At 38.5% G+C, this 72,089-nt stretch overlaps 3 protein-coding genes across 4 annotated transcripts in view; 2 read left to right on the top strand and 1 right to left on the bottom strand.

Moving 5' to 3' along the window:
• Positions 1-11,744, top strand: part of shd.L (Src homology 2 domain containing transforming protein D L homeolog) — a 14,804-nt gene extending 3,060 nt beyond the window's left edge. The window contains exons 3-7 of the mRNA XM_018254095.2: positions 979-1,093; positions 4,021-4,203; positions 10,145-10,361; positions 10,670-10,783; positions 10,897-11,744. Coding sequence (XP_018109584.1) covers positions 979-1,093; positions 4,021-4,203; positions 10,145-10,361; positions 10,670-10,783; positions 10,897-11,080 — 813 coding nt within the window. The 3' untranslated portion in view covers positions 11,081-11,744. The remainder of the gene's footprint in view (positions 1-978; positions 1,094-4,020; positions 4,204-10,144; positions 10,362-10,669; positions 10,784-10,896) is intronic.
• A 3,343-nt stretch (positions 11,745-15,087) lies between these two features.
• Positions 15,088-32,645, top strand: fsd1.L (fibronectin type III and SPRY domain containing 1 L homeolog). 2 transcript variants are annotated; one of them, XM_018254064.2, is made up of 13 exons: positions 15,088-15,245; positions 18,018-18,113; positions 18,190-18,321; positions 19,207-19,308; positions 21,961-22,055; positions 22,789-22,910; positions 23,534-23,746; positions 24,220-24,318; positions 24,644-24,803; positions 31,439-31,518; positions 31,620-31,871; positions 32,006-32,094; positions 32,302-32,645. In XM_018254064.2, exons 1-13 carry the CDS (start codon positions 15,231-15,233, stop codon positions 32,410-32,412), a joined length of 1,566 nt encoding a protein of 521 aa, XP_018109553.1. In that variant the 5' UTR covers positions 15,088-15,230; the 3' UTR covers positions 32,413-32,645. The 2 variants fall into 2 exon arrangements, with proteins under 2 accessions (XP_018109553.1, XP_018109557.1); XM_018254068.2 differs by lacking the exon at positions 21,961-22,055 and adding an exon at positions 22,150-22,172 and having other exon boundaries at positions 15,089-15,245.
• On the bottom strand, positions 32,120-44,301 carry LOC108712211 (signal-transducing adaptor protein 2). Its single transcript, XM_018254089.2, has 12 exons — positions 44,159-44,301; positions 42,316-42,387; positions 41,305-41,418; positions 38,817-38,873; positions 38,432-38,550; positions 37,708-37,839; positions 35,984-36,053; positions 35,343-35,445; positions 34,721-34,783; positions 34,489-34,608; positions 33,869-33,910; positions 32,120-33,597 (listed from the first exon to the last, which is right to left on the bottom strand). The coding sequence occupies exons 1-12, from the start codon at positions 44,231-44,233 to the stop codon at positions 33,542-33,544; spliced, it is 1,023 nt and encodes a 340-aa protein (XP_018109578.1). The 5' UTR covers positions 44,234-44,301; the 3' UTR covers positions 32,120-33,541.
• Between the last annotated feature and the right edge of the window lie 27,788 nt (positions 44,302-72,089).

The raw sequence follows: 72,089 nt of genomic DNA, 5'->3' as shown, positions 1-72,089 counted from the left end.
TTTAAGAAAAAATGTGAATGTCTACAACTCGAATGAATATTACAGACTCGAAAACTCAAATTGAATTAGATTCTCTGCAAAAAACTTGAATGTCAGGAAGGCTGTTAACATCTTCAAATGGGTCACTGGTCCTCTCCCGTTGACTTATACATGAACTCTACAGGTTTTAGGTGGCAAATAGTTGAATTCGAATTATTCCCAGGGTAAAGGTTTGATAAATCTCGAATTATCCCCAATTCGATTTTGTGAGTTTTGACCAAAATAATTATTTTAAAATTTGAATTTACTATTTGACCCTTGATAAATCTGCCCCTTAATGTTCAAGGGAGCATGTATCTGTCAGTGTTTGAAGCTTTCTATCCTGAGAAAATTCACATGTAAAAGCTAATATACTGATGCTGTGCTAAGCTCACAATTCTAAAGCACATCACAGTTTTCTTACACACAGTGCATTTTTTTTTTAATAGAATTTCAATTTAATTGTGGGTGCACCCCTATCGACACAAATTAGTATCTATTTTTTCTAAATGCAGTTGGGGAACAGGTTTTTTTCTCTCCCAGCACCTGTATTGGAATTATGTGACTTCAATGATGGTACTGCTCTTCCGGTCCTGTTCTGCCTGCACCCGAAAGCATTGTTTCTACTAAGGTGCAGGCAGACGCAGTGGATTTCAAAACCGAAACGAGTCATTTTGTATTTTGCACTACAATCCGCCCAAAGTTCAAAAGGCAAGGGGAGCAGCAGGGCAGCTGATTCTCAGCCTGTGGGGAATCCGCATTAGTATACATTGTCTGGCCCTAACATTAGGGCAGGCAGTAAGTACTGGGCTCTACAGATGCTTCCTAACTTGTTCATCTAAATAATAGCAGAGCATAAATAAAAGTGAGATAGATATGAATACATACAAATCACTGGATTGCATGCTCCATGTTATTTAATGTTTATCTCATATTTTACTGTGCCCACTCCTCCCATAGGTCAACCCTAGCAATACACGTTTGCCCACCACAGAGGGAAAAAATGATGAATTGGTTGGAGGTGATGAACCAGAAGATATAAGGTACATGGACCCATATGAGTCCCAAAGTACAGGTTAGTGAAAATAGTATATTGTGTGCATTTTTAGGTTATTGTTTCAATTCAAGATTTAATATGTACTTGGTCAATTACACTTAAAAATGCAAGTCTTAACCTATGATCTAATGAATAATGAATAGTAAATTTTCTGTGGAAAATAGGAGGATAATGTTTAGTGCATTTGTTTAATTCATTAATGTTCTGCTACTACACTATATTACCAAAAGTACCAAGACCCTTCCAACTGACGCTCTTTACAGAGACAAACTGGAGCAGTGGCGTAATTGTAGAGGGAGCAGATGCCACAGTCACTGGGGGGCCCGGACTGAGGGGTCAGCTTTCAGGGTTAAAATACCCCTCCCCGCCACTCTTCTTTACATTTTTAAACTTGCGTGGCGAGGTTGGGTAGTTGCAAGTATTAGCAGCCATGCCTTCTGAAGATTTTTTTGGTGGGGGGGGCTGGTGCCCTCTGGTTATGCTACTGAACTGGAGCTCCACTCTGGAGCTCAGAAGTGAGTGTCTATAAAGGTATTCCTTTATCCAAGTCATGATATACAATATCTAGTAGTGATAAATCGTAAAGTAAACCTAAAGAAACAGTTCAGTGTAAAAATACCATCAGAAATCACAGGGCCCCATATAGCAAAATTTCTTGGGCCCCCTGGGCTGCGCCCACACCACCACAAGCCCCAACGACAGGTCCGCCCTCCCACCCCACAGTAGAAAAAAACCACAATGGTGGCTAGGTTCTTTACATGTTAATAAAAAAATAATTTTTGGTCATGGGCCCCCCACGTTAATAAAAAAAACTTTGGTGGTAAGGGTCCCCATAAAAGTAATATTGGTGGTTAGGGCCCCCCATAAAAAAATTGGTGGCCAGGGCCTTCCCACAATATGAAAACATTGGTGGCCAGCCCCTCCATACAATTAGAGGGACCACAAAGAGTTACCTTTAGGGGGCCCTACCATGTTGCACTTAGTTGATGAGCAGAGCCCACCTGCTGTCAGTGAGCTGGCAACTTCAGGAGGAGGGGAGCACAGGTAGCTGCATCTTATTCCAGTTACAGCATTTTCTTCCCTTGTTGGTCACAGAATTTTAAGTCCCGGTAAAGCTGGTGATTGGATGAACTGGAGGGGAAGTTCAAACCTCATTTATCCAATCCCTGAGCAGCTCAACTCTGTGATCAATAAGGGAAAGGAATGGACAGAAGATACCTCCCCCTGTGCTGTCTCCCTCCCTTCCAAATTCGGCAGCTCTCAGAAAGCAGGGGGCCAGGCCTATCAAGTAAGTTCAGCGCAGCCAGGCCCCCCTTACCCTCCGGGCCCGGTAAAACACTCCCCCCCGATGGCGGCCCTGGGCAATTGATCCTTAGCATGCAAGTCAGATTCAGAAGCAAACAGTTATGACCCATGTGCCCCCCCCCCTCAAGTCACACATCTGGTCACTTCAGCATTTATACATTTTTGACTAACTATGTATGTATGTATATTTTTATTTGTATAACGCTCCTTGAGGGCACTGTACAGCAAAACAATAAATTAGTAGTGACAAACAAGAGGTCATTGAAGTAAAAAGGAAAAAGCAATAGGTGCATTTTTAGAAATACAATTCACATACATATAAAATATAATTACAATACAGATTAAGTGCTCAGTGTCAAGGAAACAATAGGCTAGAGGACCCTACCCTGTAGGGCTTACAGTCTAAATGGGAGGGTAATTTACAGACACAATTCAGGGGGTATTAAGGTGCTGTAGGTTACAGTTTGTTACACTGTAATATAAGTGCCAGTTACCATTTCAGGTGTAATCCAGGTGCTCCCAGAGGTAATCTTTGAGTTTTGTTTTAAAAACACTGAAGGAGGGTTCTCTCTGCAGAGATTCTAAATTGAAATTTTTTTTATTTTGTACAGTCATTTCTATTTACCCAGATTTTATTTTTACTCTGAACAATTCCTTCAAAAACAATTCACCACTCTTTGGAGTGGCTTCTTTAGTTCAACTATGTGGTGAGGAATTCTCCCAAAGGTGTGGTTCAAGTCGTGCCAGCGCAGTATATGTAAAGGGTCTCTACTTTAGTATGTTATAGTACCATAACATTCTATTTCAAGCAATTATGCAACTGGTCATTATATTTTAGTGTGTAAGTATTTGCCTTCCTATTTTGCCTCTTTCAAACTTTCAAATGGGGGTCATTGACCCCAGCAGCCAAAACAGTATTGCCCTGCGAGACTATAATTTTATTGTTTTTATTTTTTTTTACTTAACTTCCTATTCAGTTCTTACCCTATTCAAATTTATTCCAGTCTCCCATGCTAACCACTGTCTAGTTGCTATGGCAAATAAGAACCTAGCAACCAGATAGCTTCTGAAATACCAAACTGGAGAGCTGCTGAACAAAAAGCTAAACACGAGAAAAAAAAAAAAAATCAAGACCAATTTTATATGGTCTTAGAGTATCAATGTCTACATCATACATAAAGTTAATTTAAAGATAAACTAGGAAACATATATGATACACATACATTATGCATGCAAGGAAATAGTTAAGCTCCTGTCATAAACATGCACTGTGTGTTTTGGAAGGTACTGTAGAATACATAGTAAATTGACAACTTGTTAATTTGTCCAAGAACAAGGCCCTTTCCAGACATTAATAGTCATATAGGAAATGAAATTCCCTGAATGTTAATTTTTTAACATTCACACACTCTTTGGTATTTATACAATTTTGTGTAAACCCCATATACTAATGAGGGGCCGTTACTAAATCTAGTTTGCAAAACCATCTACTTAAAAGACAACAAGTTTTATTTTGTGTTGATTACTTCACATAAATTAAGTATTGGATTTAATTATTATTTATAGTTATCTGTTTAATGTACATGAATAGCCAGTACTGTTTATTCCTTGGATTTAAGACTAGTTTTGTTTTCCTGCAGATCTGCACTGTATAGGTGAAAGGGCAGCTGGTACAGAACTAAAACTATACGACTTCCCATATCAGGAGCAGTGTCACAAAACTTTCCAAGACAGCCACCAGCATCTTGAGGATGAAAGACCAGCAGATGAGTATGATCAGCCCTGGGAGTGGAAGAAAGATGACATAAACCGAGCATTTGCAGGTATAGTACATTTGGTTTATTTAGTGACTAAATTTGTAGCCTCACTGAGCTTACAAGAAGGGGTCAGTGACCTCCCATTTAAAAGCTAGAAAGAGTCAAGAAGAAGAAGAAGACAAATAATTCAATACCTATAAAAATTAAAAAAAATGTAGTCCAATTGAAATTTGTTTATAAATAGTTGCAAAAGGAAATTCAAAAAAGACTAGAACATGTTATGATAAACAAAGGTCCGTGACCTGATTGTATGCATCCCTGGGTACTAAATAAGCATAGCTCTGGGATTGGCGAACCTCTTTAAGGTCTGGCATGGTGCCCAGATACAGGCGAATTGCTAATGTGGTGCCGCTATTCAAAAAGGTGTCCCATTTTCAGTTTCAAAACTAAAGGCTGGTGACATCAGTGGTAGGAAAGCTTTTGAAAGGGGTAATAAGGCATAAGATCCTTGATTTCATTGCAAATAATAATACTATGAGTTTGTGCCAGCATGGTTTTATAAGTAACAGATCTTACCAGACTAATTTAATTGCCTTTAATGAGAAGACGAGCAGGAGCCTTGACTCTGGGATGACAGTAGGTTTGATCTACTTAGACTTTGCTGAAGCTTTTGATACAGTACAATACAGAAGGTTACTGGTTAAATTGAGGAATATTGGCCTGAAACATTGTATTTGTATCTGGATAGAGAATTGGCTAAACTATAGATTACAGAGAGTGGTGGTAAATGGAACATTTTCTAATTGGACCAGTGTTGTTAGTGGAGTACTACAGGGTTCTGCCCTTGGTCCTTTGCTTTTTAACTTGTTTATTAATGACCTGGATATGGGTATTGAAAGTACTGTTTCTATTTTTGCCAATGGTACCAAATTGTGGAGAACTATAAGTTCCATGGAGGATGCTGGCACCTGCCAGTGACTACAATGGAAAACTGGGCAGCAAACTGGAAAATTAGGTACAATATTAGTAAATGCAAGTTATACTCTAAATGGCAGTGTGTTAGGGGTTTCCTTAACTGAGAAGGATCTGGGGATTTTTGTAGAATACAAGTTGTCTTATTCTGGGCAGTGTCATTCTGTGGCTACTAAAGCAAATAAAGCTCTGTCTTGCATAAAAAGGGCATTAACTCAAGGGATGAAAACATAATTTTGCCTCTTTATATGTCCCTGGTAAGGCCTCATCTGGAGTATGCAGTGTCGTTGTGGGCTCCATTCCTTAAAGGAGAACTAAACCCTAAAAATAAATATAGCCAAAAATGCCATATTTTATATACTGCACTTATTGCACCAGCCTAAAGTGCTCAATAGCAGCATTGATCCAGGACTTCAAACTTGTCACTGGGGGGTCACCATCTTAGAAAATGTCTGCGACACTCAGGGGCAGATTCACTAAGGGTCGAATTTCGAAGTTAAAAATACTTCGAAATTCGACCCTCGAATTGAAATCCTTCGACTTCGAATATCGAAGTCGAAGGATTTAGCGCTAAACGTTCGATCGATCGATCGAAGGATTTTTCGTTCGATCGACCGATTAAATCCTTCGAATCGAACGATTCGAAGGATTTTAATCCAACGATCGAAGGAAAATCCTTCGATCAAAAAAAGGTTAGCAAACCTATGGGGACCTTCCCCATAGGCTAACATTGACTTCGGTAGGTTTTACCTGCCGAAGTAGGGGGTCGAAGTTTTTTTTAAAGGGAAAGTACTTCGACTATCAAATGGTCGAATAGTCGAACGATTTTTCGTTCGATTCGTTCGATTTCGTTCGTATTCGAACGAATTTAACCAATTCGATGGTCGAAGTACCAAAAAAATACTTCGAAATTCGAATTTTTTTCATTCGAATCCTTCACTCGAGTTTAGTGAATCGGCCCCTCAGTGTTCTTTGAGCAGCTGTTGAGAAACTAAGGTAAGGGGTTGTCGCAAATTATCAAGCAGAAAATTAGGTTGGATGTAATATAAGCTGATGCTACAAGGCTGATTATTAAATTCTCATGCTAGTTGCACTGGATTCTGTGCTGCCACTTAGTAATTATCTGTATGAATTACAGATATATTTTGTGACATTTATATTCTATAAGTACTATATATTTTGTGTGGGTCCCTAAGCTCAGTAACTGACAGCAGCATAGAGCATGTGCAGTGAATCAGCAGAAAAGAATATGGGGAGCTACTGGGGCAAATGCAGAGACACAGATCTTCCTTGCTAAAAGGCTGTGGTTGCCTTGGGCTGCTACAGAATCCCAAAACATAATATACAACATTTCTAGCCTACTTCGTTAGTTAAGGTGTGCGTTCCGTTATATATAAATATACAGTATGTGAGATGTGCAACTAAACCTGGGGACCTTTTTTCCATAAAGAGGATCATCGCACCAGAGGCTAGAAGAACAGAAGTTTTATTTGAACCAATGTAGGTGGTTTGTCACACTGAGGAGAGTGAGGTTGTGGAATGCACTGCTTGATGAGGTTGTGATGGCTGATTCTGGTAATGCTTTTAAGAGGGACTTGGATGCTTTTTGGACAAGCATAACATTATATACTATTGTGATACTAAAATCTACCATTAGTATAGATATTGGGGTATATATACATATATATATATATATATACATATATATATGGTTTATTTGAGTGTATGGAGGGGTCAGTGTGAGTGTGTGTATGCGTAGATGCTGGGTTTCATTTGGAGTGGTTGAACTTGATGGACTTTGGTCTTTTTTCAACCCAACTATGAAAATATAACATACTAAAAGTTAACTTAAAGGAGGATTCAACCCTATAGAAAAAAAACCCATACCCCCACCCCAATCCTCCCCCCAGCCTAACTGCCCCAGGGGAAATGCCCCATACTTTATACTTACCCCTTGTTGCAGATTCTGGCATCGGACTTCATGGCATCCATCTTCCGGGTCTTCGTGTATTCTTCTGGCGCCTCTGAAATTTCCATCCAATTCGGCATCCAACTGCATGTGCCAACATACCGATCTACCAGTCAGCTTACCGAGGACCCGGAAGATGGATGCCATGAAGTCCGATGCCAGAATCTGCGACAAGGGGTTTGTATAAAGTATGGGGCATTTCCCCGGAGGAGGGAGGGGGGTCTACATGGGGTGGGGGTTATGGGTTTTTTTTCTACAGGGTTGAATTCTCCTTTATGGGTGAACCACCCCTTTAAGAGATTGGTTGATGCTCAGATAACTATCCCCACACAAAGCATACTACTACTAATGTACTACCCACAGTAATTTAAATGCATTCCATGCTATGAGCCAGACCTTAAATTAGTAAAGTTGGTATACTAGTAATATTTCCATATTGAAAAATGCTTTTTGCGAGGGTATGTTAATCAAGTCAAATCATTGATCGATGGTACAATTATTAGCACTGTTACCTTGCAACACTGGGAACAATCTGCAGAGGGTTTGTATGATCTTCCTTTGCCTTTGTGGGTTTCCTCTAGGTAGTCCAGTTTCCTACCCCACTCCAAAACATACAGGCAGGTTATTTTGCTGGTGATAAAATTGACTTTAAAGTGCATACCTGTGATAGGGACCTTGGATTGTAAGATCATCTTGGGCAAGGATAACTGAAGTAGTTAAACTATTGTGCCAAACCAAATAGGGGTCAGCAAAAAAACTGCTTTTCTTTACCAGCTATATTATTTGCCTTATAGACCTTCCTACAGCCAGAGTGAATTTAAATTCAGTACAAAGTACATTACTAGTAATATCTGTAGCAATGTTGCCACAATCATCTTTAAGGACAGCAAAATTTCAAGATTTTTAAAATGGCAATGATAAAAAATAAAACCCAAAAACAATCTGTCAAGATTTTTGATCATGGTTTTTTGCCATTTTTTTCAGTCATGTTTCTTCAATACAATGAAACTCAATTGCATTTAATACAGTCAAGGATTTCCTAAATATGAAAATTGAGACAAAACTTGATTGCAGAAATTGCAAGAATGCCCAATTTTTTTAAACACTAATTTGAATTTAACTGCCTTCTAATATTCTATACCACTTCTCTTTCAGTATTCTGGAGGTCTGCAGTACTTTCAGTGTTATAGGAAAATGGCCTTAGTTATCAATTGATTTGCTGGTCACAGGCTTGGCTGACATATTTATACTAATCAATTTTGACAAATCAGGAAGCAATGCACTTGTACTGAAAACATCAGGGTGCCTCAAACTGCAGATCACATTTGTTTCTGCATTAGACGTTAAAAGCGTGCACAGACAAGTCCCTTGCTACTAACAGTAAAAGAAATTGATTGCAACATACTTCCACCCTTGTAATACAGTTAACTACTATAAATCAAGTCCAGATTTTAGCTAGGATACATATGTTTCCATCTAAGATGTTTGCAATAATATTACATTATTACATAAAGCAACTTAATTCTCTAATACATCATACATCAGATGTAAGTGATACACCAGAGATGCTCTGTTTTTGCATTTTTATTTCCCCTCCTGTATTTATTTTATTTTGCTTTTTTAAGGCTGGAACCAGCTTGAATATGTTTTAATTATTTAGCAGTTGCTTTACCACAACTCATTTCATATTTATGTTTGAATAATGTGGTCTTCAGACTTATTAGGCTCAAGAAACCCTTTGGTCCCTCCTAAGCCCAAGTTAAAAAAAAATATAAAAACATTCCTGTTACAGAAATTCAGTAAGGACATCAAATGTTCACCCATGTCTCTAAGTGGCTTTGAGGGTTCTCTCCGGCCCTAAACTTTGGGACACAGTACACAGTAAATACAGACATTGAATAAAAAAACATATCCAAAAGTGGGGACTGTAAGACAGAACTTGCAGGCAGGGCTGGGCCAGGCCGGCCGGGTGCCCTAGGCAACCCGGCCGGCAAGCCCTGCCCCCTGGCATGCATGTGTGCGAGCAACGGAGAGTGAAGGGACTGAGGGATGAGAGATGGACGGGTGAGTGACGGAGGAAGAGAGGGGACAGCAACGGAGGGGAGGGAGAGCAACAAGAGAGGGGAGGGTGTCAAGAGGGAAAACTGAGAGGTGCAGACTCGGGGTAGGCAGAAGTAGCTGCCCCGTGCCCCCTTATTATTGCGCCCTAGGCAGCTTCCTTTTCTGCCTACCCATAGTTCCGGCCCTGCTTACAGGTGAATGCCATGAAACAAGAATTTACTGTCTTGATTACAAACCCCGCTAGTTTCTTTCACAGCAAAGTACCACTAGTATGCATAAAGTCACAGAATACATCTAAACACCTTTACCAATATATAGGAATTGTGTTGAAAATGTATTCTGCCTACTCTTTTAATTTAAAAAAAATCTATATTTTCCTAACTGGAATGTGTGTTTTTTCACTAAACCTGCTCCCCCACTCCACTCAGAGTAATTTGTTCAGAGCTCCTTACCAAAAACAAACAAATCCCTCCCACCCTTAGGCTTCTGACACATGGACAGATTCGGGGAGATTTAATCGCCTCATGAGGCAACTTCAGAAAACGAAGCGCCGCGTGTGCTTTAGTGCAAGCTACTTTTCATTATAGTGGATGGGAAAACCAGGGGTGCTTCGCCAATGAGGCAAGTTGAGGCTGTCGCCTCAGGCGGTAGTGCCCCACTAGGTACCAGGGGCAGCAAAAATGCTGCTTCTGGTAGTTTAAGAGCGAATTTCCGGGGGAGGGGGGGCAGCAGCAACTGCTGCTGCCTCAGGCGGTGGAGGGGCCAGGATCGCCCCTGGGGAAAACACGCAAAGGCAGTTTGTGGAGATTGTCGCCTTGAAGAAGAGGCGATTATTCATCAGGCGACTAAATCTCCCCTTAGGCTAATGGCACCCACCTTTAAATATGTGCTACTGCCTAAGACACATCTCCCCAAAATACGTTCCCACTGGGAACAGAAATTGCTCTTTAATTGCCAACAAATCTCACTGTACAGTTTTGTATGACACCTGTCTTTTATTTGTAGTTCAGTTTGAGGGCTCCGACTGGCAGCAAAGTTCTCTCAACAGGAGAGAGAGGCTTTTACAACCGAGTGCAAAGAGTTTTAGACGACTTCAGAAAAACAGTCCATCCACTAGTCCTGAGATTTCAGCTTCCCCAAAACAGTGTGGTGTTTTAACAGAGGAATGTATGGCCTACTCTGCAAGAAATGTAACCCTAAATCCTCCACTGCAAACACAGGTGTAAGTATCAGTGTGGTGGGCAATGGAAAGGTATTTACTTTTTACCAAATGCAATTTACAATCAGATAAAGAGAATAACAGTTATAGTATGAGCATTTTTCAGATCAGATAGATTAACAAAACAACAATGTGAGCACAGTATGCAGAGTTATAGTGCGTCTGTGCACCTTATTTTTTGTGATGAAAGTGTACTGTTAATCTACTTATCTAAATAAATCTGCTCAGCCTATTATTATTGTTCTAAATACTATGGAAACCAGCTTTACTTGAATACATTTTAAAATGATGTACATCTTCCATCATTCTAGATGGTACCATGGGACACTGAACAGACTAGAGGCCGAGAAATATCTACAGAACTGTAGGCCTGGCAGTTTTGTAATTCGAACAGAGCACGATATTGAGTATTTTATGTCAATCCGGTAAGTGCACAAAATGTACGTTATACAATAAAGCTAAGCATTGAATAGTATTTGTCTTACTATAAATAATTATACAATTAGTTTCATGATACAAATTGATATTTCTTTGCCAGTGGGAGTGACAGCACACTACACCTTAAAGTGATATGCACAGAAAATGGGCGCTTCATGCTTGGCGAGAGTGGTCCATCATTTACATGCATCCTTGAGCTTGTTGAGCATTATATGAAGCACCCATTGCTTCTCCAGAATGAGGAACAGCTGTTTCTGCAATGTCAGGTGTTCACAGTAAAATGATGAACAAATATAAAGGACAAAATATATATAGAAGACGATGGAAGACCCAGAAGACAAGCAGACCACATAAGAAGATGCAACTCTATTGACACTGCCTTTGACAATTGACTCAGTCCTAATGATGCTATTTATATATTGCATATATACATAAAGGCATTAAATATACAGTAACTACATCAGCATTACACAAATGTATGCTTCCCAACATTGTGAAACTTAAAATAAGAGGAGAGACAAAATAATAAACTCTGGGCCACAGCCACTAATGCATATATACTCTGCCCAAAACACTGGTCTCTATATGGTAAGTTCAGTCTCCTATAGATTATTCTATTTTGGACCGTCCTGCTTACATAGGTAGAAAGGGAGGTATGCATTTTTGCCAGAATACTGAGGGACAGAAGAATGTAAGAGATAAGTATCCCTTCTGTTCTTTCTGTTTGTGCCTTTCTGCTTTATTTTATAAAAGTTAGCTTAATCCACATATTGTAAGTAAAGAATTGCTTCAATTTGAACTGGTTGCTGTTTGAAAAAACAGCAGTAGGATATGTTGGCACAAAACCTGTACTCAGGAAAGTAGATTCTGCACAGATGCATGCAGAGGTATACACCACTGTTTTTAAAATTACTGTTCTAATATGCAATAAAGTCTTTATTTAATAAACTAGTAATCACTTTGATTTTGCAAATCAGTCTCTGTGTCCATTATACTTCATTTGTTATCATGCAAAAAAACTCCACAGAGAATACATTTAAAACATTTAACCAATAACATCTTCAAGCCCTTTGAGATTTTTCTCACTATTGTTTATTTCATGAGCTAGCACATGGACAGCTACAATACTCCAGCTAGTGTGATCTGCTATTCCCGGGAATTCTATATGTTTAAAATATATATGCAGTCAATGATTACTGATTCACACACTGAGCAGCAAAGAAGAGAAAAAAGTGAGAAGAAAAGAAAGTTTATGCAAATTACTACACTAGCACAGAATATACAAGGAGAGAACATGGAATGAATAATTATAATATGTGGAATGATTTAAGGAGCAATAAGTATTTCAGAAGCAATCTCAGCACTGTGTGGCACATGAGAAAATCAGTCTCACCTCCAAATGTTTGTGAAGATTCTCATTCATCCAGGTCATGGTATATCTATAGAAATAAGTCAAATCTACTGGACTTGCTGTGCTTTTTTCCTTGATTTGACTTATTTCTATAGATATCACCTCCAAATGCTTTCCCATAAAGTGAATCGCCAGTGGTAAAACGTATGTGTTGCTTCATTTTTCCAAAGTCGCTGCATATGTTTTACCACCAGCGATTCACTATCGAGGAGATTATTCGCCCACAGAAAAGGTTTGCCAAGCATTAATTGATGTTGTGTGCTGGGCCCCATTCTTATGTAAATCTTCAGTCCAGGACATATGTGCAACCAGTGTGGCTTAACAGATGCAAATCCCCCCATACAAATCCTGTTTTTTCCTCAAACAATAAATTATTTACCTAGGCCATAGCATCTAAAGGTCAGCACCCCACCAATACCTTCACTCTCCACATCACCCCTGATGTATCAGTTGAGCTGCATATTCCTAGGAGGGAGGCTGTGAGAGAGATACTAGTATAAAGGAGAGTGGAATATCACAGTCCTTCTGGTGGTGTAGTTTAACATAAAGTAATTACAATTCTGTGCCCAGAAGGCCAAAATTAAATAATTTTTTAGCACTCATTTACTAACTCTGTCTTGACCCCTCTCCCCCTTTCCTAGCCATTGATGGGCATCCCCTTACCACCACCCCCTTCCCCTTGCACAGTGGCCCTCTGATGACTGGCTGTCCCTGTTCTGGTTGGACTTTACTGTAGACCTGTCATCAGTAATCACAGGGCCCCATATTATTTAGAAGGGCCCTTTATTAGTCCTTTGGTCACCTGGATCCCCTGGGTGCTGGGCGCTGTCAACAAGTAAAATGGGGCCCCAATGTATAAAACAACTCTAAATCCTCCTCTTGACATCTGCACCAATTCACATTTACAAAAAATAATTATATGTAGTCACTTGTGGACAGTTGTTATTCCTTAATCCATATATTTCCCCTCAAACCCAAGAACAAGAATATGTGCAGATTGCGACCCACAAACGACTGCTTTCTAAACTAAGGTCTGTTGGATTTAATGAAGTCGTTTGCACATGGATAGGAAACTGGCTACATGATCAGGTACAGAGGGTGGTTGTTAATGGTACATTCTCTACTTGGAGTCCGGTTCTTAGTGGGGTCCCCCCCAGATGACACAAAACTCTCCAGCCCAATTAATTCCATCCAGGATGTGGCATCCTTGCAACAGGATCTTGACAAGCTGGCAATCTGGCCAGCTAAGTGGCAAATGAGATTCAATGTTGATAAATGTAAAGTCGTGCACCTGGAATGTAAAAATATCCAAGCCACTTATACCCTTTATGGGACTGCACTATTTCCATTATGGAAAAGGACCTTGGAGTCCTTGTAGATGATAAACTTGGCTGTAGCAAGCAATGCCAGTCAGCAGCATCAAGGGCAAATAATGTCTTGAGCTGTATTAAAAGGGGAATTGACTCACGGGAGGAGGGGGTTAATCTTCCACTGTATAGAGCACTGGTAGGGCTCCATCTAGAATATGCTGTACAGTTTTGGTCACCAGCGCTCAAACAGGACATCGAATTAGAGAGGGTACAGAGAAGGGCAACTAAGTTGGTAAAAGGTATGGAAAATCTTGCCTATGAGGAAAGACTGGCCAAATTGGGGTTGTTCACGATGGAGAAGAGGCGCTTAAGGGGTGATTTGACAACTATGTTTAAATATATAAGGGTATCATATAGTAATCTCTCTAATGCTTTATTTACCAGTAGGTCTTTCCGGCTGACACAAGGTCACCAATTCCGATTAGAAGAAAGGAGGTTCCATCTAAATATTCGGAGGGGTTTTTTTTACAGTGAGAGCTGTGAAGATTTGGTTGGCATTCTCTCCCTGAATCAGTCGTACAGGCTGATACATTAGATAGCTTTAAGAAGGGGTTGGATGGATTTTAGCAAAGGAGTGAATACAGGGTTATGGAAGAAAGCTCATAGTACAAGTTGATCCAGGGACTAGTCCGATTGTCATTTTGGAGTCAGGAAGGAATTTTTTCCCCCTCTGAGGCAAATTGGAGTGGCTTCAGATGGGTTTTTTTTTTAACTTTATCAGGATCAACTAGCAGTTAGGCAGGTTAAAAGGTTGAACTTGATGGACGTGTGTCTTTTTTCACCCTAACTTACTATGTTACTATGTAAGGGGGCCTGGCCACCAGTGAATTTTTTTTACTTTTAATTAACAATGGGTTTTTACCACACTTGTTTGTGTGGCTTTATGGTGTGGATTCTCTAAGATAGTATCTAGGGGGCCCAAAAAATGTTGTTGTATGAGGCCCCTTATTTTTTATGGCAGCCCTGTGTGTGACTTCACTTCCGCTTAAGTCACTGGTGAGCAATATTTCAAAGTTGACAGCTCTGGAATGAGCTTCTGTCCTGATCTCAGCAAGGCCTCAGATTCTAAAGCTGCTTTCACTTATCTACACTGGGCAAATCTGCACTTGAGCAGTTATTTATGCAAACCAATCATATTTGCTTTCACTGTTTTGCATGTGGAGATATAAAATACAAACATAAAGCTCGCCGTGACATTCTGCAGAAAATACATGTATACACTTTTCTTGGCTCAGTGTCCCCCAAACTCCAATGAACGTGGATACTCATTCTTAATGTTCCCTTTTATATTTTAACTAATAGAAACGTATAGTCAATAAAACTGGTTAATATATATGTGTGGGGGTAGCAAACCCTTATCTTCTCATGCTGGAATTCAACATCCCTTTATCCCTTTAGTTATAATATGCGCATGACCATTAATGCCGTCTGCCATCGTAGTGTTCCTTTTTCCGCTTCCGGCACAGAGCGCCACAGACACAGATTCTCAGAACTACACATCCCGTCATGCTCCGTCCTGCGCATGCGCCGATAACGCACTGCACCCACATCACTGATTGAATGTGTCGCTTTGTAATAGTCAGCTGTGCGGTAAATTGGCATTTTGGTACCTTCGACATCTAAGCTAAAATATAAAAAAAAAAAAGAAGCGAAATGGGGGAACATAAGGTAAAGTGTCCATGTATTTACAGTAAATGTGGTTCTTTTGGAAAGCGTGCATTTTTACTTTTATAATTGTAAATTTTACATTCGTAGATTATGTATTTCTCTCTATGTATGTACTTATCCATTTCCATCCTCTTATGCATCTATCTAGCTAGCTATGCATGTATCTATTATCATCTGTCTGTCTGTCATCCATCTATTGCTATGAGCAGTCACAGTTGTCGACATGAGAGGGAATGTGTTCTATGGTTGCTCGTTTGTGCTTATTGGGGTCATGGAAATATGAGCAAATGCAGTATCATGCAAAAGTATTCAGAGCCTCCTCAACCCACTCTGATATTTCACTGAATAACAGTCCTACCCCCTATATTTTTATGTCAAAGCACTGAAACTGAAAATTAGATTTTGTTTTGTAAAAATAAATTTAAAAAAATATTATGAGTATTCAAGCCACACATATTTTATTGAGCTTCAACTTTTTTGCAGCAGTACAAAATTGTATTATTTAGGGGTAATTCTGAATCATTTTAGCAAATAGTCTGTGGGTACATCTATTTCAGTGACACTTGTTCACCTCCGTTCTCAAATACTGTAACAGGTTACTTTCAGACCAGTGTTATGCACAGCTTTATGTGTATGGTTGACCTGTACCTGTGTTCTGTATGCTGATTGTGGTATGTATCAGGCAGTGGGGCTGCTTTTCACCAGGAATTGGTGGACATATGATTAAAGGGCACCTATCACAGCCAAAATCAAACACATGTTAGCAATCTGACCGGTACAACCTAAACACATTTAATCAAACTACATATAGTTTTTTGAAAAAAACAGCAGTTTTTAAAAAATCCCTTACTTTGTCAAATGGGTTCTTTCACTGAGGGAGTCCATACTGTGACTATACAATGTAAATGAGTTCAAGAGCATGCTCAGATTGTAGCACTGCCCTGAGTATTCTACCCAGAAAACCTAGCTTTAGTAAACTCCTCCACTAGAAGGTGATGTCATTATGTAAATAAAGGGCACACACTAATGTCCAGACAGGTGAACAGCAGCTACCACAGAGGTTTGGCTGATTTGAAAATAGCCTAGAAGGGTTGCTAGGCAACCAAGGAATTTCAACTGAGCATGTACGAGATTTCAGAGCTGCAGTTGGCTAAGATATAGGTAGGAAGAGGCAATGCAATCCAAGATGTCTGTCTCAACTAGAACTGCAGTGCAGATAAGGGAGATTTTGCAGAAGGTATAGTGAGCTGATGATTTACATTATATAAAAATTCTAATTGTTTTAAAAATCAGATTTCTTGAACTTTAACATAGTGTCTTTATTTAGTAAATTATTGGTGCCCTTTAAAGAGCAACATATATCCTCATCATGTTGGCAAGGATAACATGGTGCCTATTTTAAATTTGAGCTAAAAAGGATTGTTATGTTTAAAAATTATACCTTTATTGAACCTCCATATAGATCATTTTTGTTTGTCCATATAGATCCTTTCTGTTAAAAATGAGCAATAGAAGTTTCATAGAGGTCCTTCCTCATAGCACAGTAGCATTGGTGATGATACCCATAGCAACCAATCAGATCTTTGCTTTTGTTTTCTAATTTGTAGTTGACTGTTGAAATCTAAGTGCTGATTGGTAGCTATGGGCAACATCACTGGTGATGGTTTTCTCCAATGTTTTACACAGCATGATAAATTGGCCCCAAAGGAATAAGGAAAGACATCAGACGTTGGTGAAGTATCCCCTAGGGCTATTATCACTAACTTCCTATCACAGACCATCGCTCTTCTTTTTTAAAGGAATCTATAGAGGCTGAAGTGACTGGGATGTATAACATAATAGCCAGAACACTACTTCCTGCTTTGCAGCTCTCATCGTTTCCACTGAATCAGTGACTTGAGGGGTGGGGGGCACATCTGTCATAACTATTTGCTTCTGAATCTGACCTGCATGCTAAGGATCAAAAGCAAACTCACTGAAGAGTTATGTCCCATGTACCCCCTTAAAATTCACTGACTGAAAACAGTTTTGTTTTCAGAGATTTTTCACCCACCTTTAAATATCTGCTACCGCCGAAGACACATCTCCCCAAAATACGTTCCCACTGGGAACAGAAATCGCTCTTAATTGCTCTTAATTGTTCTCTTTTGGAATGGATTTCAGTGCAGAATTCTGCTGGATCAGCACTATTAACTGATTCATTTTGAAAAAATGTTTTTTTCCCATGACAGTATCCCTTTAAAGTAAATTTTCTTCAAGTACAGAAAGGATATAAGCACAGGAGTCCGTTTTACTTTGAGATACAATATTAACTGTGTTAATAACAAAGGTTAAACATTGCAGTGTTAATGTTACACTATGGGGGGGGGGGCATGTGCAAGGCCTCTGTCAGTCACATAACCTAAAGCAATAAGTGATTGGTGCAGGACTGTATAAGGGGCAGACTAATTGGAATTGACCATTTACAGACAGAACCATGGCAAAATATACATCTGGTTAGTATTTTAAACCTCCTTATTTCACAAATAATAACATTCATAGAGGAAAAAAAGCAGTATTAGGGTACATCGGGGCAAAATTTTTATGTAAAATCTGGGAAAACTTTACTTAAAATCCTGGAAATGCACCCATTGAATTGCATCCATTGAAATGCATTATAAATTGGTGGGACCACAAATAAAAAATGTAAAATGCCGGAAAACTTAAAATCAGGGGACTTAAAATCGAGGTTTCGCTTTAAATACACGGTATTTCTCTTTTTTTCTATGTAAGGATGACCTTCGGAAAATTATTACTACTCTAGCACTGAAGAATGAGGAGATTCAGAACTTTATTTACAGTCTTAAACAGATGATAGAGAATGTGGAGGTATGTGGTTCCATTTTTCTTAGTATGCCTTTTTAATTTTGGCTGATCCCTGACTCTTTCCTGTTGATTTGTCCAGGAGAACTCTACCCGTGTTCATGGAGAACTTGAAGGAGAGTTTCAGTCTCTGTACAGTCTGCTGGATGAGCTGAAGGAGGGTATGTTAATGAAGATCAAACAAGACCGTGCTAGTCGGATATACGAACTACAGGTAATACAGTTTTATATAGCCCTTTTTCAAGTAGCTTTAGTGACTACAGTAACATTTGACCACCCAATGTGGCTTGATACAAACCTTGATACAAAACATCCCGTGCTTTTGAAATATAACTTTAATATTTATAGATGTTTAAAAACAGAGCATTATTCCATACAGAATTTATAGGAGCACTATATCCCATTTTCATGAATACAATGACTTGTACTGAACATACTTTTTACATATTTGATTTAATTACAACATTTGTATTGTAAATGTTGCCAATTACCTAATAAAATATTAAACTTAATATTTATTAAAAGAGAACAAAACCATCCTTCCCACCCTAGGCTATCACAAACTGCCTCTTTCCATTCCCATACCACAAGTTAGTCTCAAAGTGTTTCTCTATGTGTACAGTACCTCCTGCACGGTTGCCCTGCACCACCTCACGCTTCTTTAGGAGAAAGCCCAGTTAAAGCCGATCTGTACCTGACTTCAACTGCACATTCTCTGTAACAAACAGAAGAGGTCCCTGTGATTAAAATTACATCATAGACCTGAAATAATAGATTCATTTGTTTTCTAATCAGTGCAATTTGTTGTCAAATTGGGCATGATTCAGTCTTTTGACCCCTACACTAAATGATAAGATTACTTTGCATGCCTATGTAACCATAACAGAGTTCAAATCTGAAGCTTTTGTTAATAAAAGGTAACATTTTATAAACATATTAGAAAATTTAGAGTTAGCTGAATTTTGCCTTTTGTTTGCACAATAACTGTGTTATTGCTTTCGTGTGATTTTATAAAAATATCAGCCCATATAACTATTACTCACTAGTTATGCTATTTTTTTTTTTTTTTAATTAAGACTTGATTTCCTTTCTATTTTAGAATCAGCTGACTGCCTGCACCAAAGCATTGGAGAGCTCTGAGGAACTTCTGGAAACTGCCAACCACACACTATTATCATCTGAGACAGATGGCTTTACACAGGTACCTCATGGTTTAGTGGGTCGTATTTGCATAACCTGTTATTTTGTTTTTTACCAAGAAATACAGAGGTAGTGCTGCATGAGTTCTTAAACACTACTGTACTGGAAACTTTCTCATGCATATTGCTGCAACTATACAGACTAGTCTGTAGCAAATTGTGTGCTTCTAGTAAGAGTGTAGAATGTAGAATCATGCATCTGGTCAGTTTACTTTGAGTAAAACAAAATGTGGGTATTGTATAGGTTGGTGGGTGCAAGTTGACAGGGTTATAGGTTGAAAAACAAGTTTTTACTTCACATACCCCTTGACTCAGATAACCACTTCCAATGTTATTGGGAAGAAACTGTATGAAGATGACACCTCATAACGGTCAGTAAATAAAGCTATTGTGGGTCAGGTATAGCTGCCCAACTGTATCTGATCACTTTTTTTTTCTTTTTGATGGGAAAGTGTTCTTGGAGCTCCCCTCCTGTCATATATATTGTTTGACTTGCAAGTCCCCTCTCAAACTTAGTCTGGGTCAGACCTAGTTTAAGAACATATTGGTTAAGGTTTATTCAGCCACACCTAGGGACAGATTTACTCACTGTCTGACCTCCCTGCCATACTTAATTCAAACAATGTGTATTCCAACAGACTTGGGTCCAGTGAATTGCCTGTTAATGCTGTTATTAATGACTCACACAAGAAGTGGTGCTATTTGCACACTGATGCAGTAGATATACTAGATAGGAGAACTACACCATAACAATGAATATGGCTAAAAATGCCATATTTTATATACTGAACTTCTTGTACCAGCCTAAAATGTCAGCTTCTCAATAGCAACAATGATCCAGGACTTCAAACTTGTCACAGGGTGTCACCATGTTGGAAAGTGTCTGCGACATGCGACTCACATACTCAGTGGACTCTGAGCAGTTGTTGAGAAGCTAAGTTTAGGGGTCATCACAAATTATCAAGCAGAAAACGAGGTGTTCCTGTAACATAAGCTGATGCTACAAGGCTGGTTATTAAATTCTGATGCTAGTTGCACTGGTTTCTGTGCTGCCATGTAGTAATTATCTCTATTAATTACTAATCAGCCTCATATTGTGACATTTATATTCTCTGTGTACTGTATATTGTGACTCAGTCCCTTAGTTCAGTAAGTGACAGCAGCACAGAGCATGTGCAGTGAATCAGCAGAAAAGAAGATGGAGAGCTACTGGGGCATTTTTGGAGACACAGATCTTCCCTAAAGGGCTGTGGCTGCCTTGGGCTGGCACAGAAGCCCAAAACATAATGTACAACATTTCTAGCTACTTCTTCAGCTTTAGTTCTTAGTAACTGCACGTGATTCACCAGGTAATATTCAAATTTTCAACAGTGGTGAAACATCACAATAATGCTGGAATTCTGTGAAAATAAGTCTGCTGCTTTGGTAAATGAGGCCTTATATATTTTCCTTAAAAAAACAGCTACCAGGGAGATTTTAAGTAAAGCAGTACAGGTGGCAAACCAGTACAGGAAGCACAGTGGGGAAGTGGTCAAGAGCATGGCAGATACCCACTTAACAAATTAAATATGAAATTAAATATTTTTTAACAAACTTTTACATTGATGGATGGAGATTTGTTTTAGTTTGACAGAGGTTGAGTTATTATTATATACATTATACAGGCTTTACAATTAAAATAACAGGAACAGGCTTAACTTAAAGCTCACTGCCTTTATCCATTGTATTTTTCATACATTGTTTTTTTTAATTACTGCCAGTGGGGAAAAATCATTGCTTACCACTACTGTAGTTCCCAAGTTTGCTTGTAGACATCTATAGTTGAACCCTGCTTTACAGTTGTATTTTTTGTCAAAGATCCACCTTTTACTAATAGCAAGGTTGCAAAAACATCTGTATATGAGCCATAGTTCCAAAAATATCTAGGCCAGCAAAAAAAAAAAAAATTGTTTGCCACTAAAAGCACCTTAACTGACCATCATACTTGGCTTTCTGGTCTATCTTGGAGATCAAAAGAGCATTCTCCTAAAGTCTATCCCTAACTGAAATGCTGGTTGAGCCTCTGTTATAGCTCTGGCCTCTTTGGCAGACAGCTGCATAGTTTGTGTACTACTACCCTCTTCCTGGCATAAGTACAAAAGCCCACCAAATGACAGGTGCATTTTCTTTAAATCACAGATGCAATAGCTTATTAAATTTGAAGAACACTTAGGGGCAGATTTATCAAGGGTCAAATTGAAAATTCAAATTAGTAATTAGAATTTTCGAGTTTTTTTATGGTCAAAACTGTCAAATTAGACTAGGGAGTTATGCAAATATGACATTTTTGGAGTTTGAATTAGATTTTTGAGATTTATCTGTCCCTTTAAGGACTCAAATTCGACTATTTGCCACCTAAAACCTGCCGAATTGCTGTTTAAGTCAATGGGAGAAGTCCAGGGATAAATTTTGAGTCGTTTGCAGCCTTCCTGACATTTAGGGTTTTTTCGGAGAAAAAACTTGAATCGAGTTTTTAAAATTCAAATCGAATTCCGAGTTTAAAAAATTCTATTTTTTAATAAATTTCGATTGGTCAAATTTATGGGAGTTTAGGAAAATTTTTAAAAACTCACATGAATCTGAAATTCGACCTTTGATAAATGTGCCTCTTATAGTTTCGTACAGTGAAGTCCAGAATGGGAGACCAAATTGAAAGAAAGGAGTATTACAGACAGAGAGCAGGAAAGTACATGAGCTGCCTGGGTGTAAAGTGAGTTTTGAAATAGGTTGTTTGATTGACTGAATGTGATGATTTTTTCATCTATAATGTCCTTCTCTTTCTCTGTCCCTCTCTCGCTTCCAAGGCTGCCAAGCAGATAAAGGATAGGTACAGTAACGTAAACAATCCAGCACTAACATAGAGTAGGGAAAACCAGGAGAATTTGTTATGTTCAGTAACAAATCATTTTTATTTTTACTTCTCATTTTTCTGTGCTGATTTATTCTTCTTCCTTTTCCTCAGTTTCTTTACCTCTATTTAGTTCTCTTTCATTATCTCATTCTCTAGTTGAATACTTTTATTATTCTTTTTCTTTTCAATCTCTTGTTCACATTGGTTCTACTTCAATTGCAGTGTTTTTACACATTCATATCGCTCTTGCTGTTTTTTATTTTCACATCTGAGCTCACATTCTTTTTGACTCACCACACTACATATACTATTTCTAATTTCTAATCCATGTGACCATCTGGCTTTTATCCATCCATATATTTCCTACATAATTGTATTACATATATTTCCTACATAATTGTATTACATTCTTTACCCTACATCTTTTGTATCCTTTAATTTCTTTATTTTGCTTTGTTTTTCCTTATGCATGCTTTCTATCTTCTTTGTCATATAATCTTCCTCTTTCTAGACTGTCAACTCTGAGATAAATTATTAAACCTTCCTCAATTACATGAAATATATTTACAATGTTCCCTTCTCTAATCTTTAGTGTTACAATGGCACCTGCATTCCGATTGTCTCTTAAAGCCAAAGTGACAGACAACATGAGTCACCTAATGGTAGATTTCACCCAGGAGAGACGCCTGTTGCAGAACCTGCACTTTCTGCCTGGTAATAGACACTTAAACTCTGCCTTTTATTATTATTATTATTATTATTATTATTATTATTTTTTAAGTTATATTTCATGTAGTGCTTACAGATCACATAGAGCTGCAGAGACATTGCTAAACATTCACATCAGATCCTGCCCAGTGCAGCTTATAGTGTAAGGTTTCTACACTGAACAAACACTATATTCTATTTTATCAGGAGCCAGTTAATCTGCCTTTATATGTTTTATTATAACTACCTGTGAAAACCCAAACACATAGCGATAATCTACAAACTACTTTTACATAGTTCAATGGTCAGAATTAAACTCAGGGCCCAAATACCACAAAACAGCTGTGCTAACTACTTTGTCACCAGTGCCCACTAATTGCTTTATCGCATTGCTAGTAAACTAATAAAAACTTATGGGAGGATATAATAAAAGTCAACACAAGAAAATATTTTGTGCTGGAGGCAGCCTCTGGGTGTCCAGTTGTTCTGCCAAGACAAAATAAACTTACTCAGACTCAGCTTCTTAATTCATTGTTATTTAAGCAGTCCTCTTTAAAATGTAATATTTGCATTCTCTTTTTGTTATAATTATTTTCTTTATGCTTATATTACTTTTTTGTTCTGCTTAGTCCCTAGTACACCAGAAATAATAGTCCCAGACTGCTTTGTGGCAAATAATAGTGTATCCATTGTATGGAGTATGCCAGACGGCGAGGACAGTGGAATCCAGCACTATGTACTTGAGCATCGGAAAACTAACTTTCCTGGGCCTCCTCGTGCTAAGGAAGAACAGCCATGGATGGTAGTTGAGGGAATACAGGGCACTGACTACACACTGAACAGTAAGAGAAACAGATGTACTTGGAAAAAAAAATGTAAAAAAAGATAGTGGATTGGATGTTGGTTGAAAAGAAAAGTGGCTATAAATTAATGGAAAGCAGAATGAGGTCTTACTATAAAGGTGTAATTGAGTTAAAATTCTCAATTGTATTGAATACAAGGGAATAAAAGGTTATAGACCTAAAATGTAATCAGCTTTAAGGTAATTTATAACTGGATTCTTGAAACAGACAAACATAAACTAATATAATTGGAATCTCACTTCTGCAGATATTAAGTTAATGTAATGTTTGTTAGTCTCTTGGATTTAATTAGGACATTTAAATCCTTAGTTAGATATACATCTTATTATAATTATATTTAATGCTACCTGCCAGTTTTTTGTGGATGTGATGGAAATAGGGGACAATAATTTATTTTTATTGTAGAATTTTGTTTGTCTTATTTTCTGAACCTTTGTTCCCCTTTCTCCCAGGTCAGCGATTTGACATGAAGTACATGAACTTCCGTGTCAAAGCCTGTAATAAAGCTGTTAGTGGAGATTTCTCAGAGCCTGTCACACTGGAGACGCCAGGTATTTATTACTACATGATATATTGGGTGGTGTGGATTTATGGTTACTAGCGGCCGTTCTGAAATGCTATATGCCGAAGCTATCACATCTTTTTTAAGGGAAGATTAACTTTTAAATGATTTGGTTGCAATGTTTTATATATATATATATATATATATATATATATATATATATATATATATAGCAATTGAAAAGCAATTGAGAAAAAAAGTCTTTATTTCTGGTGAACATTCTGAAGACAACTGAACTGAAAAAAGTGTAGAAATTGAACAACCCCTTTAAATCTCTAATTTGCCTTTATTATGACATTCTTGTTTTCTGCTAGCTTTTTGCTTCCGGCTTGATGCTGGGAGCTCTCACCAGAACTTGCGAGTGGAAGAGAGTAATGTAGAATGGGATGCTACAGGTGGCAAAGTGCAGGATATGAAAATCAGAGAGAAGGATGGAAGGGGGAGAGGGGCTTCACCCTGCAATTCTCCTGCAAGGTACAAATTTATATTTTTCTTTACAGATAGCTAGAATCTCAGCTGCCATAAAGTAGGGCAGGACTGCTACTTACAATGGGGAGCAGATAGGATCTGATTACAGTCTCATCACTACATTACATTACCCAATACATAAAAAAATATTTATGACTATTTCACAGAGGAAGATGTTGGGTTCTTATTTCTACAACAATTCTTCTGAAAGCCAATGTATAGGTGCTTGTCAGGGAATTTTCTGTGGCAGTCTGCTTTTTAGGAAATAGCCATATAGGTGAATTCTAGCATTCTGTCTTTGCTTCCTGATCTACAAAAAGGCATAAATGCCAAAGCAGCAAAATCTCCCTTTGTCCATGTCACCATAACCTGCTTTAAAACCAATACCTATAAAATACATTTGCAGCAAAGTTGGTGAAATAAAATGTTACTGTGCATTAACATTTGCTTATTAACAGATGGATTCCTGCAGTTGTTGTTTACTACTTTTCCCTTACAAAATTAACAAAATATGTACTTTGGCATAGGGTGCCCAAATCTTTGCATTCAACTGTATGTAATGTACCGGTAGGTACTCACACTGAAATAATGCCTTAATAGAATTTTTAATAAAAAGCATAGCTAGATGTTGAAATCCAGATTGCATAAGGTCCAGCAAAATTTATTTTCCCCAAGAATAAAATTTGCCTCAATATTGAGAACCTAACAAGAGACAACAACAGCATTTGTGAATATACCATTCTCATTGGTGAATATTCAAATTTTGCAATACTTTGAATATTCTCCAGTTTATCAAGAGCTCAAGATAGAGTAGTCATTTTTGCATATTACTATCTTTGTCACCTTCCCCACACTAGTATGCCACACATATACTTTGTTTATGGCATATATTCTGGGGAGAATTTACTCCACTACATTTGTATAATATGCTGATAAGATTTTTACAAAGAATATACACAGAGAAAATTTCATTTAACAACATTCTTATGATTTTTAGTCAATATGAGATGTTTTGTGAAAATACACCTGACAAATTGAGGTGAAAAATTACTTATGACTGTTTTAATTTGCTTTCTTACTTACTTTCCTAGTCACCCATGGCAGCTATTCACCAATGGGTTAAATCCTCTCACCAGGCCAATGGACAGGATCCTCCCCAAGCAATTTAAAAGCGCCCGCCCCCTTATACTCACTGTCTTTTTTTCCTGTCCATGGGCTGATGGTGCAGGTGGATGATTCCCAGCAGTAAGGGGGCTCTCTGCTCTCTCTCTCGGTTCCCCCTTACAGAAGCTGAAGTCCCAATAGCTCCCCCTGAGTTGGGATTAGCAAGGGAGGGACCAGGCGATTGCGTGGAGGCATCCTGGGTCCAGCCGTACCTCCCGTAGTATGCGGGTTAGGGAGGCGAAGGAGGTGTTGCGCAGTGTGGCGCCGAAACCGGAAGTGACGTCACAAATGCCGCGATAACTTCCTATACTAGGCTGGATGCGGAGCGCTGGATGGGCGGAAGTACCTCAGGCGCCATTTTGGATTCTGGCAGCATGGCGAACCGGAAGTGGGGGTTTTCGTGCCTGAGATGCGCCAAATAGTATTTTACTGCGTTTCAGGTAGGCAGGGACGCCCTTCTTATAAAAGTTTTTTCGCTACTTGTGACGCTGGGTCCTGCAGGAGCCTGTTTATTCTGCTGATACAGGTATGTGCAGTAGGATTATGCTGCCAGGAGATATTTGTTTGTCTAGGAGGTAGACTAAAAGTTATGTTCTTATGCAGCACCTCTATGGAGTCGGGAATGCCGGGCAAACCACCTCACCCCAAAGGGAAAAGGTGAGACATGTCCTAATGCCTGTGTGCTAAGAGAGAGAGAGAGAATTGTGCAGGAGGTTAATATTTGTTTTTTCTATATAATTACACAGCCTTCCTGCCACTGAAAAGAAAGACAAAAGCCAGAAAAGGCTACGTCAGTTCAAGCTCAAGGAGAACCAGGAGTGTCAGCTTCTCTTGAAAATCAAGCTTTTGCTGAATCTTTGGCTGCGGTCATTAAGCAAGCGGTGGTGCAAGGTTTTCAGGAAGTAGCCACTTCTAAAAAGAGAACAAGACATGGTTACTCCAGACAAATAGATTCCCTTTCTGAGGTTTCGGAGGGAGAACTTTCGGAAGATTCAGAATTAGATTCTCCTTTAGGTTCGGAAGAAGGGGAGATTGACATGGAGGAGGACTCCAATTTTGATCTGGCAGTGATCGATCCTCTGATAAAAGCAGTTAGGCAGACACTGACCTTCCCCATGGAACCTGCCAAATTATCTTCAGCTGATAAGTTGTTCCCTTCTCTGAAGAAGAGGTTGGTATGCTTTCCAGTTCACGCCTCAATTAAAGATATTATTATGGCAGAATGGAAAAAAACAGAAAAAAGACCTCAGACTGCAGGAAAATTTCTTAAGAAATATCCATTTGCAGAAGAGGATTCGAAATTTTGGGATTCATCCCCTAAGGTGGATGCAGCAGTTGTGAGACTGGCAAGAAAGACCACCTTACCGGAGGATGATGCGGCAGCTTTCAGAGAACCGATGGAGAAAAAGATTGAATTTAATCTTAAAAAATCTTTTGGAGCAGCAGGGGCAGCCTGTAGACCGGCAGTGGCACTCACTTCAGTGTCGCGAGCCTTAAAAGTGTGGCTGGCTTAGGTAGAAAAAGCAGATTTTCTAAGTCGAAGTCTCGTGGATCCAGGAGAGTGGAGTCTTCACGAGGATATCTTTCAAGATCTGGTAGATACTTGGGGAGTACCGGAAATAGATGCTATGGCTACCATTCACAACAGGAAGTGCAGAAGGTTTTTTTCCAGATTCCCATGCGCAGAAGCAGAAGCCATAGATGGTCTAAGGCAGGACTGGTCAAAAGAGTTAATCTTTGTGTTCCCTCCAATTCCCCTGATCTAGAAGGTTCTAAAGAAGATAGAGCAGGAAAAGGCCAATGCTATAGTAATAGCACCATACTGGCCAAGAAGACCTTGGTTTCCTCTTCTACACAGACTGTCCTTAGGACAGCCCAAGCAGATTCCGAGGTTCCCAGGTTGGTTGACTCAGGGATTGGTTCAGTTTCACAAGGAAAATCACCTTTGCTTGACGGCCTGGAGGTTGAGAGGAGGAGACTGAGAAAACTAGTGTGCAAGGAGAAGTTAGTAGATTTTCTGTTGAATGCAAGGAAAAGATCTAGATCTACACAATACTATAAGATCTGGGAGACGTTTGTGAGATCTATGGTGGCAGAGGGGCAAGACCCAGGTTGTCCTTCAGCATCTATGGTGGTCGATTTTTTGTTCGCTGGTTATGAGAGAGGCCTTCATTTAAGTACCCTCAAAGTGCAGGTGTCGGCTATTTCAGCACTCTCAGGAAAAACTTGGGCGGTGGATCCGTTGGTCCTGAGATTCTTCAATGCCTTTAAGAGGGTAAAACCACGGATCCAAAGCTTTTCACCTCCCTGGGACCTTCCGTTTGTCCTAGAGAGTTTGACAAAGCCACCTTTTGAGCCTTTAGAGGACGTTTCCTTATGGAATCTTACACTAAAAGTTGCTTTTCTAGTTGCCGTGACGTCAGCATGCGGAGTGGGTGAGCTGGCAGCGTTATCAGCTCTAGAGCCATTCACAGTAATTTATGAAGACAAAGTGGTTTTGAGACCTACTTTCAAATTTCTTCCTAAAGTGATATCTGACTTCCACATGGATTTAGAGGTTACACTTCCTTCATTTTGTCCTTCGCCAAAGTCAGAAAAAGAGAGACAATGGCATAAACTGGATTTGGTCAGAGCCCTTACAATATACCTGGGGAGAACAAAATCATGGAGAAAGTCGGATCATTTGTTTGTGATTCCTGGTGGTTTCAGAAAGGGGAAAACTCTTCTTCTCTAAGAAGACGTTGAGTTCTTGGATAGTGGCAGCAATTGCAAAGGTGTACAATGCAGCTGGCAGGAAGGTTCCCCGGGGATTGAAAGCCCATTCCACCTGAGCTCTAGCAAGTTCCTGGGCGATGGAGGCCAAGGCATCGCCAGAAGCGATTTGCAAGGAGGCGAGATGGTCCTCCATCAATACATTTATTAAGCATTATAGATTGGATGTTCTTTCCTCCCAGGAAACAAAATTTGGGAGAAAGATTTTGCAGTCTGTTATGAATATATCAAAATAAAGTGTGTTATGTTACTGCATTATGTGTCAAGTCCCTCCCTGTAGCTTTGGTAGTTCCCATTGGTGAATAGCTGCCATGGGTGACTAGGAAAACAGGAAATTTTTTATTACTTACCGTAATTTCTGTTTCCTGGTCACTTTCCATGGCAGCATTCACCAAAAACTACCCACCCCTTTTTTTTGTGTGAGCTGTTCAACTAAGACAGTGAGTATAAGGGGGCGGGCGCTTTTAAATTGCTTGGGGAGGATCCTGTCCATTGGCCTGGTGAGAGGATTTAACCCATTGGTGAATGCTGCCATGGAAAGTGACCAGGAAACAGAAATTACGGTAAGTAATAAAAAATTTCCTGTTATCCTACCATTAATTAGTAGAGAGGCCCCCCCCCCCAGGTGGGCTCGGCTTGCATCTTTAGCTCTCTCTTGTTCAGTGCCCCTTCCCGACACTGTCAAGTCTCTCACTTAAAGCTGTGCAGCGGGTGGAGGATTTATATTGGCAGAAGGTTCTGGGGAGAGCAAATCCAATAACTCATCTATAAACCTAACAAGGAGTAGATTTGTCCTGTTTAGCTCAAGAAATAAATACATTTTCTGATTAAAAAAAACAAGTGGCAAAGAGTATCATCATCATCATTTATTTATATAGCGCTGTCAAGATACGCAGTGCTTATGGTTGGCACAGGTCCTACTCACTGAACTGTTGTTGAACAAGCGGGATATACTTCCTAACATTCTGTAAAACCACCAACCATATATATTCCCCAGTCCATGCAGTACCTGCAACTTTCCAATCTTTCCTAAAATAATCAGATATATACAGTACCACAAGAAAAACTACAAAACATCAGAAAAATATTAAAGGTGGTCTACACCCCATAAAATGTAATTCTAAGCAACTCTCCAAATACACATTAATAAAATGTGTTCAGTGGTTTTAAAATTATTTGGTGTGGGATCCCTTATCCAAATATTGGTGATATAGAAAGCTCCAAATTACAGGAAGGCCATCTCCCATAGTATATTTGAAGCAAATAATGCTCAAATTTCCTTTTTCTTTGTAATTAAAAAACAGTACTTGTACTTCATCCTAACTTACATCCTATGCATGAATCCATATTGGTGGCAAAACAATCCTGCTGGGTCTATTTAATGTTAAAATGTTAATGTAATGTAATCCAGACTACAGAAAGACTCCTTATCTGGAAAACCCCAGGATCCCCCAACATTGTGGATAATAGATCTAGCACCTGTATATGTAATTGCAAAGTTTTACAATTCAGCAGGCTTCTGCTACAGGAGCCATAACCAGAAATGCATAGAATACATACAGTCTGATACTGCTTTTAATAGCAATAACGTTTACAAGTAACTATTACCATTAAATAAGTGTAATGAATGTATATTGAAAAGTTGATTAGTTTGCTTTCTTTATGCAAAACAGTTTTCGAATGAGAAAGTCCCATCTGTGTGCATGACTTTTAAGGCAAAGGTATTGTTAAATAATTGTGGGGGTTTTCACATACTGGTATTGGTAGAGTTGAGGCAGATGGGTGGCTCAGAATTTCAGTTAGACTTTGCTCTTTATTATCCGCAAAGCAGAATTCAAAGAGTGTAACAAACAAAAGTATGCTCTGAATTATCAGTTTAACACAGAAAGTACCCTCAATCCTGTGGGATCTAAATAAGGGTTAGAGCTCCAGTTCCATTTGTCCTGCAACTCTTCAGAGAGATGTCTCTTTCTCCAGCCAGTACCCAGACAGAGAGGCACCAGGCTACCCCCCCCCCCCAGCATGAGCCAACTGAATTAATTATACTTAAGCTAGAGCCCCCTCAGTATTTATAAGTAAAAAACCTTGGAGCAATGTAGACTCCATTCACTACTTTCCCAGCCTGTGCCTTACACAATATACCTGCATGTAACAAAAATACATCAGCATATACAGTAAGTATTCAAAGAATCAGCAGTATGTTAGCAGGAGACTAAGGACATTTATTTAGACAGCAGTATCATTGTACTGTATATGAAAGGGAAGTTTGTTCTTAATCATATTTTTATTGTATTGATTGTATATTTATTAAATGTAGATGCTCCCACTAAAGCCCAGTAACACCAAAAAATGAAGTGTTTTACATTTTAGTGTAATGCAGTGTTACCTTGTTAAAAATGGTGTGTTTGGTCAGAAACAAATTCAGTTAATGTAAAAGAACTGCAGTGTAGCCATTCAAGCTCTATATGGCAAATAGGCTCATGCTTACATAGCAGATAACAGATAAGCTCCGTAGAATACAGAGTAAGATAAACAGAGGTCAAATGTAATTTATGGTTCTCTACAAAGTGGTAGAATGCGTCTCACAAAAAATAGAAATTTGCTGACAAGAAATTGTTTGTAGGTTCTCGATCACCTATGCAAAAAGAAAACATGCAAAACAAAACCTTCTCTTTAAATCTTTATCTTTCTCACCATCTTGATAGGTGTGTTCAGTCACCGAAGAGAATGCCTTCAGCACGAGTTGGAAGAGACAGGTTCACTGCTGAGTCCTATACTGTACTTGGTAATACTCTGAAGGAGGACTGTGTTATTTACATCCTGATGTTTTGTAAGAGTTTATCTTATTGTTCATTTTATTTTCTTTGCCTTTCTATCTTTTGGCAGGAGATACTCTGATTGATGGAGGAGAGTGTTATTGGGAGGTGCGCTTTGATAAGGACAGCAAGGCCTTTGCAGTTGGGGTGACTTATCGTAGTCTGGGCAAGTTTGACCAGTTAGGAAAGACTTCGGTGTCTTGGTGTCTCCATCTTAACAACTGGCTGCAGGTGACATTTGCTGCTAAACATGGAAACAAGGCCAGAATTTTGGATGTTTCTGTACCAAACAGGATTGGGGTGCACTGCAATTATGATGAAGGTACTTTGCCTCTCTGTGGTGTAATTGATGTTTTGGAACTGCAAAAAATTTCACAAAGTGTAAAGAAAAATTAAGTAGAGAGAAAAATGGAGATTTACAATCTTATAATATTAAGGCTTCTTCTTCATACTTAGGTTTCCTGTCTTTCTACAATGCAACCAACAAACAACTTCTGCACACATTCCGAATGAAATTTACACAACCAGTTATGCCTGCATTTATGGTAAGACTTTTAAAAAATATAGTAGTGTGTTTACATTTTAGTTTTATTAGGAACAACTGAATAATATTTACAATTAGGAGAAACATAGACAAGAAATGTAATAATAAAATATCAGATCCTGAACACAATAACTAGGTAAGCTTTTCCTTAGGGGGATGATGAATAGAGAAGTTGTATTGTTGCTAATTGCTTTCTGTCAACCAACAGGTATGGTGTGGAAGTTTCTCAGTATATACTGGACTCCAGGTTCCCAGCTGTGTGAAGACCCTCCAGAAAAGGAATAGTGCCACCAGCAGCTCAAGCACAAGCCTCACCTGATTTTATCCACACCCTTTATTCCCCACCTAGATCTCTCCTCTTTACTTAACAAGACTTAAACCCTACCCAGTATTATAAGGGGCCTATTAAAAAAATGACTGTATGAACTAAGAACATAACGTCGGCCAACAGATATTCCATAATATCTTCTGCTCCTATAAAGAAGGGATGGACAATACGCTAGGTGTGACATTCTGTTGATTATGCCTTAAAATAAATGTAAATTACATGCATTATCACTATACTATTAGAATGTTTCTTATCATAATGCTCAATTTGTTGCTTGTGAACATTTATAATCTCATGGCCAAGAACTAACTTGGTCCATTTTAGGCTAATGCCACACGTGATGGTTTTTCTGCCTGCATTTATATGTAGATGGAGAAATAGCCACATGTGGCATTAGCCTAAAGGTGCCAACACCATATATTTAGCCAGTTTAAATTATTTTTCTGCTATGTGAGTACTTGTATTTATTGCTCATCAGTAATCATGGAGCCCCATACTGCTAAAGTAGCAGGGTCCAACAATTATTAGCATACTGTCACATTGGCCCCCTAGATGGTGCGGCTGCCACCAAGAAAAATGGGCGCCAATAGAAAAAAAAGACCCTTGTATGCGCAACCCCGGATCCTCCCCAGCCACCCCACAAATTATGCTAAAGCTCCTATAAAGCCTCACTCAGTCCTGCACAATTATTGTCCCTTTTGCAACTCTCAATCATGCTTTCTCCCATTCTGCCATGTTGCCAATGACTGCAGTACTGTCTGCTGCTCACTACTGATAAACTACAGATGCTCTTTTCTGCCACTCAAGTTTAAGGTACTCAGCACCCCATTTTCAATGGTGCTTTTGCATTACTTAACCACATTATACAGCCAATAATGTCCAAATGCCCCCTAGCTTGGTAAAGTCTGTTATACACAGGATCATATTCCAATGCTAAGTCAGAAAGTGATTAGAGTTAAAAGGGGAGCTTTTTAGAGCCATTAAGGCTGAGCCACATTCTGTTTATGAGTCACTGATCAAGATAGTTGTCAGCTGGGAACTTTAGTAGTTCAAAGTCTTTTACAACTTTAGTAGTTCAAAGTCTTTTACAATTAGTCCTTTTCTATGAAACCAGTAGCAATCAATCAATTTTCTGTCGTCGCATTTCCAATTTTCTCCTTAGTTCTTCATCCAGACCTGAAATGAAGGACATGATATGAGAAGAGTGGGCAGACTATAAATTGTCCATTAGATTAAAACTAGGGCATTGCAAAGACAAATACTGATACAAGGTAGAAAGAATTTAAATTATCGGGGCTTTATACTATATTTAAGGACCTTAGAATATCCCTAACTGTATAGATGTTATTGATATCCTACATTGGCTGCTTGAGTAAAGTGGAAGCACGAAACAGGTAGGTGTTGCAGTTTGAAAATCTAAGGAAGCAAAAGCAGAGGACACAAATACCTGCACTTGTGACTGGTCTGGGAGTTCTTGGCCCATTAGATACTGAAAAAGAAAAAAACAAGGTTAATTTTTGAAATGCAGGAACTACCTGGCAGCATAAGCTTTCTTCTTATTAACAAAGCATGGATATTCCACTAAACATGCTAATAAAGTTCAATGATCCACTTAATATTAAAGTGTCAGGTTATGTGAATTAATGTGATTGGTTATTCTGGGCGACAAAGTGGCTGCAGCTTTTTCAGTTGTCTCAGGGATTCTGTAACAGGCAGTAAGCTTGTTATTTAAGTCAACATATATTGAAAAGTAGTGATTCTAGTGGGAGTTGATGAGATAGTGGCTTGCCTACTTGGTGGGTATAGTATTTTATTTATCTTACTATATCTTTTTAGTTACAAAAAGTGGCTTTTAAAAATTTGTCAGAAATAATTATATTTGAAACAAATAGTAAAACTATGGTATGGTGCAAGATGTAGTTGGTTTCCATTAGCAATAACTCCACTATGCACGCTGTAGTATTTTTGCATATTTTAGGTTATTTTTTAATGATAAAAACAGGGTTATTTTTTATAACTGCACTACACTGGCAGAAGCTGTAATAAGCTATCACAAAGCAAAACTACCTTCTCTGATTGAATTCCATTTTTTCTCGCCTTGATCCGGGTTCTCATAATCATCTTCTGGTGGAGGATCTCGTGGAAGGGGAGGAGGTACAGTATGTAATGGGGAGGTTTTTGTGCCTCCTATAAACAGATAAATATTAATAACTATTTGTGTTGTTTGTGCAGAGTACAAAGGTAGGGGACATCAATTATGAAATAATATAGTGGAATGGCAGTTGAAAACAGATCTAACCTGGGGTGTCCTGCGCATATCTCATTGTAACCACTCCATCTTCATTGTTCTGTTCAAATATTGCTGCACAAAAAAATACACATTATGCACAATATATATCAAGGGTTATCTTATTTGTCGCTGAAGCTGATATGGTTCAACTTTATTTCATACTGAGAGATAATAGAATAGGGGCACATGGAAAATATGGTACTTGTGCCACAGTAATCAATATGCAATTAATTAGGTAGCTCGTGTAGTAACCATCCACCTAACACACACTTCGCTGTAAAACAAAATAGGAGTCATAGCCAAAACATTTTATAGCTGAATTCTTAAATCTAATATAAATTGAAAAAAACAAATCAGGCAGCCCTGAATCTGTACATTCATATGCCTTTGACCATTTGATTATTACAGCTACATCTATGATTATAAGTAAATCTGATAATATCTCTTTCTTTTCAAATTCTCTTTATTGAAATTAATAATCCTGCAGACTTTTTGACAGAAGTTTTAGACCACAAAGTACACAAAAAGAAAGGCAAATACACATTTTATGTTCTTCTAATATCTCAATAAACATATACATACACTTCAACATGTACTAAGGGAGGTTTGCAAAAAATACCAATGAACCTACCGATTTTATTCTCATATTCACAGATCTTTACAAAAGGTTTCAGGGTTTTGTTCGAGCTATTCACAAAGTGACTGATAACATGAGCAACCGACGAGCAAACAACCTGTCGAGATATCACATATTAATGTATTTTTTGATTAATAACCGAGAACGTTTTCATGTATATATATTCTTATTGTGAATTGGTACATTAAATGATAAAAGACGGTTAAATCGATCATTATAAAACCTGACCTTGTATAAATGAAAGCTTGCACTATATGGTTTCAGCTATCAAGATAAAGGTTTCAGATGCCTCATTTAAAACCTAAACAGATAAACATTTAAATGATTACATAAATACTCTTACAATACTCTTTGTGCACTGAATGATATAAGTGGGCCATTGAGAATATTCTTTGTATGCACTAAACAGCAGCTGACATTTTCATGTATTAACATAGCTGACTAATATTTTTATTTTAAGAGCTGTTTGGTGATATATGTGAGGATCAGCACTAGTGTCATCCTTTCCGTTAAAGTGCAGAGTATATGAAAAGCAAATCAATCTATTTTCTATTTAAGCTTGTCGCTCTATTTACAATTGCCTTAGACAGACTTTTTCTGCAAGTGCTGTTATAGAATATAGAAATGTTACTCACTTTGGGATCCACCTGAATAACATATCCCTCTTGCTCCTGTATCACACGGTAATGCTTTAATACATCCTTGCTGTAACAAAGCAACAGTTGTATTATCCTCTCCAGACGCAGTAAAATCTCAGTTTAAAAATAAAATAATATGATAGAAACCACTATAAACAGAAAATGAATGTAACTATTAAAGGGATACTGTCATGGGAAAAAACATTTTTTTCAAAATGAATCAGTGGGAAAAAACATTTTTTTCAAAATGAATCAGTGCTGCTCCAGCAGAATTCTGCACTGAAATCCATTTCTCAAAAGAGCAAACAGATTTTTTTATATTCAATTTTGAAATCTGACATGGGGCTAGACATATTGTCAATTTCCCAGCTGCCCCAAGTCATGTGACTTGTGCTCCGATAAACTTCAATCACTCTTTACTGCTGTACTGCAAGTTGGAGTGATATCACCCCCCTCCCTTTTCACCCCCAGCAGCCAAACAAAAGAACAATCGGAAGGTAACCAGATAGCAGCTCCCTAACACAAGATAATAGCTGCCTGGTAGATCTAAGAACAACACTCAATAGTAAAAACCCATGTCCCACTGAGACAAATTCAGTTACATTGAGAAGGAAAAACAGCAGCCTGCCAGAAAGCATTTCTCTCCTAAAGTGCAGGCACAAGTCACATGACCAGGGGCAGCTGGGAAATTGACAAAATGTCTAGCCACATGTCAGATTTCAAAATTGAATATAAAAAAATCTGTTTGCTCTTTTAAGAAATGGATTTCAGTGCAGAATTCTGCTGGAGTAGCACTATTAACTGATGCGTTTAGAAAAAAACATGTTTTCCGATGACAGGATCCCTTTAAGTAAGTTTCGGAGATATTAGCAGCTATAGATTTTGTGCTGCTATGCAGACTTTCTGCTCCATGGCATTCTTTCTCAAAATGTGAGTTTAGAGTTCACTACAGAAAAATTCACCCACTTTCTATTCATTCCTATGGGAATTTAGAAGTGTATTTATGAAATGACAAACTCAAACTTTCAGCCATTGATAAATACAATTCTAAAAATCCCACAGGACAGAATAGAAAGTTGGGGGATTTTTCTGTTGTGAGCTCTAATCTCACATTTTGATAAATCTGCCCTTTACTGTTTAAGCACTTTTCTGTGCACATACTGTTTTCAATTAACCCTTGGGTTGCTGATTCTCATATGATCCGAAAAGACTGGTATTAGCAGCCTAAAAATGCAAATATAAACCACTAAAAATAAATTAATGTAAACAGCCAGGTAAGAGTTAAGGGCTCAGGTTTGAGCTTTAAGCAAGTTTAAGTTCATTAATTTTTTTCAGTTTATATATGTTTTACAGCTGTGGTAAACATTAGGCAATATGCTAAAGATAGTGCTACTAACCCACATAAAGTAATTTATACCTCTATATAACAGGTTATGGACCACCACATCTTTTCAACTTTAAATTCAAACTACATTTATACCAGAAATACAGAGCATCTGCATACAGTTACACATATCTTTATATGCACATCCCACATGATCATGCATTTTAAACAGTTTTTTATTGTATAAAGTAGCAAAGTATAATGTAGCAAGGATCATCAGGACATTATTCTTCAAGTTTCTCACTATTGCAGTTATTCTTCAAGTTCTTCACTATTCCATTTATGTAATACTTTATGAAAAAATTAGACTACAGTATGACCAGTATTGTAGTATTACCTGTTATATTGCTGGCAGGTGCTTACAGACAGACTCTTCTGGTTTCCCCCAGGTCGCAGTAAAAAGTTGCCACATTCATGGTTTTGCATCAGTAAAGTTTCTGCTTCCAACCGGGACACATTATAAAAACAGCTGCAATAAATGCAGAGCAAAGGTTCAAGAATGAACAAGGATAAGGAGCTGGTTGTGTGGGTTATCTACTACACTTAGGGGCCAATTCATTCACTTCGAGTGAAGGAATAGAAGAAAAATACTTCGAATTTCGAAGTGTTTTTTTGGCTACTTCGACCATCGAATGGGCTACTTCGACTTTCGACTACGACTTCAACTCGAAGGATTCGAACTAAAAATCGGTCGACCATTCGATAGTTGAAGTACTGTCTCTTTAAGAAAAAACTTCGACCCCCTAGTTCGCCACCTAAAAGCTACCGAACCCAATGTTAGCCTATGGGGAAGGTCCCCATAGGCTTGGCTAAGTTTTTTTGGTCGAAGGATAATCCTTCGATTGTTGGATTAAAATCCTTCGAATCGTTCGATTCGAAGGATTTAATCGTTCGATCGAGCGATTATTCCTTCGATCGTTCGATCAAAGTATTTGCGCAAAATCCTTCGACTTCGATATTCGAAGTCGAAGGATTTTCATTCCCAGTCGAATATCGAGGGTTAATTAACCCTCGATATTCGACCCTTGATGAATTTGCCCCTAAGTGAACTTTTACCTCACCTGGGAGTTTCATTTGCTTCTGCCTCATTTTTCTTTTTTCTCTCAATTTCTTTCTCCAATGCTTCCTTTAAAGCAAGAAGAGGCCCTGGGAGTAGGCTTAGAGATCGTGGGATCTTCAACTGTGGGAGAAACACAGTTATATCAGGAAATAATGCCTCCAATTTGGACAAGGAGAGCTTCGGTATATACATTTCATAACAATATAGGACAAACAAAAATAACCAATGAAAGTGAGGGATTGAATTGATTGGCAATAAGATGGTTTTACAGCAATGAAGAATTGAAAAGTAGAGATGAGATATTTTTATGTTAAGTAAGGCTTGTGAGATATAAGCAAAATAATGAAAGGGTTTTATAAAAACAACAAGTGGAATGGCATTGGTACCTCTGCTATGGTGATGATATATGCACGCCACATTTCCCGGCTCTCTAATGACTCCGCCTGCAGTAGAAGATTTATACATAAAATCTATACGTAATTACAGACATGTCAGATAGGCTAGTCTTATACTGATTTAGCTTATTTCAAAGTGTTTCAGAGTTGAAATGTAAAATGTCTACCATACAAGACATGATTCTAGGATATGGTTTTAAAATATCATCTGAACACATTAGAAACTATTACCAAAAGGGAACTCAGCAGGCTCACAAGTAATGGGGAACCCAACTATTCAGTTATTGAGGATATCAATGGTATTTGAAAATTCACATGTAAATATTGAAATTCTGTCCAAAGAATCAGTATCTGCTATGTTAGGCCACCTTGGGTACAATGCTACAGATAACGAAAATATGATACCTTAAATAAAAACTAAAATACTTCAGTCTAAATACCTATCTATACAACGTACAATATGTCGCAAAGGAGATAAGTAGTGTTTGTTTGTATCTAGCAAGAAATAAATTCCTTTGCTTTTCCATGGGGGCACCCATAATACCCATTCATGGATTGGCATGGCAATTCTGCCTGAAGTAAAAAGATTAATACAAGCCTATATATCATAAGAAGCAATAAAGCTACAGGTTGTTTTTTTTGATTAAGGCTAAATGTAAGGCTTACATAATAAAATTTTGAGTTAGCTGCAAAGTTCACCCCTAACAGCCTTAAAACTGTAAATATTTTGGGGCATGAATTATAGGCCAGTAGTATGAAGCATGGTTCCTATTGTTGGTATTGTTGTAGCAATAACCGCATTTTAATTTTTGATACTCAACAGCATCATTTTAAATGCCTTGTATTCTGTAGCACTTCAGCACTGCAAAATGTCTTTGTTGGTTTTGATAATGGCCCAAGGAAATATTACACATATTTCTTTCTGTTACAGTTAGAGTTGTAACAGGTGATCGGTGAGTGACACACAAAACATAACAAGATGGTGGCTCAAGATCAAAGATGTAGGAAGGGCAGTATTTACTGATATGTAAATGCCAATTTGGAATGATTCCTTATTCATTACTTGTAATAAAAATTATCTATTGATTAAGTCTTTATTCTGAAACTATAGTTCTCCTAGTGTGACAATTTTATATTAAAGAAAAACTAGAATGAATATTTAACCAAAAGTAAATGTATATCATAATAAACCACCCATTTAATCATTTTGCCACATTGATATATACAGGTAAGTAAATATCACTATTTTCATCTTTAAAATGCAGCTTCTATCTGTAACAGGAAGAAGTGGAAGACAAAATACACAGCTTTCCCCATTCTTTGGCTGATGTAACCTTGTATGTATGCATGCCTTTGGTTTATGTGTGAGGATTGAAATTGGTGACAGACCCATAAAATGAGATCATAACTCTGCCTTTTTAAAGCACTAGTAATGCCTCATCATTGGTGCAGATAAGTTTGGAGTTACATATTGTTCGTATTATAGGCCTGCTATAAATTCAGATGCATTCAGTAGCCTCACAGATGAAGTAAATTATTTATTACTTAGTTATCTTTAGAGTTTTAGTTCCCCTTTAAACACGCAACAGCATAATCTATTGTTCTGTTTTCGTCACAGACAAGCAAAGTAATATGCCTGATAATCTTGCCCAAACCAGAATGACAAGTTATTCTGTGGAAAGCACAGTGCTTTTCATCAGTGACGATGTGAAATGTGTAACTGACATTTTTCTTTGCTACTGAATTTTCAAAGTTTTTTCCTTGTTGCTAAAGGAGGTAAAGACAATAATTGGGTCACAATATTTTGTGGTTTATGATATGTTATGATTTAGAAAATGCATCACCACTTATATATTGACCTTTCATAGATTCAAACCATTATAAAAAGACTTGTGCCAGCCATGGAGCATGAAAAAGAAGCATCAAGGAACAAAGAACTTCAAATAGACATTATGCTGGAGGTTGTTTTATCAATAATCTCCAACATAATATCAGAACTATCCAGCATATGTCATAAGACATGACGTGATGCAATACAATGGTAATGAAAGGTAACAAAATTAAAATGCAGTGAGCTGGAGTTTATTATCAATATTTTTGATAAATAGGTACAGTACTCCCTTACATTGTCAAGATAGTTATTGTTCTGTATTTCATTTGTTTTAAAACCAAGGTGGCACATATATCAGATTTAATTATACTGAAAAAATTAAAATGAATAAAAGTTCCAAGCATGTTTATCACTCATATAGTAATATTGCTTGCTGATTTGTTGTATTAATTTGTAATGCTTTGGCTGCAGTTCCTCTAAGGGCATAATATAGTAATGTGACTGTCACGGTATTATTAATATTATTATTAATATTATTCACTGTACCAACCTGTACCTTGTACATTTCCTGCACTCTTATCTCTATTCCTCTTTCATTGATGGTTAATAGCCAACTGGTAGCTTAGTGTTTGCATGGAAAACACTCACCTTTAGCTGTACTTCTCGCCCTTTCAGGCACAAGGAGAGCTGGTTTTCTGATGAAGATTTATCACCAGGCTCCTTCAATGATACATAATTCTCCAAACTGATGATGTCAACACTCTGAAACCACCAAAAACATCAGATATTACAAATGCAGGTTTGTTCCCTCCAGTATAGGACTGATGACTATACTATGAGTAGACAAATGCCAGTTTCTGTAGACTAATCCCAGAACTGCATTAGCTATATGCAAACAGAGACTTAAAACCTAAGCATGCAAAAGCTTTGTAAACACAATTTGTTCTTTACTGATAATTAAAATCATGCATTGCCTGCTAATTGAGATAATCTGGAGTGAACCAAAGGCTGGGTTTAAAAATGGTTTGGAGTCACAGGGGTAACCTATGAGAAAGTAGGAATCTTATAGGGCCTAAATGTTAGATAGTCCAAAATGATGTTCAATTTCAATGTGTGTCAGATTAGATTATTTGCGTACAAAATACTTAAGCAGCACTCAAGCTTGATAAAGGGCTGGAAAAGCTCAAAACGTCGCTTAGCTTGAGGCACGAATAAAGCAACAATTTTTTCACCATAATCGGAGTGCTGCTGAAGTATTTTGTACGTGAATCAGACCTGGGCAGACAGAGTCACAGACGACACCCGACGCTGCAAAGAGCGTTGAGAGTGTGTGTGTAGCACTACTTTGTGTTTGTTAGATTAGATTTTTTGGTTATAGGCAAAAGTGTGGATGTCTTTCTAGAAGGCAAGCATATTTGTATTTATTAAATAGAATTAGTAGTAACTGATTTATTAAGATATAAAAGACTGTATTTGTGTCTTCTTCTAATGTTTAATTTTTGAGTTAACAGTAAAAGGGTTTTGCAAAAGCTGGAAAGACATAGTATCTCTGTAGCTAGATAGTGCACCCTCTCCTTCTCAGTCTTCTGTTTACAATGAAGATGGACAATAATAGCTCCCAATTCATCCTCTGTATTAGTAAAATAAAAATAAATGTACCCTCGGATCCTTGTGATTGGAGTAGAAGCAAAGAGAGTTTCCAAGAATTCCAGCCCAAACCTTCGTAAATACCTGAAAGTAATGTTAAAATGTTGAAATTTGGACAGATAAATGTAATTCGGGATAATGAGGCATTGTTAAGTGCTTTTTATATATATGTGACTTAATTTTTTTTTTGGTGGTGTTCCATATAAGGTGAACAGCCACATGTTGCAGGACTTGAATCAGACTCAAGGATCTCTATGTTTGATTCCTGTGGCAACTTCATGTGACTTTAGGCTCATATGTTGCTTAAACTCAGAAAACAGAAACTTGCATGCAGAATGGCGCTGGGTAAAATGAGTAGCCCTGTATATAACATTTAAGGCCCTGGGCACACATAGGGGCAGATTTATCAAGGGTTGAATTTCAAAGTAATGGGAGTTTTTTTGAACTCCCATAACACCCGAAATTTATTTAAAAAAATCAGGGTTTTTTTGCGGGTGAATAGGCTGTATTCGATCATTCGATTCAAATTGGATTTTCAAAGAAAAAAACATAGATTTTTCAAAGTCCACCAATTGACTCCATATAAGTTCTAGGAGGTCCCCATAGGCTAAAACAGCAATTCGGCAGGTTTTAGATGGTGAATGGTCGAAGTCAAAGTTTTAGAGAGATAGTACATGATGAATTTTAAAAAACATTTTTTTTAAAATTCAAATAGAATTTGCACTATTCCCTAGTCGAAGTATACAAAAATAGCTCAAAATTCTAATTTTTTTACTTTGAATTTTCACTTCGACCCTTGATAAATGTGCCCCAAAGTGCTGGCTCTGCTGTTCTCAGTAACAAATCTGTTCCATTCTGCATCTACCTGTAGCTGTACTGATTATGGCAGCTTCCTCCTGCTTGTAGCTACATGGAGCAGAGCCCAGAGCCTAAGGCTAATGTCAAATGGGGAGAATCAGTTACTACGCTACCACCCCCTTTTTTTCTTGCCTGCACCCTAAGCCACCACATTGACCCGAGTGCAAGCACACACAGAGTATTTAGTTGGCGAAACGTAAGAGTTGGATTTCAGGACCGAAATCTTCTGCGTGTGTCTGCACTAGGGTTGCCACCTGGCCAGTAAAGAAGTTGCTTCAGGACAATGTTATTAATAAGGAAAAAACTCGGATAGGATAGCCGGTATTTTTTTACAGAAAAGGTGGCAACCCTAGTCTGCACTGGTGGATCTGGTGCATGCAAGGAAGATAGGAGATAGCAATGTAGGGGTTAATTCTCAGCCTGTGTTTTTCAGCAGGCTGAGGTCAGCCCGCTTCTAACATTAGCCTAAATATGAATTATTATCAATATCTGATTATTCAGTTACAAATAGAAAATGATACTCTGCCTTACAGATCTACTTGAACAGATTTTAATTTTATGAGTTATTGTACAGTATAAACCCTAATACAGCAAAAGCACTGAGCAATACTGCAAGTACCATAATAGATTACGGATTTGTAGGCAAATAGGAAAGGGTTTGCCAATGTTTCTGGTAGAGGTCATAAGTTTTGAGGGAGAAGAAGTAAACTAGTCAAGTTAAAGAGCTCAAAATTAGGCACGTCTGATTACTTTCCTCAGTGTTAAGAAAAGTGAAATTCTGTGGGGAATACATGCATTATTTGACATTAGATAGATTAAGTTAAGAGAGCAAATCTGTTTGTTTTAAATGTTGCCTGGCTCTTTGCTCCATAAACAATACAATTCCTTTAAATGGTGCTCAATCTTAATATATGTAATCATTTAATTTTTAGTTTTATTGAGAAATCAGGTGCTTTTAGAAGCATAGTATCTAACATTACTAAAGCATTTTACTTACCATGTCATTTTTGTCTTTTTTATAAATATATTCTTCGTAATAATGTTCTGGAGCAGGTGTCTTTGTTCTGGACATGGCTGCTAAGCAGGTGAACGGGTTGCAGGTAAGCTTCCTCGACTGTAACGACTACACTCAGGTGCTTTCTGCTTTACAGGAAGCTGGGTGTTGCCTTACATTCCAGTAATTTTTCTAAAGAGGGAGGTGAAACAACATGGAATTTAACCACATGACTGCCAGAATTTATATTGTAGAAAAACATCTTTTGATTTAGATAAGCATTAGAATACAATGCAAGCCATTGCTTACACTTAACATTGCATAACTGAGCTTACTTTCTTATATATAAATAATCTATGTACATACAGAAGCACATTCATTATATTAAAATCACTTAGTTGATCATTAAATTGAGAATATTCTAATGAGTAACTGGCTGTATCCTCTCTCAATACAAAATTGGAGACAAGCACAAACAGAAAATAACTTTATTTTGCGCTAACTGCCATGCCATTTTGGATCTGCCAATCCCTCGCATAATTAAAATCCATTAAATAATGTCATAAATCCTTGCCATTCCATAGCCCCCTTTCTGCTGCTCAAACAGGCATACTCTGTCTAACACCTAACAAAATCCTTGGTCCCTTCTCACTGCATTTATGCTCTCTGTGGTGAAAGATACATTTTATGTGCCTAGGACACATAAAGGTCCCTAATCATAGCAGATTCTGCTACTTTTGTAGTCATACTGTAATACTGGGCAGATGCCAGTGGGCCATATTTTGACTCTCTATAACAGGTTTTTAAAACTGACTGCAGTAAAGTATTTATTAGGTTCTTTTGGCCAGCACGTAGTTAATGAAAAGAAGTGATTAAAGTCCACAAAAATCGTTAATGATTATAATTCTGACACAGATCCTACAAGTGTGATTGACCAAACATTTATACCATTACATTTCATAATCATTGCCTACATTACCTCCTATTTCACAGCTACATTAGGACCCAGGGCTACATTTCAGGTACTGATTGCCAGACCAATAAATAAGTGATTTCGTATTCCAGTATATTAATTCATACAGAAGCTGCATACCAATTTCTCTTTTGTGCAATTAAGGGTTAAATAGAATGTAGGAATAAAACTGTACTACGTATAATAAAAAAAAACAACCTTTAGTCTAGGGAAATCCCCAGAGAAAAAAAACAGTGTTCTTCCTGTATGCTGGTACATAGATTATAACTAACTGCATTCTGTGTATACAGTGATTGGCTGGTACGAAGTTCTTGGGCTTAGCAAGGTTAACATATTCTGATAGATGCCAATGTTTGTTCAATAAAATAGCTCACATATTGTTCAAACCCAATTTGAATAAAATTATATAGCCCTGTGATATATAAAGATGTCACAAAGCAGTTATATGGCATAATTTGAAAAGTATCAAGAGGTGCTAAAATAAAATTGTGTGAAAATAACGTCCATCAAATTTTTTAGGCACAAGTGTGTTGCGGCGATTAACACAGGCCACTGTGCAATTGCATTTGCACTTTGAAATTAATCAGACACAATTATGTTGAGAAGTTTGGTTATTGACAGTCAGTATTAAAGGAAAACTATACCCCCCAAACAATGTAGGTCTCTATTAAAAGATACTGAGTAAAACAGCTCATGTGTAAAACCCTGCTTCATGTAAATGAACCATTATCATAACAATATACTTTTTTAGTAGTATGTGCCATTGGGTAATCATAAATAGAAAATTGCCATTTTAAAAAATAAGGGCCGCCCCCTGGGATCGTAAGATTCACTGTGCACACATACAAACCACATGTAAGGTCACATGTAAGGTCACATGAGCCAATTAACAGACAGAGTTGTGTCTTTTGCTTCCTCACTTCTTCCTGTTACAGTTAGTGTTGTAGTATTTCTGGTCAGGTGATCTCTGAGGCAGCACAGATAGAGTCACGAAATGGTGGTTCAAGGCAAGAGATGTAAAAGGGCAATATTTATGTAAATATATATTCCAGTTTGGTAAGATTCTTTAATATGTCATTCAATTTGATATAAACTATCTGTTGCCTAAGTATTCATTTTGGGGGTATAGTTTTCCTTTAAGCACAAGAGTGATATCTGCGCCCTATTCTTTGCTGTGCTGCAGAGATTGACACACGCCACTGTGGGACACCTTGACCTACCACCTGGTTCTGAGGTTTTTCATGCTTTTGTGCACTGTACCTGGGATAATGAGTGGAAACATGATTGAGGGTCTGTGCATAGTTTGGCACTTTAATGCATACTTGGAACAGGAGCTCCAAACAAGGCTATTTAAGGCTCACCCCTAAACACCACGGCCATTTCACAAAGCATAACCCAGACGTGTCAGTATAATTACTACAGAAAATGTATAATGAGCATATTAACCCCAGATGTGCCAATATAATCCCTAAATAAAATGGATAGCATGCATATTAACCCCAGACATGCCAGTTTAAATATTAAAAATCAACATTTTCACCCGAGATGTGCCAGTATAATCACTGTAGAAGTGGTAATTGAGAACTCCATTAATCCCAAACAAGCAAATAAGATCAGTAAAAATGGCCAATAACCATTCCATTTAGTCTAGATATGTCAGTAATAACCTGCCAATAAGTACTCAATTAACTCCACACAAGCAGAATACCAATAGTGGCGTTTTTTTCCTTTCATGTGCTTCTTTGCTGCTTGGCATACTCTCTCTCTCTCTGCCTGCCTGATCTTAAACACATGCATGGTCATCTTGGATTTTCTCCAAGAGTCAGCATATCCAGGGTGAGGAGAGTGGTGGTGGTGGCAGCATGGGGAGTAGGGGTGTGAAGGAGGGAGAGAAAATTAAATATAAATAAAAAATAAAAAATAGTGGCACAGTGTGCCTTGGGCAAATACCTTTTTTGCCCGTTTAGAAAGTGGCCCTGGCTCCAAAGTGCTTTTCTATGTGGTAAATGTTAGCAAATTGACCATCTAGAAGCAAAGTTAGCACAGGACATTGCAACACTAAGGGGCTGATTCACTATGGGTCGAATATCGAGGGTTAATTAACCCTCGATATTCGACTAGGAATTGAAATCCTTCGACTTCGAATATCGAAGTTGAAGGATTTAGCACAGATAGTACGATCAAACGATCGAAGGATTATTCCTTCGATCGAACGATTAAATCCTTCGAATCGAACGATTCGAAGGATTTTAATCCAACGATCGAAGGAATATCCTTCGATCAAAAAAAGTTAGGCAAGCCTATGGGGACCTTCCCCATAGGCTAACATTGACTTTGGTAGCTTTTATCTGCCGAACTAGGGGGTCGAAGTTTTTTTTAAAGAGACAGTACTTTGACTATCGAATGGTCGAATAGTCGAACGATTTTTACTTCGAATCTTTCGATTCGAAGTCGTAGTCGAAGGTCGAAGTAGCCCATTCAATTGTCGAAGTAGCCCAAAAAAACCTTCGAAATTCGAAGTTTTTTTACTTCGAATCCTTCACTCGAAGTTAGTGAATCAGCCCCTAAGATGAACTGACAGTTTTAAGAGTAGCCTCTTGTTCACTGAGCAGAACATAGCTGGGACAGGTAGTACTGGATAGAGAACAGCAAGAAATGAACAAAAAGGGTGGGTTGTGGTAGCACTCTAAAGCTAAGTAAAATGTATAAGTACAATGGAAGTGCAACCGATCTGGCATAATTGGCTATAAGCATACAAAAGAGAAGGGGTTGATCAACTTGTAAGGGCCCTTACTCACGGGCGTTTAAAGCTGCGCTCCACTGCGTTCCGGGTTTATGCGTTCATACAGGAAAAATGCAACATGCTGCGTCCCAACCTGCATTCAGCGCTTACATGCGTCTATGTGAGTACAGCCGCATTGAGCGCGTCTACTCCTGCGCTCCACTGCAGCTGAATGCATAAAACCGGAACGGGGAGCGAAGCTTCAAGCGCCCGTGAGGACCCTTAAGGTGAGATAGCCCAGACCATAAGGGACAGGTGTGAGGCTGCTACAGCCGCATGGAATTTAGGCCATACTTCCTGTAGATTGATTCTGCTAAAGTAAATAAATATACAAAAAGGGGATTTATGGAAGCACTCCAAGGCTAAGTAAATTGTATCAGTACAATGAAAGTGCAACTGATCCACCGAATTAGCTACAAGCATACAAATGTATTGAACAATGCACATTTCCTGGTTCCCTATTTCATTAGTAATTCAATAGCTGTACAAGTTCAAGTATTAGAAAAAATAAGCTGCAAATTTCTAATCATAAAATTCTCAAGCTACCATACCACCATACTCTTCAAGCACAAACAAGAAGAAAGAATGTTTTCTGTTTTCAGATGTTAAAGGCAAGAAAATATATACATCCTTGAATGCTCAAATCACTTGTTATGTCTGAATGTGTCCCTAAACAAGTTTTAGCCCTGCTGACATTCTTGTGACAAATACAAAACCAGGGATCAAATGTACCTTTCTAAAGAATGTAACATTTGCTTCCTGCTTTATTACTGCCAATCCCTCACAATACCGATCAGTTAGAAAAACATATTTAGATCTGCGGTATGTGAACAGGTATGTGAACATGAGGTGCATGACTGTTGACAGTTCTGTCTGCTCATTCACTAGACACATTTGTTGCACCTGGGCAGTTACTCGCAGCAATCAATTACATGTTTCCCAAGCAAAAATTTACATCCCAAGAAAAAAAGTCACTGAGAAGTTTATTTTTGGCTTCTGCAAAGAAAGCTTTATTACATTTTTGGTTACAAAAAGAGTGTCCCTCATTGTCAGATACCATTTCTTATATGAACCAACTTAGCTGACAAGAAGCTTTAAAAGCAAAATCAAATGGGAGGAGCTCTAAAGAATCCTTTAAACTTATTTGGTCTCCTTATTTTGAGTCTGGCGTTTCTAATACCAAAGATCAAGTTTCTAGGTTTCTCCAACTAGAATTAGGATGGTAACTGTACAATCTGATTTTCCTGAACTAATAGGCTTTTTCTTTCTTTCTTTCTTTCTTTCTTTCTTTCTTTCTTTCTTTCTTTCTTTCTTTCTTTCTTTCTTTCTTTCTTTCTTTCTTTCTTTCCTTCTTTTTGTCTTCACATCCACTGGTTTAGTTCAATGTTTAGTTAAATGTTTCTGTATTTAACAATTAATGTTATTAATGTTTTAAAATGTTTTAATACATGCCATTGTATTTTTTGCAGCACATTCTCCAAGTCTGCTTGACATAAGCTGTCATATTGATTTTTCTTGTTTATGTAAAATCAAATAAATATATTTTAAACATGTTTCCTTTCACATGCAGTTGGCTGAAAAAGTTAATAATCATTGACTGGTTGCTATGGGCTATGGTTTTCATTAATCCAGGTCATGACATACAGTATCTAGTGGAGCTAAGTTTAAAGCAGCTGGACTGGAGTTTTCTTGAAAACATTTCATCACTCATCCATGCAGCTTCTTCGGTTCAACTGAGTGGTAGGGAATTCCCCTGCATTTTAAACGCTTAAGGGTAATACAGTCACCAACATCCAATCACAGTGGTTCCATTGAACTTATTCAGGTAGGTGTTTAATCTTAAAAAGGTGTGAAAGTGTCATCCAGTGACAATTATACCATGGTTCTCATTGACGAAGTGTACATTGTTGTGAAACCGCTAGGGTAAGGGCAACATACATCAAATAAGGGGGAACCTAAATATTGAAGTATACATTAACCCACTTATACTGATTAGTATTTGCTGTTTGAGTTACACCATGACCATACCCTGGAAAGTAAACTGGGGATTATAAAACCACTGGGCTGAAACAGTGACAACAAATGCTGAGTCCAAGGACAAGGAATATAAGCATCTAAAAATAGCTTTGATACCTTGTGGATCCCCAAACTGGGTCTTTGTAAAAATTCCATTGAGGTTAATCGAAAATACCAGAACACACAGATAGAAAGCATATATTAGGCAAAACAATTTAGCCAGCCCATATGTGGCTGGAATATCTAAAACACAAAATAACAATCCAAACCAAGCAACATCCTTAGGCAGAAGCTGGTACACCCAAAAGACCCCACACCAAAGGACCAGAAAAGTAAAGTGATCTATGCTGTCCAGTGTAGTGAAGACTGCACAGATCTATATATATGTACATAAATGTGTGAATTTTTTAGAAGACTCATTAGTCTATGTACATCTGAAGGAAAATGGACACTTGAGGACAGCAGTGTGCATATTTTGTACCAAGAAGTGAGAGGGATTGAAATAAGTGTTAAGAAGGCCATTTTTGCCAAACTGGAACAATGTGCCCCTTTTGTTTGAATGTGGCCACCAGCAATGTGGTCACCAGCAATTTCACTGGAGTGTATTAAAGGGGACCTGTCACCCTAAAAAATAATTCCAAATCCTGTTTCACGATGTTAGTCAAGCAAAATAAACTTTACTTACACTATATACATGATTTCAATCTTCTTTATTTTAGTCTTGTAATTTACAATTGCATCAAGCAGGCAGCAGCCATTTTACAGACACTTATTAAGGCAATCATGGGATCATCTTCAATTAGCTGGATTTTTCAGATCATCAGATTTTACATAATAATCTTAAACCTTTTAAGGACAGACTCATATTTAATAGAATACCTTGAACCTGAAGGACACATGACAAGCAAATAATATATTGAGACCAAATTAATTTTGCAATACAAATGTTTATCCATATCAAAAATATAAATTTAGTAAAACCTATAAAGAACACACATAAAAATATTCAGTGAAATCTCAATTTTACATACCCCCATTTTAAGCTTTCTCTGATATTACACAATTTTTTTTTCCCACCAATATAACATATAATACATTTCTATTATTGTACATTTTTCCAGATTTTGCATCATTTTTTTTCTGGTCATTTGTAAAATGTCCAAGGGGAAACCCACCAGCACACCCTGGCCTCTCAGGAAAAATTGGTCCGGTGCTCAGTAAGAGGGATTGGCACCCTCAAACATACAGTCGAGAGAAAAGAAAATTACTGGCACACAGGACTCCATACAAGCCCTGTATGTTTATTGCAAAGTAATGTTTCGGGAGCAAGCCCTTTCGTCAGACAAGCAAATCACACCATTGGTGAACATTTAAACCCACCTTAATGAGTAGTAATTAACATACAATTTGATAGACACACAGTGTTGCCAAAAAAGAACACCCAAACAAAAGTCCATAGTTAATTAAGAATTGTGTGTGGAAAAAGTCCATAATATATCCCCTTTAAATACAGGCTCAAAGGGAAAAATAATCCAAATACATTATACTTCAAACAAATCCGGTAATCAAATACAAAATGCATCCAGCTAGACCTGTGGGGAATATTTAAAAACAATGTATCACAATACCAAAGGCTTGAAACATTAACTTGCCCTCTTCTATAAAAGAATCAATGCTGCATAGAATAAATTTACTTTACCATACCCTTGCAACATAATGATTCAATCTATCATATCTGATCTGAGGGGGATCACAAGTGTGAACAATACAGGGGCATTACAAGTGTGAACAATGCAGGTGATTATAGTCTGAATTGGGGTGTTAATGCAGGGCCAGTTAATCTCAGTTCTGATACCTTTTAAATTTACACAAGTATTGCAATCACAGTAGCCAGACTTTGATGTGAGGGGCAGGGCCAGAACTAGGGGTAGGCAGAGTAGGCACATGCCTAGGACATAAAGCTGGGGGGTGGGGCACCAGGCACGCACATTTAGTTCTCTGCCTCCTACCCCGAGTCTTGTCCCCTCTCTCCACTCTCATCTTAGCTGTTTCCAGCTGAGAAGGATAGAGCCCATCTATTCACATGTGTCAGGACGCCAGGACATGGGAGGCCACAAGACCAACCAGGTTGCCTTGGGTGCCTGGCAGGCCTGGCCCAGCGCTGGTGGGGGGCCACACAAAGGGGGCTTTGGGGGGGGGTTGGACAGCCCTGATATAAACTATAGTGGTATTTCTAATTCAAACAGATCAGATTTACCAGTGCAGGGCAACTATACAACTATTCAACTATTATATTTTAATTACTTTACTTTTTTTTTTTTTTGGTGTTACTGTTCCTTTAAAGCATGTCTGTCTTTAAGACACAATTTGCAAGTTGTGAATGTTTGTACAATATCCAAAGGGGGAACAATTACTAGCCCATAAGGTTTATCTACTACACATATTTATGTAAAGTTAGTATACTCTTACCAAATATATTCCAAACACAACTATTATTCATGGAATGGGGTTTCATTTTAAAATGAAGCTACAGGTCAAAGAGGCAGGACCCCATTCATCATATGCTCCCACTCATCACACTCTCCCCACAAATCCCCCCCCACACACACACACACGGCAATAATTTCCACAATTTCCTCCACTGTGCCTATAAGCAGAAGAGCTAAAGAAGAGCAAAGGGCATTGGGGGCAGGAGAAAGTAGTGTCCAGCTACAGAACAGGCAAAAGAGGCATGAGGTATGTGCCTAGAGTCCTCCCCCATTTGATTTCTTTGCAATTGTTGGTTCTGCCTATCCTTAGTTCTAGCCTTGCACATCCAGTCCTGCACATTACATTTAATCTTGGTTGTTAGAGTAAAATATAGCCCTGCATCTGAAAGCCCCTACCCCAAAAACAGCTTTGCTTTGCTGGCAAATTTGCCCTTTTGCCTCACTCTACAAGCAATAAATGCTTGTATACTAGTGAAGTACGATGAAATTAAATGTGAGCTTGTACTGACACATGAACTAGAATTTAATAAATTTGGAGCATTGAGGTGGGTGGGTGGGGAAAACCATTTTTCATTTGAACAGTTCCTGTAGAAAGAGAAACCACACATCAGTCTCTGGTACCTTGATAGGAAGGAAAAACAGAAAAACTTTTAAATAAAAAAAGATGTCATTTATATATCAGAATGCTGAATGCAAAGTGTACTATGTATGCACAGTAGCCAAGATTTGCTTTTGTCCTATTAAGAGTTTACCAACAGATGTGAACGATCATCATCACTTTTATGCTGGACATTTCTATACTCTTGAGAAAGGGGGAAACATCAAAACATGAAGGCACAATAAACCAAAGCAGCAGAGATGACTCTGCAGTATTGTTTTTTTCCCTCCATTTTATTTATATTGGTTCCTGATGGTGAGATGGTATCATCTTACAGAAATTTAACAGACTGAAAAGTGCACCAATCCTGATAATACTTTGGACCTATGCTTTCTGCTCTTCAGGAATTGCCACAGGTATCTTTGCTTCGTTTGGGAAGGCAGAGACCCGTAGCTTCCTCCACAAATACAGGCCTGACCAATGCCAGCCATTCAGACATGTTAAGAAGTAGCAGGGGGCACAGGCCACAATGGGTCCCTGCCCTTACCACCTGCCCTATGGCTGGATTTTCAATTTGCCGCTAGCTGCAGAGTGCAACATTCCCTTGGACTCAAGTGTTTAAAGGAAAACTATACCCCCAAACAATGTAGGTCTCTATTAAAAGATACTGAGTAAAACAGCTCATGTGTAAAACCCTGCTTCATGTAAATGAACCATTATCATAATAATATACTTTTTTAGTAGTATGTGCCATTGGGTAATCATAAATAGAAAATTGCCATTTTAAAAAATAAGGGCCGCCCCCTGAGATTGTAAGATTCACTGTGCACACATACAAACCACATGTTAGGTCACATGAGCCAATTAACAGACAGAGTTCTGCCTTTTGCTTCCTCACTTCTTCCTGTTACAGTTAGTGTTGTATTATTTCTGGTCAGGTGATCTCTGAGGCAGCACAGATAGAGTCACGAAATGGTGGTTCAAGGCAAGAGATGTAAAAGGGAAATATTTACTTAATTATATATTCCAGTTTGGTAAGATTCTTTAATATGTCATTCAATTTGATATAAACTATCTGTTGCTTAAGTATTCATTTTGGGGGTATAGTTTTCCTTTAAGTTACTTCCTAAGGGGTGTGTTCTTATTTAAAAAACAGTGCACTATTTGACACTATACACTAAGCTATTGTGCATGTACAAGCTGCTTCACAGATTTGTGGTGAATGCCAGTTTAGAGGTTTAGCCTTCACAAATGAACTGATTACAACTGATTACAATTACTGTAAGTCTCAGTACAAAGTACAGGACCAACAGATGTAAGGGAACCCTGTGCCAATTTGCATCATTGTTGGTGAAACACTTGAAGCTGCAGGCACACTATTAACCTAATGCCACCACAACAATGCTAGAATTCTAGGAAAACATCTGCATTGTGGTTAAAAAACACACATTGATTTTTCATATGGCTGTATGTGTATATATATATAATTTTTACATATTCCCAACTGAATAAGCTCTTTTTTTTTACTTTTCAGTAACCCATTTGGGATTAGCAATGCCTTGTCTGTAAAAACTATCCCTGATGCCAACGCTATTAATATAGAAGAGAGAAAGAGAAATGTACGAAGGTTCATATTTTTTTCCCCCTAAGCTCAAGTTTGAGCTGCCATTAATTTGGGGGGAGGGGAGCATAATAGGGCTATATGCTGGCTTCTTTTAAAATATGCTTTAATGTATGGTTGCTTTAAAATGTTTCTCACCATAGATGTTGTATCCCCACACATTTTTCTATTTGACAACTTTTTTTCTTTAATAATCCAATTTAATTGTCAAACGAAGCCACAGCTATCCATGTCTCTGAAAGATAGCTCCATCCTCATACACAGCAGCTTTGCAGCTGATCCTTTGCAGTCTTCTGCCTCCCTCTGCCTCCCTCTGCAATGTATAGATTCTTGTGGTCAACTCCTGTTCCGTACTAAAATAATTTGAGGTCCGGCCATCACAGGACTGTGCAGGAAATGTGTCTGCTGTAGTCTTGCCTAATAACAATGAAACAAAGGACGAGAAAACCTACTGACACATGAACTAAAATGTAATGAGCGTTCATGCCAGAAGGTATGCCAGAGATACTATTCTTCATTTAACACCAGTTGCTCCAGAAAGTAAGACCACAGAGGCCTTAACAGGTCAGTTTCTGACACCTGGGTAGGAATGTTTTATTATTAAGCCTCAACGTTTCGATCCTCCAGAGGGATCTTTGTCAGGCGCAAAAACAAACAAATGTGAGTGCCGCAATCCTTGTTCACAATATATATATATATATATATATATATATATATATATATATATATAGAATTCCGGTTGTAGTTAACAGTGCACACTGGAATTATTTAAAAGATTTAATTTATTTATCAAATGTTAAAATTCACATGTATCGACGTTTCGGTCCGGGTCTTGGACCGTTTTCAAGATGCAACATGTGATTACAAACAGCATTTTATACCCTCACCTAATGCAAGACAGGAAATGAGATCACCGACATATATCACACATAACAAACAATAAAGGCTGTCACAATGTTAATTGTTATTAATTCGTAGTTGCCTTTCCCCAAGGCTGTAACTTTATATCAACCCTAGCTGTACAATATTTATATCCGAAGAGATTGCTAAAACGTGCTCTCAACAAGGCCAAAAGTAAAGTAATGGAGGGTTATACGTCCAAAAGTTCTCCTGATAGGTTGGTATTTTCTTCACAATATTCAGGGGCTTCTGGTTTGATTCAAAAAGCGATACAAAAAAATTGGAACATCCTACAGGCAGATAGTGGATTAAAATTAACACTTAACAGCCCGCCCTTGATGGCATATAAGAGGGGAGTTAGTTTACATAATTTATTAGTCAAAACGGATCCCACTCAGAGCTACCAACCAGCACGGACAGGATGGTTAGCTGACCGTAAAATGGGTTGCTTTAGATGTCCTACTTGTACATCTTGTAGATATATGAGTCCTAACCAGAGTTTTTTACATCCCCACACGGGGAAAAGATTTGCTATACGATCCCACATCACATGTACCACTACACATGTTATTTATCTAATCACCTGTCCATGTGGCCTTTCATACGTGGGGAAGACAGATCTTACCTTGCGGCTCCGGATGGATGCCCATCGTTCAGCGATTAGCACTGCTTTCAGGGACAACTGTACAACGAAACCAGTGGCGAAACATTTTCTGGAGAAAGGACACCGTTTACCCACTTTTAAATATATCGCTATTGATCATATACCACCTCCTCGAAGGGGTGGCGATAGGTCAAAAATGCTTCTCCAGAGAGAATGTTTTTGGATAAAAAAACTTAATACTATGATGCCAAATGGTCTCAATGAACAGTTGTCTCTCTCATGTTTCCTTAGTGAAAGATGAGGTTCATTTAAAAGTAAACAAGTTTTTCTGCATTTTTGTTTTTAAAGGACAATAAGACTGTAGAACTATGTAGAAATGATTGTTTAACTATGACATAATTGGATACTAATGTGCAACTAAGTATAAATATTGTACAGCTAGGGTTGATATAAAGTTACAGCCTTGGGGAAAGGCAACTACGAATTAATAACAATTAACATTGTGACAGCCTTTATTGTTTGTTATGTGTGATATATGTCGGTGATCTCATTTCCTGTCTTGCATTAGGTGAGGGTATAAAATGCTGTTTGTAATCACATGTTGCATCTTGAAAACGGTCCAAGACCCGGACCGAAACGTCGATACATGTGAATTTTAACATTTGATAAATAAATTAAATCTTTTAAATAATTCCAGTGTGCGCTGTTAACTACAACCGGAATTCTACATAATTGACAAGACAGCAGCACCTGGTTACTGTGAGTAACTGAAGGTGTGCGAGAGACTTTTTTCGTTTTTTCTATATATATATATATATATATATATATATATATATATATATATATATATATATATATATATATATATATATATATATATATATATATATATCATATAAATATCCCACTATACGGCTGAGGCTGATAAGTAAATAATTATTGGTACATGGAAGCTCATAAACCAGCGCAATCAGTATCATAATTTATTAATCAACCTTGTAGCATCAGCTTATTTGACAGACAAACCTAATTTTCTGATTTTCAATGACCCCTAAACTTAGCTTCTCAACAGCTACTCAAAGCACACTGAGCATGTGCGTGTCACAGACGCTCCTAACAAAATCAAAGATGGGAAACTCCTGTGACAACTTTGAAGGAATAGATCATTATTACTATAGAGATGCTGAACCTTTAGGCTGGTTCAATAAGTTCAAAATATAAAACATGTCATTTCTAGCCATATCCATTTTTAGGGTTTAGTTCTGCTTTAAGGGGTTTGGCCTTGCAAGTGAGTGCTTTTTTTGCATTGGTGCACATTTATAATGGTTGGCGAGCCCCTGTAATATTAAAGTTTAATTTTTCACCTACTTATGTCTTTCTGAAGCAGCTGTTTGGTGGGGGGGGATAGATTTAGTTGATACATTTATTATATTTGGCCCTGCTGAACAGAATCCATGATTTCATAAAAGGCAGCTGTTATAACTGATACTATAGTTGCTAATAAGCCACAGATGCTCCTGAGATATGTATCAAAAAATTTCAATAAACAGATTATAACAGTTCAGAATCTACAGTCGTATTACTGAGCTGCCAGACTGAAGCACCAGACCAGGGCAGCCATCAGGAAAATTGCCGGGCCACATATAAGTGCAGCACGGCCTGGCCCCCCAAGCCAGAAAAACCCATGGGGCCCAGGACAACTGTCCCCCCTGTACTCCCCTGATGGCGGCCCTGCCAGAGACAGGAACATTGAAATTTGAACTTCAATTTTGGAAAAACGGTAAAAAGATAAAAAATGGAAAGCAATTCAAAAAAGTCTTTATTTCCGGTGAACAATGTGAAAACAACTGAATTGAAAAAAGTGTTGGAAGATGAACAACCCCTTTAATTACTAATATAATACTGACAGATAATCTGAGCAGAGTTTAGCAGTCTGATTTGCTATCTATCTCTTATGTCTTTCAACAGATGCAATTTAATCCTGTTACATATACACCAATAAGGCTGTTATAGGGGGAGTACAGGCAGTACAGCAGTCAGGGGCCCTGTAGTAGAGAGGGCCCCAAGAGATGTAAAAATGTGATTTGAAGGTTGCATAATGGTCCATGACTGTGGTGGGTCAGGGTGTGTGCATGTGCCTTGTTTTTGATTGGGGCCCCATTGTACTTATTGGCAGGCCCTTCCTCCCAGGGGCCCAAGTGACCAATAATTAATAATTATGCCCACTGGGGGAGCGCCCTGCTAGCTAAATAATATTGGTTCCCATGATGGCAACACTCTATACAAAGCAAGGCTTCTGTATTTTTCAGGTGTGCTGGTGCAAGCACACCAATATAGCATTCCATTTTATATACTGGCAAATAAAGCGCATACAATTTTGGATGAAGAAATTAGTGATAGCAGTAATAAAGCTGCTTGATAATACATGATAATACATTATAAATACATTTGCATACAATGCTTTTGATCAAAACAGATTCAATGGGCTTACCATTGGTTGTTTGTTTGCATGCCTTAAACGATAGTCATTGTCACAAGGAGCAGTTGAAACACAGGCAACACCTCAGCTAGTAGAAAATGAAAGAAAATATTATACGGATACTTTAAAATGCTCTTTAATTGTGTAGAGGTAGGAAATAATGCAAACTAACTTTTTAGACCTTTTTTCATACTAAACCAATTTAGTTGCCCTTCTTTGGACTCTTTAATTCAATAATTTCCCCTCTGAGCACCAGTAACCAAAACTACACAACATATTCTAGATAAGGCCTTACCAGTACTTTGAATGAGCCAAATTTAAAATTAAAGGATCACCAAGGTTGTGAGTTAAATGCTCGAATATAGCACTTTTCTGACTGATTCCTGGTTCCTGCCCTCCTGCTTGATTCTAACTATGCTGATTGCTGCCTGCCCCTGACTTTTGCCTGAATATTGACTTTGAGCTTTTAATTTCTTTTAAACCCCTCCAACTAATAAAAAACCCTACCCTACATAGTCCTGCCTCCTCCCACACAGGTGTTAACACCTGTAAATGCCCCTTATCCTGTAATCACTAGTTGCAGTGTTAGCGCAGTGGAGCTCACAGGCTCCATCTTCCCGTGCTTCAGTAATCTTCGGGTCATCTTCCCTTCCGCAATTTTCGTGACTTTCGTTGCATGCGCATCACGAGGTGGAAGACTGCTCCAACTACGTATGCACCAGCACGGAGCTTACTTTACGAAGATTACTGAAGAGAAGAAGATGGTGCCTGTGAGCTCCACTGTGCTGACTCTGCAACAAGGGGGTAATTACAGGATTAGGGGCATTTACAGGTGTTATCACCTGTGTGGGGGGAGCAGGGAGGGGGGAATATGTAGAGTAGGGGGTAGGGGTTTTTATTAGTTGGGGGGTTGAATTCTCCTTTTAGAGTCAAAATTCCAGTTTCTGACCTGAACTGAAGCTGTTTCAAGCCACTGCCTGTACCTACGGTCTCAGTGTCTAAGTCCCGGTACAACTGAACACCGATTGGGTATGCTGTGAGGGATTATTTGAAATTAATGTCTTGTCTGAATAATGCAGGTTTTTTCTTTCACATGTGTGTCCATCTCATGCTAGTGCCACATGTGATGTTTATTGGCTTCAACCCACTTACTTATGTCTCTGCAATAAGAGGGCACTGTTTCAGCCTAGGTAAATGTACACAGAGTGTCTTACAGCACAAATGCATGTTTTCAATCCAAAATCTGCTCTTTGTGTATGCACCCAGGCCAACACTGTGCCTGTCAATGAAGAGGCAAAAGTGAGTGGGTTCCAGCAGATCAGTTGTTTCTCACTAGTCTGAGACTGTAAGTGCAAGTAAGAAAGACTACGGTTACTGACCATTGCATCTGATGCACTGATTCGCCTGCTAATATGTGTGTGCCCAAGGCATGATTTGCTTTTAAAGTGGATAAAGTTGACCATATTGGCTCAGAGTTATGACTCTTTTCACCATCAGGCTATTTAAAATTTTAGCTGTCTAGTAGTTCTCTCTTTCAAGTGTATAAACCATTACATTCCTAGATTTGTGTCTTGCTTGGGATCCTTTTAACTACTTGCCCCAACCTGAAAAAATTTCTGTGGACGCCCATGTCTGGACTCTTTTCTGATTATTACTACACAGTTTGTTATCCTCAAAAATCCCCAGGCTCAAAGGGTTCTATGTGATATGATAAAATCCTTGCCAACTATCACTTTAATTCAGTAAGGAAGATATGGAAGATAAGGAAACAATAAAGAAAATTATAACTATGCTGTTGATAAAGACAACTATCCGACAATAACCATGGTCAATAATTAGAACAATTAGATCTAGTTTATATAGTATCAGTCTGCCTACAGTAATTGATTAAAGGGGTTGTTCACCTTCCGAACGCTTTTTTTTCAGTTCAGCTGTTTTCAGATTGTTCCCCAGAAATAAAGATTTTTTTCAATTACTTTTCATTATTTATTTTTTACTGTTGTTCCAAAATCTAAGTTTAAAGTTGAATGTCCCTGTCTCTGGAGTCTGGCAGCTCAGTAATTCAGGTGCAGACTCTATTCTATTCTATAGTATCAATTATAACAGCTGCCTGTAATTAATCCAGAGATTCTGCTCAACAGGGACAAAGATAAGAAATGTATCAACTAAATGTATCCGTTTAGAACAGTGTACAGGGTCAGCGACACCCCCTCCCCCTCCCAGAGCAGCTTTAGAAGGTGAAAAATTACACTTTACACTTGAATATTAGAAAATTGGTGACACATATAAAAAGTAGTTATTTTTGGTGATCTGTAAAATACTAGTTGTTTGAAGGTGAACAACCCCTTTAATCAACTTAGATTAAGTAGGTTTAAATTGTAATAGGGAGTGCAGAGAAAACAAAAACAGGTTTAACAAACATTAGCAATTTTATAGGGCCAGATAAAAGGTAGAGAACTTAAGCGTCTCAGCACAAACACTGAAAAAGCATTTGATTGTGTCACCTAACCCCTTAGTATTTGTGCCCAGAAATAATTGTACTTTACCTATGCGCCTTCACAAAAAGTGCTGCCTTGTCTGTGCCAATCCAAATAAAAAAAATACAGTAGGCACGGCTGTCTGCAGCCTCCAGTACTGTTTGTTCTTACCTTAGAGCCACTTCAAAATAAAACAAATGGCAAGTAGGAATTACAAGAATAGGGGAAAATTAGCTGTTTTTAAAAAAAAAACTTTGAGTTACTGGCACTGAAACATTTCACTTCCTGCTCATACAGTGCTTACAATGGAAGTTTTCACTTTGACCAAAAAGGTTACTCCACTAATATGTTATGTAGTAGTATAATATAGGCTGCAACTTTTTTACAATTTGCAAACTGCTTTTGCTGTGTGCAAATAGCCAAAGACCTTTGTGCTCAGAAACCTGTGTCACAGCTTTTGGATCCAGTGCTGTTAGCCAGCGGAGAATCCAAGAGAGGCAAGTGAAGGGGACACATAGGCACCTGCCCCTAATGTGCTCAATATTTGAATGCACAAGGTAGGGAGCGGCAGGAGGCACAGCCCACATCAAGACCCTGTCCTTACCACTTGGATTAGGGGCTAAAGGGCAGACAGGGCTGAATTACATCTCCTGCCACTGTTATCTGTACCAAGCGCCATACTTTTGATCCTTAGCGCAGAGAGCAGCAATCCCAGCAAAAGCCCAAGTGCTCTGTAAGTGAGCTATAAGGGTCATGCTCTTGCACCACTTGTGCCCTAGGTTTGTAGATAATCCCTTTTATCTCATTAGTTGCTTTGGGTTACTGCAGCTGGGAAAACTTGCATTTTTTTTGCATTCCCCAGGAAACTAATAACATTATGACATTCAAGTAGAGGCCTAGAGCAGGTTTGTGCCACATAATTCACTTGGGGGTCTGCATAAGGTCATCCAGCCTCCAGATGGAAAGCCCTGCTTTAAGAAATGAGCATAAAAGGATAATTAAAGCCAAATAAATTGTTAGGTAAATTTCTGGGACCACGGTACACTCGCCATCGCCTGCAACTGCAAAGGGTACTAAGATTCCAGCTCCAGTTAGTTTTTGGGGTGGTCCGGATGCTTGCCGAGGTTTCATTACTCAATGCAAGATTCAATTTGATCTGGCGCCCGACCAATTCTCCACGGAGAAAGCTAAAATATCTTACATCATTGCTCTTCTTCAGGGAAAGGCCCTTGCTTGGGCGTCTCCACTTCTGTACAGAGATGATCCTCGTCTAGTTCATGATTCCGCGGCCTTTCTTTCTACCTTCCTCCAAGTATTTGATGTTCCTGGCCGGAAACTTAATGCTTCAGATCGGCTCATGAAGATCAATCAAGAGTCCTACTCGGCCTCCGAATATGCCATAAATTTCCAGACTCTGGCTGCAGAAGTATCCTGGAACAATGAGGCGCTTATTGAAGCTTTCTGGAGGGGCCTTAATGAGGATCTTAAGGACGAGCTGGTCTCTCAGGATCTGCCTACTTCTTTTGATGATTTTGTAATATTTATCGTCAAGATTGATTCCCGAATGAGAGAAAAGTCTTCTCTAAAGTTTTGTGCCTGTAAACCCGTGGTTCTTCCTGAAGTTCCTCTTTCTCCTGTTTCCACACCTACGGTTCACGATGAACCAATGCAGGTAGGAGGTACTCGTTTAACTCTTTAGGAGAAAACCCGTAGGAGAAATGCTGGACTGTTTATATTGCGGCCTCTCAGGACATTTGCTGAGATCCTGTCCAACCAGACCTCAGAATAAGGGAAACGCTCCAGCCTAGGAGCGAGGGGGGAGTCTCCCCTAGGCAAGCTTTCTGCACTCCCAGTTACCTGCAAGTCTCGTATGTTTCTTCCTGCTTCCCTTTCCACCTTGTCTGGTACTTTTTCCTGCCAGGCTTTTATTGACAACGGAGCAGGAGGCAATTTCATCGATAATTCCTTTGCCAAGTCTTGTGGTCTGAAACCCCATTCCTCCCAAGATTCCTCTTTCTGCCCGATTGTGGATGGCAGACCAATTTCTCCAGGTGTTCTCACTTCTGCTACCGAACCAGTCCTCATTCGTGTTGGCAGTCTTCATGAAGAGGAAATTTATTTTCTGTTGATTCAGTGCCCCGAGACTCCTGTAATTTTGGGCTTTCCTTGGCTCAAGTTTTATTACCCGTCCATTGACTGGTCCACTGGGGAATTTTCGGACTGGAGTTCCTTTTGTTGTTCCAATTGTATGGCTTTATCAATCCTTCCGGTGGCTGCTTCTTATTTGCTTACTGGCTCCAGCTCTCTTCTGTCTTTACAAGGACTTTGCTGACATCTTTGAGGAGAAGAATTCTGAGGTGTTACCTCCACACCATGTCTACGATTGTCCAATTGATCTGATTCCTGGTTCCATTCCACCTAGGGGAAGATCATATCCTCTGTCCGTACCGGAGACTCAAGCCATGAAGGAATATATTTTGGACAATCTCTCCAAAGGTTTTATTAGAAATCTGCGTCTCCTGCTGGTACTGGATTCTTTTTCGTCCAGAAGAAAGAAGGCACTCTGAGACCATGCATCGATTATCATGCTTTGAATAAAATAATGATTAAGAACCGTTACCCTTTACCATTGATTCCTGAATTGTTTGATCGGTTAAGGGGAGCCAAAATTTTTACTAAGTTGGACTTACGTGGGGTGTATAATATCATTCATATTCGTCAAGGGGATGAGTGGAAGATGGCCTTCAACACCCGAGATGGCCATTATGAGGATTTGGTCATGCCATTTTGCCTTTGCAACGCTTTGTTTTTCAAGACCTGATCAATGATGTTCTTCAAGAATTCTTGCAGTCTTGTGTCATAGTCTATCTGGATGATATTTTGGTGTATTCCTCTCCCATGTCTGAACACATTCTAAAAGTGAAGCAAGTTCTACACAAGTTGAGGGAGGATTGTCTTTACGCCAAGATTGAGAAATGCTAATTCCATAAGGCCAAGATTTCTTTTCTGGGGTATATCATTTCTTCTTCTGGATTCGAGATGGATCCTGCTAAAGTCTCCATTGTCCTTGATTGGCCTGTTCCTCAGGGTCTGAAGGCTATTCAATGCTTTTTGGGATTTGTTCATTTTTTTTGGAAATTCATCAAGAACTTTTCCCAAATTGTAGCTCCTATAGCCACTCTCACAAAGAAACCTTTTTTTTTTTTCATAATTTTTATTGAGTTTTCAAAAAACAAACAAGATTTACTTATCACAGCGCAAGTTGAGTGTGATTAAGCTATTTAACTTCATGCATACATCATGCTGTTTACAACACAAAGGCATAATAAAATTGTGAAAACATAAAGATTATATTTGCCTTTGCAACGCTTTGTTTTTCAAGACTTGATCAATGATGTTCTTCGAGAATTCTTGCAGTCTTGTGTCATAGTCTATCTGGATGATATTTTGGTGTATTCCTCTCCCATGTCTGAACACATTCTAAAAGTGAAGCAAGATCTACACAAGTTGAGGGAGGATTGTCTTTACGCCAAGATTGAGAAATGCTAATTCCATAAGGCCAAGATTTCTTTTCTGGGGTATATCATTTCTTCTTCTGGATTCGAGATGGATCCTGCTAAAGTCTCCATTGTCCTTGATTGGCCTGTTCCTCAGGGTCTGAAGGCTATTCAATGCTTTTTGGGATTTGTTCATTTTTTTTGGAAATTCATCAAGAACTTTTCCCAAATTGTGGCTCCTATAGCCACTCTCACAAAGAAACCTTTTTTTTTTTTCATAATTTTTATTGAGTTTTCAAAAAACAAACAAGATTTACTTATCACAGCGCAAGTTGAGTGTGATTAAGCTATTTAACTTCATGCATACATCATGCTGTTTACAATACAAAGGCATAATAAAATTGTGAAAACATAAAGATTATATATGGCTTATATTATATTAGTGTAATGAGTCCCTTGACCCATACAATAGTATAGTTTACTATAGTATAGTATAGTTTAGTAACTAGATCTACTGTATAAGCAAACAAAAGCAACACACAACTAAAATAAAACTAAACCTCGCATGGTGGAGTTATAATAACACTAAATATTATGTAGATACCGAGTTAATTTTGTTGCCCAGACTTTAGGATAGTTAGATCTGTAACAGCTCCTGAATTTTAGTTTTGTGTTTAGAGTCCATTTTTATCAAAGTAAAGTGGCCAATTTTCAGAAATGTAGTTTTAATATGTGGTTCCTCAAATTAAATTTTTATGGCCTCTTGCCAGCATAACTGGTTTAGATATGCTAAGATTTCTTTTAGGGAAGGGTGTAAAGGAAGTGGGAATCCGCGCTCAGCCAATTAGCTCTTTATAGGTGAATGCATCAATCCTTCTAAGTAGATGTACCGAACATCCAAAACCATTAAACTTTCAGTAGGAAAGAGGAGAGCACTCAAACGCAGATTAACTGCTTGTGATTAATATTTATTTAAGCTGCTGTACACGACATGTTTCGGGCTGTAATTGCCCTTTCTCAAGTGTAACAAACACAGAATCACAGTGAACATTTAAAACACACCCATTACACCCCTTCATTCCCATCATCCAATTAGGAGTAATATGCAAATTCAAAACATTTTCAATTTTGTGTCCACAGGTGATTTAAGTAAAAGAGAAAATATCTTCAAAGTGCTTGAATATTTTGTGCAGGAAATGTCCAATCAATTAAATACATTGTATGCAATGTTAAAATTATCCAATGAAATAAATACATCGTATCAATTGTGCAAATATTCACCAACCCTATTTCTTTTAGGGAAGGGGTAGACTCTGAAATCCAGAGCAGAAATAGGGCCGTTTAGGTAGCCGCCATAAATCGTAAAATTAAGTTTGAAATCAAAACAGGGTTGGATTTACAATGTCTACTAATTGTAAAAGAAGGGGGGGCAATATTTAAAAGATCATAAACTGGAGATACAGTTACATTTATTTTCAACTTTGAGATGATAAAATATTTTACTTTTTCCCAAACCAAAGTAATGTGGGGGCAGCTCCAAAGATAATGAAAAAGACTTACATTTTCCCGATTACATTTGGGACAAAACGATACTTGACCTAAACCCTTAAAAGAATGAAAAAGTTTTCTATAACCAAAATGGATTAATTTAAAATGTTGAGATCTCCAGTCCTCAGAGAAAAAACATGTACTAAATTTAACCAATGAATAAGTTAATTGAGTAGGGGTAATGTCACATAAAAGGTAGTTGGACCATCTCAGAGTCGTATTTGAAAGGGGGTGTTTTTGGTCCGGAGGGGGACACCAAAAAAGTACAAGCCAAATAGCTGATGTTTAAGAGCCCTACATTGATGCTCAGATTGATTATCGCCTATACAATCCAGTGTCTCTGAATGGCAATCCACCTTTTATTGGAAACCGAGAGAAATGCATTTAATAATCTTAATTAATCTTAAATTTAATTAATCATATATTGGTAGTGGTCAGAGATTTTTAAGTTCGATTGATTTTTCAGACCTGCCCAAATAAGAAGATTCCCATTTATAGGGTCAACTACATCTTTAATAAGAAACAAATGATGTTTTTTGGAATGAGCGAGACAGGCAGAGTAACCAGGTTTTGTTTTTCTCCACGGGAAGTGAATGGGCATAAAGGGGGTTAATGTATGATTAAAACCATGACTAGAAAGTAAAAGTTTCCAAGTGTAGATCGAGTCCCTATACAATGGATTTAGTTTACATTCAAGGGGAATATCTTTCCATTTCAAATGAAAAATCTCCAGGATATGAGTATAAGATATGGGGAAAAGTTTCAGAGTCTGATTTGTGAATTTATCACCACTTAAGACCCATTCCATGAGGTATCTTAATATTGAGGCTAAATTAAAAGCTCTGAAGTTAGGCAGGTTTAGGCCTCCTAAAACATGAGGAGCATGTAGTTTAGTTAAGGCTATTTTAGATTTTTTATCACACCGAATAAAAGAATTTCCAGAATCCTTATATCACTATGTTTGAGCAGAATTGGCAAATTGGTTAGAAGATAAATCAACTTTGGAAAAATCAGCATCTTGAAAATGAAACCTTTTAATGTTTCTTGGACCCCACAAGCACAGGAGGCATTTTTATCCCTTAAAAAATCATTTTTTTCTGCACCAATATTAAGTCATCCTGATCCTGCTCACCCGTTTATTCTGGAGGTCGATGCCTTGGAAGTGGGAGTTGGGGCTGTCTTGTCTCAGCATGTTGAATTCCAAGGAGCTCTTCGGGCTTGTGCTTATTTCTCTCATAGAGTGTCTCCTACCGAGAGGAATTATGACATGGGTAACCGCGAGCTTCTGGCTGTTAAGCTTGCCTTGGAGGAGTGGCGTCATCTGTTAGAAGGGGCTAAGGAATCTATTACCATTTTGACTGACCATAAAAATCTGGAATATATTTCTTCTGCCAGAAGACTTAATCCCCGCCAGGCTTGTTGGGCTTTGTTTTTCTCCAGGTTCAATTTTTTAATTTCGTATCGCCCTGGCTCAAAGAACACTAAGGGGCAAATTCACTAAGATTCGTAGGTGCGCCAGGCGTAACTTCGCCGCACTTCGCCACACTTCGCCAGGCGTAGATTCGCCAGCGCTTCGCAAATTCACTAAAATCCGAAGTTGCGCTCAGGGGTAGCGTAAGGTTGCGAAGTTGCGCTAGCGTTGATTCGCTAAGTAAAGCGAAGTTACACTAGCGAAGGCTAATTTGCATACGGCGCCAAATTCAAATTTCAATGGAGGAATACGTATCAGCACTACAAATGCCTAGAAAACCTTCAAAACATCAGATAAAAATTTTATTTTGCCCTACACATGTGCCCACTGTCTAGGTAAGTTGCCATGAGTCAGGAAATGTAGCGGGAAGGAGGGGAGCCCCAAAAATTTTTTCGATCTTTTTCAGCCTATCACCCATAATGTAGAAAACACGCCAGCGTTTTTTGGGACTTAGAAAAAATTTTGACTTTTTTTGAAGCAATCCCTATCTACTCTATTGCGCTTCACCTGGTCTGAGGTGGCGAAGGAAGTCTAGCGTAAAAGGTAGCGTTCAGTACACTGCGCGCGTTAGTGAATTTGCGTAGTTACGTCGCTAGCGAAACTTCGCCAGGCGTAAGGGTGCGAAGTAACACTAGCGAAACTACGCCAGCGTTCGTTAGTGAATTTGCGCAGTAACGAAAATGCCAAACGCTAGCGAAGTAATGCTAGCGTTCGGCGCTTCGGCGCTTAGTGAATTTGCCCATAAGGCGGATTCTTTGTTAAGATGTATGGTCCAATCAGAGGTTAATCCAGTCCTACCCACTCCTATTATCTCCCCTGATTTGGTGGTAGCACCTACATCCCTTTCATGGTCGGATTTACCTGAATTGGAACGTCCTCCTGAGTGTCCTTCCGACAAGATCTTCGTACCTCAACAAAGGGTCACTCAAGTCCTTGAATGGGCCCATTCCTTTAAAATTTCTGGACACCCTGGTATCAAGAAGACTCACAAATTTATCTCGAGGTATTGTCGGTGGCCCACTTTGACCAAAGACGTTAAACTTTTTGTTTCCACCTGCACGGTATGTGCAGAACAGAAGTCTCCTCGATCCCTACCTTGTGGTCTGCTTCAACCGTTACCTGTACTCTCTCAAACTTGGATGGATTTTATTGTAGATTTACCTAAATCTTCAGATATGACTTACATTCCAGTAGTCGTTGACAGATTATCGAAGATGGCTAATTTTGCTTCCTTCTGCTGCTGGCTTATCAAGTAGATTTTTCATTTACATGGTGTTCCACAGTCTATTGTGTCAGATCGGGGCGTACGGTTTGTATCCAGATTCTGGCGGGCATTCTCTAAACATGTGGGGATCAAGTTGGATTTTCCCTCAGTTTATCATCCACAAAGCAATGGACAGACTGAAAGGACCAACCAAATCCTAGGATGGTTTCTAAGAGTTTTTTTTTCCCGAAATCAGGATGATTGGGTGGATCTTCTTCCTTGGGCTGAGTTTGCTCACAATAACTTGGAACATGACTCTCTGGAATTCTTGCCGTTCTTCTTTGTATTTGGCTACAATCCATCTGCCTTTCCTCCTGAGATCTTCCTGTCTGAGATTACTGCAGCAGATGCTATGGTTCGCGATTTCAAAACCATCTGGTCCAAAGCTCATTAATCTCTTTTGAAAGCTTCCTCTTCTCAGAAAACTGTGGCTGACAAACACCGTCATGCTAGACCATCCTACCAGATTGGAGATTTTGTGGGTCCTTTCAAGATTAAGGAGGTAATCAATCCGGTGTCTATTCGTTTGGAGCTGCCTTCCTCCATGAACATCTCTAATTCTTTTCATGTTTTCTTGCTCAAACCTTTCGTCAAGAATATTTTTTCGATTGACCAGCCTCCCCTGCTCCCATTCTTCTCGATGATCATCATGAATTCAAGGTACAAGAAATCCTGGACTCTAGGAAATCAAGAGGCAAGATCCAGTATCTGGTCCATTGGAAAGGATTTGGACCTGAGGAGAGGTCTTGGGTTAATGCTTTGTTACACATGATCCTCGTCTAATCAAAATTTTCCACAGAATGTTTCCTGACAAGCTTTGGGAGCTCCCGGAGGTTGCTTCTGAAGGGGGGGTACTGTAAGACGTGCCAGGAGATTTGTTCCTGCTCTTACCTCCCGGCGCGTCTCTGCTCGCTTGAGGGTGCATAGGCACTGATGTCACCCAGAGTTTAGGATGCCAATGTCAGGTCGCTGGCGTCTGACGCTGAGCGTCAGCATGCCCACGTTTTGACGCCAGGTGATGTGACGCTTTTTTGCCCGCTGTATTCAAACATTATCGCCAAAGCCTCAATAAGAAGCTCAAGCTCCATTTTTAAAGTGCTCAAGCTAGGCTTCAGTCTATCTGTTCCTGCTCAAGCGTTTTTTTGTATATTTGACTTTCTGGTTTTGACCTTTGCCTGATCTTCTGACTACGACTTTTGCCACCTGCCTTGAACTCCAACTACGCCTTCTCTTGATCCCTGCCGGTACCTCATTTAAGTCTTTTGGCTACGTACTTCCTTGTTGGCTTCGCAGCAGAAAGCCTGGGGCCCCAAAAGGGGTGTCGGTGAACACCAGAACCACAGGATTCACCTGTGCATCCAAAGGTACTGTTCACTTTACGAGGTTCCTATTAATGAGATCTTTACAAACGGGCAATGAGTTTGTGCACAGAGCCCCTTTAAATATTCAAATTTCGCACCATTGTGATGACGTTATGACGCTCGCTACGCATCAAAACCCGGAAGTTACATAGTTACATAGTTAAATTGGGTTGAAAAAAGACAAAGTCCATCAAGTTCAACCCCTCCAAATGAAAACCCAGCATCCATACACACACCCCTCCCTACTTTTAATTAAATTCTATATACCCATACCTATACTAACTATAGAGCTTAGTATCACAATAGCCTTTGATATTATGTCAGTCCAAAAAATCATCCAAGCCATTCTTAAAGGCATTAACTGAATTAGCCATCACAACATCACCCGGCAGTGCATTCCACAACCTCACTGTCCTGACTGTGAAGAACCCCTACATTGCTTCAAATGAAAGTTCTTTACTTCTAATCTAAAGGGGTGGCCACTTTATGGGTAAAAGGGTGATCCACTTTATGGCTAAAAAGGTCCCCTGCTATTTGTCTATAATGTCCTCTAATTTACTTGTAAAGTGTAATCATGTCCCCTCGCAAGCGCTTTTTTTCCAGAGAAAACAACCCCAACCTTGACAGTCTACCCTCATAATTTAAGTCTTCCATCCCTCTAACCAATTTAGAAAATTGCTCATTTATATCCCTCTTAAGGACTGGAGTCCAAAACTGCACTGCATACTCCAGATGAGGCCTTACCAGGAACCTATAAAGAGGCATAATTATGTTTTCATCCCTTGAGTTAATGCCCTTTTTTATGCAAGACAGAACTTTATTTGCTTTAGTAGCCACAGAATGAAACTGCCCAGAATTAGAAAACTTGATATCTACAAAGACCTCTATATCTTTCTCATTTAAGGAAACTCCCAACACACTGCCATTTAGTGTATAACTTGCATTTATATTATTTTTGTCAAAGTGCATAACCTTGCATTTATCAACATTGAACCTCATTTTCCAGTTTGCTGCCCAGTTTTCCAATTTAGACAAATCACTCTACAAAGTGGCAGCATCCTGCATGGAACCTATAGTTCTGCAAAATTTAGTATCATCTGCAAAAATAGAAACAGTACTTTCAATGCCCACTTCCAGGTCATTAATAAACAAGTTGAAAAGCAAGGGACCTAGTACAGAGCCCTGCGGTACTTCACTAACAACACTGGTCCAATTAGAAAATGTTCCATTTACCACCACTCTTTGTAGTCTATCTTTTAGCCAGTTCTCTATCCAGGTACAAATACTATGTTCCAGGCCAACATTCCTTAATTTAACCAGTAACCTTTTGTGTGGCACTGTATCAAATGCTTTAGCAAAGTCTAAGTAAATCACACCCACTGCCATCCCACAAACTCATAGTATTATGATTTGCTATGAAGTCCAGTATCTTATCCTTTATTAACCCTTCGAAAAGCTTTCCTACCACTGACGTCAGACTAACTGGCCTATAGTTTTGAGGCTGAGATTGGGATCCTTTTTTGTATAGAGCCACCACATTAGCAATTTGCCAGTCTCTCGGCACTATGCCAGATCTCAATGAATCCTGAAAAATTAAGTAAAGAGGTTTGGCAATCACAGAGCTAAGCTCGCTAATTACCCTGGGATGAATACCATCTGGCCCGGACCTTTGTTAATCTTAACATGTTCTAGTCTCTTTTGAATTTCTTCATGTGTGAACCATGCATCATTAGTTGTATTACTAGAATTGGGACTATTAAGAAGGAAACCTTCACTTACTGGTTCCTCATTTGTGTAGACAGATGAAAAATATGAGTTCAGAATCTGCGCTTTTATTTTGTTTTCATCAACCAG

This window comes from Xenopus laevis, chromosome 1L (assembly GCF_017654675.1).
Source record: "Xenopus laevis strain J_2021 chromosome 1L, Xenopus_laevis_v10.1, whole genome shotgun sequence".
Taxonomy (NCBI): Eukaryota; Metazoa; Chordata; class Amphibia; order Anura; family Pipidae; genus Xenopus; species Xenopus laevis.
The sequence above is the reverse complement of the archived record's forward strand: the minus strand, read 5'-3'. Positions and strand labels throughout refer to the sequence as shown.

Bases quoted from the DNA above. Each gene is read 5' to 3' on its own strand.
- fsd1.L (XM_018254064.2), top strand. The intron at 24,319-24,643 runs GTATTTATTACT...GTTTTCTGCTAG, and splicing joins TGTCACACTGGAGACGCCAG to CTTTTTGCTTCCGGCTTGAT. The intron at 31,519-31,619 runs GTAATACTCTGA...ATCTTTTGGCAG, and splicing joins TGAGTCCTATACTGTACTTG to GAGATACTCTGATTGATGGA.
- LOC108712211 (XM_018254089.2), bottom strand. From the start codon at position 44,233: ATGTCCAGAACAAAGACACCTGCTCCAGAACATTATTACGAAGAATAT. The intron at 37,840-38,431 runs GTGAGGTAAAAG...CATTTATTGCAG, and splicing joins GAAGCAAATGAAACTCCCAG to CTGTTTTTATAATGTGTCCC. The intron at 35,446-35,983 runs GTGAGTAACATT...ATATCTCGACAG, and splicing joins TTATTCAGGTGGATCCCAAA to GTTGTTTGCTCGTCGGTTGC.